General features: G+C 39.7%; 1 protein-coding gene across 1 annotated transcript; it reads left to right on the top strand.

The window, feature by feature from the left end:
• Positions 1–1,864: 1,864 nt before the first annotated feature.
• OSTF1 (osteoclast stimulating factor 1) lies at positions 1,865–19,713 on the top strand. The gene is made up of 10 exons (XM_010568727.1): positions 1,865–1,904; positions 9,879–9,925; positions 10,569–10,619; positions 10,705–10,768; positions 13,708–13,761; positions 14,216–14,323; positions 14,791–14,840; positions 14,957–15,035; positions 15,503–15,601; positions 18,391–19,713. Exons 1-10 carry the CDS (start codon positions 1,865–1,867, stop codon positions 18,447–18,449), a joined length of 651 nt encoding a protein of 216 aa, XP_010567029.1. The 3' UTR covers positions 18,450–19,713.
• The last annotated feature ends 42,334 nt before the right edge of the window (positions 19,714–62,047 follow it).

The raw sequence follows: 62,047 nt of genomic DNA, 5'->3' as shown, positions 1-62,047 counted from the left end.
CGCTGACACGTGGACGGTTTGGGGGTCGGGTCTGGGCTGTCAGAGCAGGGAGCCCGGCCGGGGCGGGGGGCAGCGGGGCAGGGCCGGGCCGCCTACCCCTTCCTTTCCCCGCCCCGCCGCCATTAACCTCCGCACCGCTTGCTCGGTGTCGGCCGGGGAGGCAGCCCCTTCCGCGGCGGAGCCGCCCTCGGCACGCAGGCGTCGTGCCTGGGCGGGATGCCGCGCCCGCTCTGGCTCGGGAGAAGGTTCGAGAGTGCCCCCGGGGCAAGGCCGCCGCCCGGGGACAGACCCCCCCCGCTCCCTCCCGCCCGTCTCTCGGGCTTGCGCAGAGCCCCCTCGCCCCGGCCTTCCGCCTCTGAGGCGCGGCTGAGGCCCGGGGGCTGTGGTGCCCGCGGCCGCGCCACCGGCTGCTGGGGGGGGAAGCTTGTGTAGGCTGAAGCGCACAGGAAACCTTTCAACCTCTTAAGAAACAGGTGTCGAAATACTCTTGAGGTTTGCCCTGTGACTGCCTGGACTAGCGAGACGGGCATGAAAGCGGTTTTCTAGTCTGGTCCCATGCTACGTTCTCCTTCTCCCATGGCATCCACTGCTTTCCACCGTAGGGCTCCCAACAGCAAACTCTCAGTGCGTCTGCCCTTTGACGTTCTGGTGCAAATGTGCATGTTGCCCTTCCTGGTGCATTTAGTCATCGATGCATAAATTTTTTGCTCCTGCACCCTTTCCAGATAGATTCAGTGCAAAGTTAGTTCCAAAAAATCAGTGACAGTCACAGATTTTTCAAAGATGATATTGAAAAACCTTTGGAAGTTGTGGGGTTTTAAACCTTGGAATAGAAGTGGCATGTTTCAGGTAAATGTACATTATTGTGTCAAAATTTAAGTCATTAGGTTTAGTTTTTTAAATAAGGAACTGATCTGGAAAATGCAGTTGCTGTTTATCAAGTGTGTGTATCATCTCCCGGTACGAGAGGTTAAATTCTTACTTTAAAGTTAAAAATTCATTGGGAATGTAATTAAATAGATAGGACTAGTTGTTTTCTCCCAAAACATGATTATCTGATCCCTAAATACATCTGAATTTCAATGTTTTTCACACTTAAAATAGTATTTGAAATACTGACATTTTTAGAAGTAGTTAAGTACGTAGCCTAATCAAGTATTTCAACTAGACAGCTTATAAAACAAGTTTTTAATTGAAGTCAAGTAAGTGCAAACCCAGTTTAGACCATTTAAACCGTCAGTCTCGACCTACCCACACGAGCAAAACCTGGTAAAGCCCTCCATGTGGAGTTTCATCCTTGGGAGAATTTCCTCTGCCCTGTAGTTTGCTAAGCATCTTTGAAAACAGCCTACTTGAAATGAAAAAGACAGTAACAGAAGCATTGCTGTTGTGGACTCTCACTGAAAACCCATACTGAGGAAATCTGTGGGCTTCTGAAAGGGTGTGGTGTTGCTCCTAACAGCCAAATGTGTAAGAAGAGTAGATTTTTCCAGTGAAGCTGATAACTCCGTTTTCTAATTTGCAAAAAGATGAGTTAAATTTAACCTAAGATTCTTAAGGAGTTAAAGGCTATAGTCCTACCTAACCTGCAGGAGCTAAGTCAGATGAGTTACATCTAATACTAGGTGTCTCTCGCTAGTTTGCTGGGGTGCAGTTTTGTGGTATGCTTGATCTGATAAAATGCAGATTGCTGTCAAAAGGACAGGTTACCTATCCTCTCCACACCTCCACCATCCCCTGTCCATTCCATTTAGTGACATGACAAGCTGGATCGGTGCTCTGACTGTTTATGTTGGGTTATTTCTATGTCTAATGAACTTGCTGAGCTCGTTTACCTTTTGAGTGCTTGACACAGCAAAAGGAAATGGGTAGAAATAAATGGCTGAAGAAGGAGGAGGAAGAGAGTAAGACTCTCTTGGTAGTGGCTTTCGGAGCTGATTAAGGGTAATAAGATTAATTTTGCCAAATCCCTAATTTTTGAAGAATGAAAGTCTTATGGAGGCTGTTGTGTTAATTTTTTTCCAAGGCATTTTCAGGAATGGACTGTCTTCTAGCACACACCAAAAATTTTCTGTAGTCGTACGACTGGCTTTGTTCTGTCTTTAATATCAGTTATGTCAATGGTACTGTCATTGAATCTCTCAGGGTTATAGATGTTAAAATGTGCTAATTAAAGACAGATAAATACAGGAACTGCATGTGGTGAAATAGTTGCTACAGCAGCGTAATACTGTCTCTTTTGGCAGCTTTTAGACTGCAGTTGGTGGAATGTCTTGGTGCATTTGGTCAAGCTGTGTTAATTTTTCTTCACTGACTATTACCAGGTATCCAGTCTATAAAAGGGGCTATAACCTGTGTCAGGGAGCAGCAAACCTGCTTGCCTTGCTGTTGCATTGTTACAGTTCAAGACAGAAGAGAAAACAAGACATTGGTTGCTGTAGTCCTTTCCTTTGTGTTGGGGGGGGGGGGGGAGTGCAGGCTAGATAGAGATGGAAGGAGATAGAGCAGGTGGTAGGCAAGTGAAAATATTTAGTGAAACAAATATTCATCCTTTCTAAAACAGTGAGTGTTCACTGCTCATCACAGGGGTGTTCGGTGTTAAGAGTTGGATGGCTAGACAGTGGGGGGAAAAAATGTGTGAAGGGAGAAAAAACAACTAGCTTTAGCATTGTGTGGTTTTCTTCAGTACATGAGAGCATTTTATCTGACGGAAGGCTCTTCTGTTAATCCTGTGGCATGCACAGCACATTAGGATTTCAGTTAGAGAGATTATTTTGTCATCAATATGTTTTAGACAATCATCTGATATGTTTGTCAACACTTGAGCTAGTATTTTGGGGTCTGTGGTTAGCCCTTGAGTAAGGGGTCATGATTGTTTTTGGAGGCTTTAGAGGGCTTTTAATTTCTAGCGGTTTTAGACTTGGGCTTTGTATTATTATTGTTTTCTAGCTGTATTCTCTGTTTAGAGTTGCTGTTGAAGATACAAAGGAGTGGAGTGGGAGTTGAAAATAGCAGAAACTTTCTCTGTCAGCACTATGCAAGGGTAGGGTTTCCCCTCCATCTTTCAAGAATTCTATTGATGTCTCAAACTACATTATGTGCAGAGTTCATAAACCTCTTAAACATTCTGTGTTGGATGTTAATCCTGTTTACAAAAGTTACTTGCTAAGTCCTTGGAACTTGACAAGCTATATTGGCTTCTGCTAGTTGTCTCCTTGAACAGTGCTCTCTCTGATTATGCATTTTTTTATTAGAGCCTTACACAGTGTGCAGCAGCAGCTTTGGGGAGATGAAAGTGGTATATTAATATTTTAAAGAGACCTTACTTAATTTCATATTCAACAGATGGAGTAAAGATTTGTTGATCCTGGCCTAGAGTCCACACATCATTTACATTTTATGGAGAAAGACCAGCCTTTGTCCCAAGGAAACTACAGTTTTAAATTATTCCAACTGAGGGGAAGGGAGGCAGGAGGAAATATAATGTATGTAACATAAAGGGTTACTACCTTAAAGTAGCTTTGTTGACTTTGCAGCCACTCATAACTGTCACAGTTAAAAATAGAATTCTGAGTATAAGTATTTAGTTTGAATCACAATCAAGTTCACTTCACCTTAATTCTTAGATAAAGTAGGAGCTGTGACCGCATTCGGAGGAGCAGTAGACCTGCATTGAGTCATATGCCTAAGGTTTTCTTGAAGTAGGCTTAAATTTGGCTTAGGTGGTGGTAGTTTGGGTTGTTTCTGTAGTCAAAGAAAGATTTCTGTTAGCTAGGGAGACGTGAGCATGTGAATGAAGGGAGTTATGCTGTGGTCGTCAGCTCTATGGGGAGGAAAACATCAGAGGAACAATTAAACAGTTCCAAGTCTGATTTCAACATGAATTTTAAACTTGCATTTGTGACCCCAAACCCTCCTCTTACTGCAAGCTGCTGTGGCCACAAACAAGCTTCCTACAAGTGAAGGCATTCTGTGTATTTGGAGAAATAAAATTATAAGTAGTAGAAGATTTCAGCATCAAACTGTGCCAGCCAAAATTAATTTGTGAAATTGTGTTCACATACATCTTCTGTGAGAATATTCTTAAATTCTGATTTTCTGTAAACAAATGCTATTTGTTCCTTCCACACCAGCTACTGACTGGTGGAGTCCATGACTGTTCCTGGGCTACCCCAGTTTGTCATCTACACTGACACCAGTCTACTTTTTGCATTCTTTTCAACATGTCCTTAAACAGATTCCTAGGCTTTTTTGTTTGTTTAATACACCCTCCCCCCTTCCTCCACTCTGATTTGTATGCCCTATGTTTACTTCCCCTTTCTAACAACCCCTCCTTAGAAGTGGAAGATGGTTCTCTAAACAGTGGGGACTCCACTTTTTTCTCAGTTGTGTCAATCCTTAAATGCTGTTGTACTCTGTTGTGTCTCTGTGCAAGACCCTGTGATCAAAATGCCAAAATCCAAGCTGCACTCCTGTAAAACGTATTTCCACTACTTTTATTCCTGCTTGAAGATCTGGGTGTAAAGCACCTTATTTTCCAGTTCCTGAGAAGCCAGAAAAAAAGTTTCAGTCTGGCCATAATGTCTCTCTAATAAAATTGCCTGTCTCCTAAGAGACATGCAGATCATAAAATGAACATCTCTTTGCTTACTAAAGCAAACTGCAAGCATATTGCAAATTATTCTGATCTGCAGTTTACCTTTGTCATTGTCAATTGACCAAAAGATTGTGACTTCAAATTGCTGGTATACAGTGCAAGGCTGTGTAATTCCTTTGAAGGTTCTTAGGCCAACGTTGACAAAACAAACACACTGTCCTTCTGCCACCATGCTTTCTGTGATGTCACGCAGAAGATGCCTCTCACTTCCTTCAGAGAAATTCATCTGAACATTTATCAAAATTCATATTCCCAGTTATACATGTTCTGGGAGGAGACTCTGAAACCAGCATAGGCCCTGGAACATGTAAACTGTCCTTTTTCCTCCCACATCCCAAATCTTATGCATATATTCTCTTTTTGGTACATTTGTTACAGCTGGGGATTCAAATCAGTTGTTTTCAATCAAGTTGGTGCTAGAGAGAGTACCTGATTCTCAGCTGCTTCTGTGTAGCCTTAGGGGAGCAAGGAGGAGGATGGCTGATGACAGTTAGCCCAGGATTAGCTTGAACCTGTATGGGAGTTGATAGACTTGAAGTTTTCTAATTTATCTGTAGATGACCATGGCCAATTCTGATTTTCTAGAGCACAGAGATTATCCCATTCTTTGTATTATAGGCACTGATGGTGCTTTGTGACACCCAGTGAGTCTGTTTGTTTACAGTAGGTTAATTATTCTGATTTTTATGATAGTCTAGAACTGCTCACTCTAAATATAGCTAATGAAAAGATGCTGCATCAAGATGAATATCTGATTTGTAGAACCTTGTTTGCATCAATGAGATGTGATTATGTCTGTCTAAGGCAGATGAAGCAGGGTGTGAAATGCTAACAAAAGACTCCTATCACTCCACTGGGGCCAAGCCTTGGTAGCTCCTGTGAACATTGGCTTACTGCCATGATTATTTTCTTAATTAAAATAAATGGCTCTTGCACAAAGTTTTTTTTTTTTTTTTTTTTTTTTCTTCTGCTGGAGGAAGTAAGGTAAACTGACAGCTAATGAAATTGCTTTCCCTCCCCTTTGGTGCTGGAAGTTCAGCCTAACTCAAAATATAAATAAGTAATGCCATGGATGGGTGGGTCCTTCCCCCCCCCTTTTTTTTTTTCTTTTTCGAGTGAAAGCAAACAAGGAAAGCAGAGAATGGTTTGGTGGCAAGTTGAGTAAAAGGGGATTTTAACGCTAGTGTCTGTAGTGGTACAGAGAAGCTGGTGTAAAAGAACTGAAAGGAAGTGGAAAAGAAAAAGCATCACTGTGGGAGAAACAGTAACTCCTTGTTGTGAAAACACTTAGGGCTTCTTTGGAAACAATCTTCTGTTAATGATACTGCAATTAATTAAAAATAAACCTCAAAATTGCTAGGAGGAAACAAAAAGCTTCTAGTCTCTTGAGAAAATGGTCTTTTTATTTATTACTTTGTATTACAAAGCACAGCAGTGATCTTGTTTCAGTTCAGTACATATCAGAAGCTGAATTTTTAAGCTGCTGTTACTTTTTAGCACCTGTTTCTTTTCTTTTATGCACTTAGCTGGGAGAGGGTCATATTAGAAGTTGCCTGTTTCCTTTCCTCATAAAAGCATAACTTATAGAAGTTATCCAAAATAATTTGAAGGGTGTGAGGTCAGCCCAGCCTGATAAAGCTGTTTGGTTTATGTTGCTGGTTAGAGGGAATTGTTAGTTTGACTCCTTTATCCTGTTGTGTTGCTGGGGGAGAGTTTGGCAAATTGTGGCTTGGGGAGTTTGTATGCTGAGAATATTTGTATCTGTTTAGTATGTGTAATAAGTTATCTTTTTTTATTTGTCACATAGTTTTGCAGATGTTTAATACAAATTCCATGAGAAGGGAGAAGACAGTCTTGTGGCTAAAGTGTGGGTTTGAAAAGAATCTTTTAAATCTGTCCCTGTGCTTAGAAAAAGGTTTATTGTGGGACACATCACTGCACTGTGCCTCCATTTCCTTTCCTTTTTAAAAAGGATACTCCCCTCATTAATCATGCTGAGAAAAGTCATTAATGTTTGCCTGGTGCCTTGAAATCTTAGTTACATGTGTCTTCTGGATTCCAGTTATTTTTGCCCTCTAGAAGTACAGGGTGGGGAGGTACAGTCAGTCAACTTCCAAATCAGTGCTTATGTATTATTTCTCCATCCTATATGAATCTTGCAATGTGGTTTGTAGTGGAGAGATGGTAGTAAGGGAAAGCACCTGAGGACCTCCTGTGCTCCCTAAATTTTTGCTTATTCCAAAGGACACCTGCTAATGCAAGCTCTAAGTCTGTCTGCACGCCTAGGGATGGGCATTACTAGATAAAAGTACTTCAAGTGATTACAGGTACTCATGTGCCTAGTAAAATACAATTTGTCGGTATTTGCAGAACAAAGATTCAAGTCTAATGTACCCTTTGTGTCCTTAAATTTTGTTATTTTAAATCTTCTAGACTGATACTTTGCGTTAAAATTTGGCACAAATAATTGCCATGCCAAGTGCTAAAGTCCTGTTCTTGGCTCTTAAATGCAGCAATATAACAAGCCTTCATGTCTGTTTATCAGGAAATATTTAGAAGATTGGTGCCAGTAATGAGTAGAGCTTAACTCCCATATAAGGTGCTGTAAAGTTAACCAGACCTGCAGTTCTACAGATGCAAATCTGTACTTTGTATTTCATCACAGGAAAATGTTTTAGAATGTGTTGTGCTGTGTGTGACACCACAGCTTGACATTTGGGGAAGTAACTGTCTGTTTCAGTTGTATAGCATTAAAACAAAACAAATCCAAAAAGACAAAAACCCACCACAAAACCCCCCACCATTAATTGCCTTTTGTTTAAACATGTCAGCAAAGCTTCTATCAGCATCAGTGTTTCCATTCTTTTCTTTCCCTTAGAGTGTGGTAGGTTTAGAAAACCTGTTGACACAGATGCAGTACATTATTACAGGAAACACATACAACACACATCTATATTTCTTGCTTTTCCCTATCTTCTGTATTCTCATTTCCCCTTTTAATATTTCTTACTCTTCCCTTTTGTTGTCCATTTCCTCCTTTTACTTACATAAAACCTTGAAAATTGGTGGGTGATGGTTAAAGTTGCCAGAGTCATCAGTGTGCAGTTCTGTCTTGCATTTTTCTGTCACCTATGTAAGAAAGCCAAGCAGAAGGGACAGTATTCCATGTCACACATCCCATTCTCTTTTTTTTGTTTGGCTTCTCCCCAGCTGCAGTTCAGACATTTCATTCTGAAGCTCTTAGGACAAATTACTGTCTGCTGTCCTTGTTCATAATTTCTATATGGGTAATGAACAGAACACAGGTTTCATCCTTTTTAGCTGTTGCTATAGTGCAGGTACTTAGTTTCTGAGGCAAAGGCCTGAGAAGTGTTGGACCTTTTATGTCTAGGAAGTGGCTGCTGTGTGAGAGAGAACCAGTAAAGCCAAATTGAAATTCTATGGTGTTACTAAAAAATAAGATCTGTAATGGGGGTACAGTTACAAATTGGAAGAAGAATCATGTATAGAGTGTTTACATGCATTTGGCAATCTAGCAAGTTTACACAGATTATTTTCGTGGTGATACTTTTACATACACTTAGCTCCAGAAAAGTGTAAGACAGAGGACTACAGAAATGTTTTGCTTCATAGTTACGCCTTGGTAAATACCACTTCATAAACATATGCTGTGGCATGGCTCTTGCTAGGGAATATCCAGAGGTATTTGAAAACATCTTTTGAGAGTCACCCCAAGACTGTGAGGTATGCTGCAAAACGGCAGCATATACAGTTGAGTACCATCCTCCCTTCTCAAGCCTGTCAGCATATATACATTTAGACTGACATTTCTAAAGCCCTTAAATTAACTTTCTAAAATGATCACTATTGTGGGTAGGCTTTAGATACTGGGGTAATAAAGGCTCCATCTGGCAAAAAACAGGCAAAAATTTTGTAGCAATGGTGGTTCTTTACAAAAGGGTAAAGGCTTATTCTTGAGACATAAGGAAACCTGCTCTCTTGTTACTCAGTTCTCTCCATACAATGTACTACAAAAGATTTTGTGTGTGCACACTTTATTGTACAGTACTAATCTTTGACAGTAAGTTCATAAGTTTGTCTGAGGATACAACATAGCCTCAGCTAAGTGTGGTCTAAGTAATACATTGTCCTGATGGACCAAATACTGCTTTAATCACAAGTTAATCGATATAAACATGTGAAGTGTAGTGTAAGAACCTGAAATACAGCTACATACTTAACATGTTTAAAAGTAAACAAACCTACATACTTAAGACTTCAGATATTTAAAAGTAAACAATACAGAACAGTCTGCATAATATATTTCTCCACTGAGTTCAGTGGACTTCAACAGTTCAGCTAATAAAATTATGTAACATAGATGTTTCTTCTCCTGTACTCACCTTTCTGCTTTCTTTCATCAAGACTTTCTGCTTGGTGTTCTTGAAATGTACCTTTATCGAATTTTTAAAAAAAATGTTTATAGAAATGCTTCTTTTGCAGTTTATGCAATTAAATTTGTACTTCTCTGCAGTAAGGTTATCTTTTCTTGGCTTGGATGCTGCTGACAATGTCTTCAAAACTGCCCTATTAAAATAAACATTGCCCACTTATTAGAATTGTAAACACTATAGCTTATTTTAAGCATCTGAACAGAACACCATATCAGTTGTACATTCCATAAATAGGACTTGGTGACCATTTGTCATTTTTCTTAAATGCAATGATTCTGTGCTACTACATTATTTTCCTAATTAGTAACAACTACAGGTATGTATGAGAACATTGCAGATATTGGTCATTGCTTTGTTTCTTTATTCTTTCCTTAATTCTGTATCACTTGACAAATCTGATAGTATTAATAAAATATATACAACTTGTATGAGTGTGTATAAGGGTGTATATGACCGAAACTAACTTTGCCTCAGAAATTGATGGCAACAGTTGACTTGCATGGTGACCTATGAAGACCGTATTAAGTGTGCACAAGAGGAAGCTTGCATTTAGCTGACCAGTTGGCCCATTTCCTTCAGAACCTGTGCTGCTGGGTTGAGTCTTTTCATCATGATTTTCATTGACAGAGGCATAGCACAAATTCCTTCAGCAAGCAGCTTTAAGGGTTAAGGAAAGGAATTTATTTGGATTTGAGGGCTGTACGTATATGCTGTCTTTAGAAGTCATGGTACTGATACTGGTTTGTTGGTCTTTTTTCTTTTTTCAGGGCAGGTTAAAGTGTTCAGGGCCCTGTATACATTTGAGCCCAGAACGGTAAGTATATCTAGATTTTAGGGTTTTGAGAAGCTTAATTTTAATTTTGTCTATAATAGCATTTCTTCAGTTCTGCTAGGGTTGGCCTATTAGACTTGCTGTACTATGTTTTCTGTGAAAAAGCCTGTTGATGGATATCGGTTCTTAATGTGACTAAAACTGTCTGATTAATCATCACTTTCCTTTAAGTCCAGCTCTTTTTTAAAAGCAGCATGCTTTGTCCTCTAGCATCACTTACCTGCAATCTAAGATCAGCAATCTAAGTGATGTTTTTCTTTTCTTCCAAAGGCAACAAAGATAATTGAGAACTAAGAGATTTGATGAACTGGCACCAACCAAAAAGAGAATGAAGTTAACAAATACAAGATATATTTCACTGCTTTTTTTGCACAGTGCTCTGTTGGAAAGGCCACAGTCTTTTTCTTTAGTTCTCACGAAGGTGTCGGATCCAAAAAGTTAGCTGTAGGCAAGTCAAACTGTAGTATGAAAGACTGTCAGGCTGTTGTCTAGTTGCTACAGAATTTGAGTTATTGTTCTTTTGAAAGAAGAGCTGAATGTGTTCTACTTTATCCAGGGACTTGTTTTACCTAAGTAGACACACTCAGATTTTTGTTTACTTTTCCTTTTTTATTTTTTTTTTAAGCCAGATGAACTGTACTTTGAAGAAGGAGATATTATTTACATCTCAGATATGGTGAGTCTACAAGACGTCCCATATAGACTGAATACTTCTGAGATGTGGCTTATCCTTTCTAAAATATTTTCCTTTTTCTCTGCAGAGTGATACAAATTGGTGGAAAGGAACTTGCAAAGGGAGAACTGGACTAATTCCAAGCAACTATGGTAATGTCTAGAATATTTTCATTTGGTAAGATCATTCACAGTCAAAGGAAATCACTAAATAAAAATAACTGTTACTGTTCAAAAACTGATCACAGTATTGGCATTTGACAGTCCTGTACCACAGTATTTCAGAATACACCTGCGATACCAGTTACCACTGTACATCAGCAGTGGACAGGCTGTCTTTTGTTTTTTATAACCTAGGTACAGCTTGAGTTTGCCAAGTGTTCATGTTTCTGGTTGTGCAGGTTAACAGCAAGAGACGCTCTCAGTTTTGAGGGTAAGAATGCTTGGAGCTAAAGGATGGTTTTACAGATGGCACATGAAACTATAGGCTTGTATTCTTGATACCCTCAATGAATATACTGCAGTTTTTAAGATCTTCTCATTAGCAGTATCTTGGCTATATTCCCTCAGTGTGTACATTGCCTTTTTTTTCTAAGTAGACCTAAGGATGGACAGCTGCAGCCTTTAGTAGCTTTGAGATCAAGAAGTCTGATACAGTGTGGGGTGGCTTGTTACAGAGATAGATAATCAATACTGGGTTTGTTAAGTAAATATGCATATGGACAGGAAGCTAAAACAGATTGTGAGCAATTCTGTAGACCTCCTTTGCCCGCCCCCCCCTTAAGAAATAGGGCTGTTTTGTTTGCCATTTGTTACTTTGTAATGAATATATTCAGCCACAGAAAACATTGGGGTTTGGGGGGATTGCACCACGTTAAATATCCCATACCTGTTTGGACTGACTAGAAACTGCTTTTTCAGATTCAACTAAAATCACTTTGAAAAGCTGTGAGTACAGACAACACAGCACAATTCTTCCAAGTCCTCCCAGGAAATGTAGGCAGAGTAGCAGTGTCACATGACAGATTGTGTCAGAACTGCTAATAATGTTAGTAACTGTGGTTGCTTCATGCTGTCCCTTCTTCCCTAGGAGACATTATGGTAGCAATGCTATGATTCCCTGCCCTGACTTGTAGTTAGTAGAAATATGTTCACAGAAGCCTGTGGTTGTTATTGAGACCATGGCATTAAATGTCAATTTAGTTTGTGACTTCCAGACTGATTCTGCCATCTGCCAGAAGTGGTCAGTGTTAAAAGAAGAATAGTTTACACATGCTTACCTACACTCAACTTTCTTTTGAACATTGAAGTGTGTTATATTTAAAATAAACCCACCAACTTACTAATTCAGTTTGTGTTCCCATTGAGATCATTTGGAAAAGTTGCTTCCAGAGTGCTTTACTGAAAAGTTACCTGAGCAATGGTTTAACTTCCATTTTAGGCCAGGCAGGGGTGTGTGAGGTGGTGGTGTCTCTGCACATTCGCAAAAATTTCATGTGTAAGCAGAAGAGAAGCCTTTGCAGACCCTAAAAACAAAGAGTACCAGGAATGTGTCTTCTGATTTAGGCAAATTGTGCAAAAGCCCCAGAGAGGCCTGCTTCCGCTGGTTGCCACCCATTAGGTCTGCCTAGGTTTAGTCTTAACCACTGAAACACTGTGATCTCCTGTGCTCTTCCACAACCTTTTTGTAAAAGGCGGAGACAGACATGAAACTACTGAGTCTCTGGTGGGGTCTTGTGCTCCATCTGCTGGGCTTGAAGTAACACATCTGAAAAGACTGTGAACAGAAAAGCTGAAGATGACAGAATCAGTGTATCTGTATTAAAAATACTTATTACTGCACTTTCGACAAGATTTTTCTAAAGGCAAAGTCATTTTTAGGCTTTTGAGACAGTGTTAATGTTAATGCTTTCTACTGTGCACAACAAGCACTGTTCAATATGATGAGCATGTTCTGCTTGTGTAATGACTGCTCTGGGACTGGCTTCTCCCACTCTGATTTAGGATTCTGTTCACTGTTTGTTCAGATTGTTTTAAACCGAAATACCAGAATCTAGCATTTGGGTTTTATTTTACTCACAGCTAGAGAGTTAAGCATGTGAAATCTTGCAGTTACAAGCATTACGGGAGGAATACACACTAAAGTAAGAAAAGATCTAGATAGGCCACAACAGTCTTGAGACTTTTATTTCTGGTAACTCATGTACATTGTATTTGCCTGTATTGCACCTGACTACAGTTAACAGTTTGATCTGAGGAACACCCTTTCACATTCTCCCTGCCTTCTGTAACAAGCCATAGTACAAGGGCATAGAGAGCCCACTCATCTCAGATTGTACACTGTCCTTCTTGGCTGTATCCTTCGTAGTCACAGTGTTTGCTACCTGAAAAAGAAGATTTTAAAAAAGTTTTCAGATCGTGGTCCCACTTGCAACTGTTTCACAGTGCTGTTCAGTTTCTTTTTGCTGGTGCAACAGCACAGTGACCAGGAACTGTTTGTGACTCCTCTCTAGTAAAACCTAAAGCTTGTGAGATGAAGAAGAGGTCTACAGAAGCCTGAACTCCAATCTGCCCATCACTACATTCATTGTTTAAGCAGTTTTGATTTGCAGACCTCCTGCAAGTTTTCCAGGGAAAATAAAAAATCTCTGTAAAACAAACAGGAATCCTATTGACAGTGGATTTTTTTAGTTAGCCTTCACAGACCTGTGGGAAATAATTCACTCATAACTACAGATGGCAAGCTGTAGGGTGAAAGCCTAGCCACATGCAACTGCTCAAAACCATCTTACAAGTGTAGAAAGGGAAGTAACAACCGAGATGAAATATTGCCAGATTCCCAGTGGCTTGTAACTACTGATCAATTTGATGCTGTTCTTTGAAGTTTTCACAGGCTCTCCTCTGAATTGCTTTCCCATACACAGGAAATTGAAGTCCATCTGACTAGTCCATCACTCTCAAATCCCTTTTCACATTAGAATCAAATACGTATTACTGGTTCTTCTGGAATAAATCAAAGTTTTATTTCCACATAGGCATCAAATATCTGTTCAGTTTCAGAAGTAGTTAGAATTTACTCTGTTTCATTTCAGTGGCAGAGCAAGCTGAGTCTATCGATAACCCACTGCATGAAGCTGCCAAACGTGGTAAGTGTGATTTGGGTTCTAGTTGTGTAATGTTAAAGGATGATGTGTTTTCTTTCTGCTAAAATAATAATACATTTGGAATGAACATGTCCTGTCTGTTTTGGTTGTCTGGTATCTTGAACAAGTTATCTGGTAAGTTTTGCAGCTTTCAGAAGCTGAGCTAGTTTACAGCCTGGTGGAATTGCCACTCTGTGACTGTATACACAGAAAAAGAGTTTGGTACCATCCATTTAACTACATAGGGATGTAAAGGTCTTCTGGGAGTGGAAGAAAAGATGTTTGGTATGACTTGCACTGGTTGTTTTATGAATTATAAATGTTGCTGGTAATTACTTTTTCTCCTCATAAGTTCATAGGAGGGGGGACTGACAACCTTCAGAAAGAACTGTGTGCCTTTAATGGTTCTGTTAACTTTTCAAAGAAAAAAACCATCAAAACTGGATTTGTCTTTCAGGCAACCTAAGCTGGTTGAGAGAGTGTTTGGATAATCGAGTTGGGGTCAATGGCTTAGACAAAGCAGGAAACACAGCTCTGTACTGGGCATGCCATGGAGGCCACAAAGGTATTGGAGAATTAATTTGAAATTACTGTTCTCTGGTTTTCTTGATTTGCTTGTTAGACTGATTGCTAAAATTGCAATACTAAATAATAAAGCCAGATTTTTTTTAATGTCCTAATTTTTTTTTAAAGAAAAGTTAAAGCTAGAAGGGAGGTTCAGCTCCATCAAATGCTGTGTGTTTTGTTGTTGCTGTTGATGTAGGCATTCTAATCAGTGTAACTTAGAAGCAGAGTGGGAAGAAGGACAGACCAAAAAGAAGTGTTGTATTGTTTTGGGTATCTTATGCAGTAGCATTTTTTTGTGACTAATGGTTGTTTGCTCAATGCAGTCTGCTTGTTACAGATTTTCATTGGCTGATTGGATCGCTCTTTCATTGAATCTTAACCAAAATTTATACTATGAACACAAAAAAAGCCTGTTTTGTTTCCACTAAATTTTTCTCTTTATTCTCCCCACCTTGTTTTCTGCAGATATAGTGGATGTTCTGTTTACTCAGGCAAACCTAGAGTTAAACCAACAGGTAGGTTAAACCAACAGACCCTTACAGTAGAGGTGTGATGTTATTCATCCTTCGTACAAGCTGAAAGGTTTTTTTGCTGTATTTTAATCCTGTTGCTTTTCCCTCTAACTCTACAGAACAAACTGGGAGACACAGCTTTGCATGCTGCTGCATGGAAAGGTTATGCAGATATTGTAGAGATGCTGCTGGCAAAGGGTAAAGATCTTCACCAAGGTTTCAACAATCTGTGTAGCAGACTAGATTCCTGAATGTTTATTAATCTGTATTTTTTTAAGGGTTTTCCTATAACCCAGGTACAGTCCTTAGCCAGCTTACCTGCCTGACTTTATAAGCCTTACAGAAAATCCTGGCAGCTGTTTGGAAAGTAGATACCTCACCTGCTTAAGATAAATTTCATCCTGCTTTGCGGACAAAATTAGGTACTTAACCCCAGAACGGCAATGAACATCTGCTTCCTGGAAAGGGAGAGCAGCCAGGAAGTTCCCTAGCCAACTGTAGCTTATGGAAGAGCATCTGCAGTTTTTATTCTGCTTCAGAGTAGTCCACAGATGAGATTCCCTTGTCCATTACTGTTCCACCCATGCTACTGAAACTTGTATCGTAATACCATTGCTCAAGAAATAGCTGGGACTGTTTCATGATGAAAATTTTCTGTTATAAAGGAGCAAGAACAGATCTGAAGAACAATGAGAAGAAACTGGCTTTAGATATGGCGACCAATGCATCTTGCGCTTCCCTGCTTAAAAAGAAACACAGTGCAGGTATTTCTGATTTTGTTATACTGATACAGTTTTCCTTTTTAGAGGACACTTAATGTTTTGGCCAAATATCAATATCTTGATAGCCATAAAAACCACTTGGGAGCTACATGGGCTAGGAGTTGTGTTTGGGATGGTTCACTTGAGCGGGCTAGTTCAGCAGGGCTATGATAGAGACCTGTGGTTTATTGCATTCAATATTGCTGATTCCACACAACATGCTGTCTTTTGTCAGCAAGAGGCAGGAGAGTTCAGAGATGTAGAGAGACAGAAAGAAAGCAAGGATGGAAACTGCTTTAAAAGTAGTATACCACAAGGGACATGGTATCAGAGTAAAACAATGTCATATGTTCCCCCTTACTGCTGTCTGTTCTTCCAAACTAAGCCAAACAAACACCAATAGATGCTTCTCTTTTATTTTCATACTGCTAATTTTTTTACATTTCTTATTTCGATGTCTCCCTGAGTGACTCTGTAATAGAGAAATAAAGAAAGAATACTTTCAGGTATTTATCAAAGTTGTCTCACTGCCTCCCACTTGTGTTCATCTCTCCTAATGGCACAGTGTCCATGTACAAAAGAGTTAGAGATACATGGCTATTTTAAAAAGCTGAACAAAGACTGAATATTCAGTGTGACATAATTAATGTTACCTGTAGCTTTCAGGAGGCTGAAGTTAGGGTAGAAACCCTAGGTGAATTACACATTAAATGAGAAATTACTTAAAAACACAGGCAGAGTTACAGCTTGTATCAGTGAGATACGCAGTCTAGCCAACTGTATTGTCACAGGGCTAGTGAGAACAGAGGGAATACTAACCTGTGGGTGATTAGTGGTTATGGGAATTAAATGTTGGAATAGCTGACTGCAGCTTTAGAAGGCCAAGAAGAGCAGTTGCAGCAAAAATACTGTCCAACTTTTTGATAGAGGTAATATCAGGATTTTCCAGAAAACCTTGACAAATTATTTCCATCAGTTTTGACTGAAGAAAGCAGTTTTAACAAAGGGTGGAATTTCTTCTGTTTTCATTTTTTTTCTAATGTTAGTTAATGCCTGTTAGGAGCACTTATTTAATCTTTGTCAATTGTAGGGACCTGGTACAGGAGTATTCTCTGTTCTAATGGCCCTAAAAATTATGTTAATGTTTCATTTTCTGATACTAGGTAACTTATCTTCTACTTCTGGTGCACTTGCTTCACTCCAAGTTGATTTTGTTTCATGGCTGACTGATTTTTCATCCTTAGTCACTTCATCTGTCACCAGTCTCTGGTGCTCTCATACACTATCTTGATTGCCTTAAGAGCTGAATTTCTCAGTCTAACTGGAATTTCAGTATTAGCTTTCTTGTTTGTTTTTCTGTCTTAATTTGGCCTTTTATAATCTCTGTGACACCACTGATCTGTATACTTTTGTTGTATTTTGTATTTTCTTGGGTTTTTTTATTTTTCATTTCTGTGTATATTGGTTCTACATTTCAGGATTTCCAAAGTCTGAGTGAAACAATTGTTCTTTTTCAGAGATTCAGTCCTAAATCAGTAGTCTTCCTGTCCCCAGTTTCAAATCTGTTCCTAATAAATATGGTTTTTATCGTAGTCTGTCTATAAAACATTGTTTTATCCAAGGAGGCTTACTTTGCCTCCACTTAAATGTTCAGTTTTGTTTTACATGTATACGCAGACATTCAAATGTCATGATTGCTGAAGTGTATGCTAAGAAATGAAAGCTAGTAAAATCCTGTCATAGAAATGCAAAAAGATTGTGGTGTTTGTGCTCTTGAATGAGGGAATAATTGTTATACAGAAGAAATGGGATTTGTCCTTTCTCGAAGTATGGCCCCTTGAGCACAGGGCTCTAGAATTTCTTTCTTTTCTTTCCTTTCTTCCTTTGTTGCTTCTCCTACTCAAAAAGAAAAAAAAATTCTCTTAGATTTCTTTTATCAAAACAGTTGAGCTGGTCAATTTTAAATCTCGTTTTTCTTCTTCCAGAAGTCTAGGATAACATGGTTATCACTCCTGTGAATTATGTCAGTCTTGTTATGTCTGCATCTGATATTTTTAGTACTTTGTTTTAATACATTATTGCAAAGCTATGGCTGGTTAGGATCTTGTGGTTCCTGGCTTTCAGTAGTACAATATAATATACTTCATATATAATCCATATTCGTATTCCCAGATATTTGAAAATCTGTAGGCAAATAATAATCTATCAGAAAAAGCCCATGCTGTTTATCTCTGTAGTTCTCCACGTGCTGCTGCACATCTGGTGAATATACTTTAATACTCCTGTTTTCTGCTCACTATCCTTCAAAAGCAAAAGCTCATAAGTAGATCTAAGAAATAAATATTCAGGAAAAAATCTGGGTGAGTAAAGAGGTAGGGGAGAGGATAGGTGGAATGTGTTTGAGTTTGATTTTAAGCAGAGAATGGCAGCCAGCTAGGCACTCAGAATAAAACCATAGAGGCTCTTCCACCAACTCACCCATCCTTTCCTTTGCTTTTTAAAGGTAATATATACAGAAAATAGAATTAGAGTTCCAACTCTGCTGTAGAGGCTCCAAGGAGCCAGCAGATGGCTCTTGAAGGTCATGAACAGAAGAAATCTTGTACGTAGGAGATGTGATTACTGATTTAGCCCTACCTTTGAGATCCAGATCTACAGCCCCATCTGTGTAGCCCTAACAGCTCTAAATGATAGAGGAATCAGGTTTCTTAGATACTTGTTTGCAAGCATGGCAAATGTGAAGCTTTTTCTGATTTTATTCTGGATTAAGAGAGAGCTTTGTTTCTTTCCAGGTACAGTCCGAACATTAAGTAATGCAGAGGAATACCTTGATGATGAAGACTCCGATTAGCTTTTTTCATTCAGCCTAAAGAACTATAACTTGCATTGCCTATGTCATTCCCAAAACATACCTTTGCAACTGTAAAAATACCTTACTTAAAGTCTTCCAATACGACATATAAATGAGAGGGTGAAATCATGCTTTCCAAAGGAATAATCTTGATGTGTGCCAGTAGATGCCACATTTTAAATCAGAGTTTCTTTGGAATTATCTCACAGAGGAAGTGTGGCATTCCCTTATTGTTGAATGGGCAAAGGACTGCCTTCTACACTCATAGGTTTCATCTCAGGCCTTCCCAGCAAGTGCCTCGTGTCCCTGGAATACGCTTCTCAAACTGCAAGGTCCCTCTGGGACAGCAGGACACCCTTGCTAATGTTTCCCAAAACCTCCCTGGGTATAGGTTCCTTTGTGCAGATAAGATAATACTGGCAGAATCAGTACTGGCTGACAGGCATGAGTGGAGATGCTGTTGTAAAGAGTGACTATCTTTTGCCCACATGGAGCCAGCAAGACAAGGTTTGATTTTTTTTTTTTTTGGTAAAAATTTTTTCCCCCTATTCCTTCCTGTACTCCTTTAAGGGGTAGAATGACATGGGATGATCTGCCCCTGGATGCTTTGTCTTCTCTATTGCTATGGGCCCAATCCCTGAAATGTAAACTCAGGTGAAATGCTTGCTTAAGTCAGTTCTGTTTGAGAAATACACTTAATTTTGGATTTAGTGACTTGATTCTTTTGCTTTTTGAAGTGCATTATGCTGAAACTATTCATAGTGAAAGGAAGACAGAATATTTTTCTATTTATCTTGCCTAATTTTTTTTTTACTGATCTCTCACTTTTTATTTTTTAAAAGTATTCTTATATATTGTCCTAAAGTACCTCAAAGCTTAAACATGTTTGAAGGAATGAGGGAAGATGTATATCAAATATACCACAGGTATCTTTAGAAGAGATATCTGAAGCTGAATAAACATTTTTAAAATTTATTGCTGCTTCTTGTGAATTAGAGAACTAAAAAATGAATTGAGCCACTTTGAATCTTCCCTGCAGAGTTAAAAAATAAGTATGTCCTTCAGATTGCTCAAATAGCTGCAGCCAAATGTTATATCCTACTGAAGGATTGTTCCTTACTGTGATGGTAAGAAAACGTTACAAGTATTTGAGATACAATCTCGTTTTTAATTTTTGTTGCTAACTTCTCTATTAGCAACTTTGACAGATACACTCCAGCGCAAGTCTGTGATATTTAAAAAAAAAAAAAGGCAAAAAAAAAAAAGCTCTTGTGAAAGATTGGGGATAAATGAAAAGCTCTTGCAAAAGATTGGGGATAAATGAAAATCACACTAAGTATTTTAGAGATTAAAAGAAGTCTAGAGCACTCTAACATCCCACTTTTAAATATATATATTGAACCAGATTTTTTGTATTTTTATTATCCTGGAAAGAACTAGATACAGGTATAGCTTGTTAAATGAGCACTTACCAAAGAAGGCAGCATTTGATTGACCAGAACTGTGTAAGATGGAGGCGTTGCATAAGTAGTCATCTGCAGATACAATTCTAAACTGTTTAAGTGTTAAAACCATAGAACAAATGTTTTAGCCCTGTGAAATACTGTGATTAACTGAACAGCAATGCTTTGTTTTGTGTGAACCTGAAGATCCTAGAGGGGAGGAAATAAAAACCAAAGCCACCAAGTTTTTCTCTGTAGCTTTCATTAGAACAATTGTTGAACATGACTCATAATAGACACTGTCCTGCTTCACATTTTATCAGCCAGCTGTTTTTACTAGCTCAGACTTTTACCACAGTCAAGCCACATGTTATGTTGCATGCTGTTGATTAACATGATGCCATTTCACTGTGCAAGCAAAAAAGGACCTGTACTAAGGGTAGAGCAGCAAGAAGGTTCAGGTATCGCTTATGTGAGTCTTTTTCCTGCATGCATAAATGAAGCTCACAAGGTTAAAATTCTTCAGTGTCACAGGACATGGAGAGAATGGCTCTTCCCAAGTCACCAGTTTCTCTGTCAAGCTTTGGAGGCAGAATTTGTGTTCATAAATAACTCTTAATGTGATGTCTTCTGCTACCATGGGTTCAACATCCTACAAGTTAATTGCAGCATTTGATTTAAAATATTAATGTTATGCTTACATCTGTGGAATTAGATGCTACCGGAAGACACCGTGTTCTTCTGCGAACAGATCTAGGTGCTGCAAGGGAAGAATGGTGACAGAAGTGCAAGTTGGGCCCAAAGATTGCCTGTAAAGTCCTTACTGGAGTGTCCTGAAGGAGACATAGTTACATCACAAGGCAGCTAGCTAGTGCTGTAATTTGTTTCTAGGACCAAAATTACTGCTACTATTTTTTTTTAACAACTTTGGTTTTCCTCATGCAACTGTCTACTCATTTTGTGAAATACAAATGACTGTGAAAACTTTCAGGCAATAAATTACTTTTTGCCTAACTCTAGCAGTTAAGTTTTGATTAAAAAAAAACAGCAAAAGTCTTATAGCTAGAAGGAATTACAGCTGGAGTAGGATGATACAATGTCTTACTAGTTATGCAAACCTACTTACTCCCCTTACTTTTCTCCAATGTGTGTGTCACTGTAGGCTCTTGGATAAATTTAAGACTCTCCAAGGACAGCTGCATTCAGGTTTGTAACAATAAGAAAAGTAGTAGGTTTTTAAGAAGAGCAGCAAAATGAAAGTTGTCAAGCTCATGGTGTCTACTAACTGTACATTGAAGGATATTCTGTCTGGTGTGCTTCTGGTTGAATTACGTGTGTCCCTTTCTGTTGAAAATCAGCTATGTTCCAGTTAGAAGTGCTGTACTGTTAGAGGATAGAAGTTGTACTGATTTATTTGAGGCTTTTTCAAACTAAACCAGTAAATTTCCTGTCTGTTTCACCAAAACCCAAATACTTAATCCCTGTTTTCTGGAAGAGAAAATGGGACATTTCTTGAACTGTCTTTAGTGTAGTTCTTAGTCCATGTGTGTAATCTTCAAGTTATTATGCTGTTCTACTAAGACAAAACCCACCTGACTGAATTCAGCTGCTCTTATATGTTCCATCACCTGAAATGTAATTTGCTTAAAACAGTCACATTAAATGTTTAAAATCAGTGGCCCATTTTCTAACACACTCTCCAGCTTAGAGCCCTCCCTGCTCCTGAATGCTAATTTCTGAAGACAGCATTGTGTTTCTTGTGCTTGAGTTTTATATCAAGGACCAAAGACTGCTGAAAGTAAGTTAGCCTGACCTTGTGATCATTTCTGTTATATGCTACAAAGTCAGGTATTTGAGCATGCAGCATACATCACTGAATTAAAGATTTGTTTTCAGCTGTTGCCATCTTCTAATAAAGTCATTGAAATGGAACACAGCAGAGTAAAAGGTAATGGGCCATCAATTTGCTGCTTCTTGAGACAGATGTAAGCTGAAGTTACAAAAAGTGTTTCAGGACAATGCTAGTTGTACTGTGCTTTGATCATATCAGGAGAGGGAAACAAGCAGAAATGGTTTTGAAGAACTTGAAACAGGATTCTTCAAAATACATTAATTTGATACCTAACTTGGTACAAAATCTATCCTCATTTGCTAAACAGATGAAAAGGCAACAGCTGGGTTTTTTTAAAGCTACACAAAAAAAAAGTGGAGAAGCTAAAAATAAGACAGTAGTACAAAAACAGTTCAGAAAATGGTAACTTTACATGAGAAGTTTGCGGGCAGAATTTGGACTGGTGGTAGTGTCTGCCTTTGGCGGGGAAAAAACTACCAGGTACTCATTTACCTGATGCCTGCTGTTTCCCAGCTGGTAACTGATGCTGAAGATGATGTATCCAGTGTGCAGCCTCTCCTAGAAAGCTGCATCACCACTTTATCCTTCTCCCAAGCTTAGCAGCCTTCCTTTGGGCTCTGTAGAGCAGGTCTATAGCACACCGGAAAACTCTACTGGAAGAGATATTTCTGTGAGACAATCATCAACTGACATGTGAGCAGTGTCACTGGAAAAATTAAGAATGGTCCAGTAAATGTTCACTCTCTCAGTTACAAAAGCAGGGCCAATTCCCGTAGCTGTAAGCAACTCCTGAGATCAGAGGCTGAGGGAGCCTGTTGCAAAGACAGTGGTAGATTAGGTGGGGGTTTTTTAGTGCATGTAGAACAGCACAGATCCTGGCAGGGTACCAGTACTCAGCTGTTCCACGTACATTCAAGTTTATGCAGCCAGGAAAGTGCATAACTTACCCTGCTCCATTGAGAGTTGGAGCTTTCACTGAAATCCTGAAGCACGCATCAGAGGATCTGTATCTGTTCTCCACCATCACTTGGGAGCTTTTTCTTAGAGAGTTGGATTATTTGGAATATGTGCTGTTTCTTAGCATGGAAATCCATATTTCTTCTTCCTCTTCAAAGGCTGATTCTTAACTTAAAGGACTTCAGTGAGATTTAACATAAAACAGGTGTGAAGCATAAGGTAACACAAGCAAATTGATTATAATCATATTTCTGATGTGAAGGTCTGAAGCAAGTCTGGAAACCAGTGAAGATACATGGGAAATGGAGGAACTGTGTCTTTAAGTTCACTACAAACCTATTTTTGTTTTCTTGATTTTTGTTGCTTAATACACTATATTTTTGCTCAGAGCTTTACTGCAGTCATACCTCTAATTGACTTCATGTCTACAAGGATATACTGAAATTAATCCTTAACCCTCTTTGGAGATGTTCAACATAAAATTAGAATTAAATCCTCAAAATTTACATCCAATTTTAATGTGTCTGTCCTGTTCAGGAGACTTCTATAACACAAGTAGTTCCCGAGTGTTAGTAATTCACCTCAGGCTTTTGTAACTTAAGGTTTTAATTTTATCTTCCCATATAATTTCCCTAATGTAGGTAAAGTTGTAGCACATTTCACGTAATCTGAAATTCATGAAAGAGTAGTACATTTCCTTCTCAGTCTATCAATTTTTACTTCTCTACAAAAGCTAATTTATGCTTTTCTGTAAGATTTCTGTTTTAAGCTATTTTGCTAGAAAATCCCACAGAGATCTGACATCCTACTGCCTAGCTATGAGTTTAAAACAGAAGAGGAACAAAGAAACAAAAAATGTGGCTGGACTACATGCAGTTATGCTGAAAGCAAGAGCAGTAAACATTTTGTTCATGAAAAAGTTGTACAAGAGGCAGGTTGAGTAGCAGGCGTTGTACTTAAGAGAAATTTAAGATTGATTAAAGCCCTGAGCTAGCATTTGCTTTGGTTTTAACAACTCCATCTAATCAGTTATAATGCTATGAACACCTTTCTAAACAAAAGTTCCTACATGGAGTTACAGCAGTAGAAAGTCATGGAATAATCAAAATGCTTCCAAATTTCATCCTGCTAAAAGACTATAGAATGGTCTCTAGTCAGACAATAATTTGAAAGCATGAACCACTGCAGAGGCTGAACCACTGCACATAGTTTCCCATGATTAGGGAGTTCTCTGAAGATGAACAGTTTATGTATGCTTCTTCCAACTAGTGCTGAAAATGCTTGGATTACTTAAGTAGGTGTGACAAGGTTGTTCAAATTAAATGAGCTTGAAATGAAAAGCCATTATTACACAGGAGAAAATAGGTTCAAAGAGTCTGGGATGCTTATATCTAACTAGGAGTAATTTCCATTGAGCTTCACCCAAAGCCAGACTACAGCAGACACAGCTTCAGCATTTTTCTTACCACTTAAAAGATTCCAGTTTTACTCATTATTTTAGGGAAACTCCAGTTTAGTGTTACATGGCCATTTTAAGGGCTGTTAGCTGTTAATTAGCTGAGCTCTGGCTTTGTACTTTTCCGAGTGACACCAGTTGCCTGCCGCCTATGTACTGTTATTCCTTGCATTTCAGTGTAGTACTTAAGAAGTTTGAACAAAATTTGATATTCTCGTGCTAGTCTTAGTTTTCCAGTTGCTGAAACTGGATGACCCACTGAAGTGCACTACAGCCCTCTCCTTACCTCAGTGAGTGGATTTCCTTCAACAGTTAAAAGTATCTTGAAAGTTGAAGAAAAGAAAAGAAAAAAACCCTAAACTTAGTGCATGGACTTTATAAATCTAATATTTTTGTTGACCTGTGGGTTAGTGAAAACTCATGTGTCTTTTCAGATGCATAAAGGTGAGAGTGCAGTATGGCATCTCTGCATACATGGTAGAAAGACCAGGTATTTAAGTACCTGCACACCAACATAATAGCATTATTTTTATGTAAATCCATACAGGCAGCCTGAAATTACTGTTACCTGATTGTATAATTAAAGTGTGCACATATCTATGGCTTGATTGGGGCTTTCTTAAAATTAAATGATCATTTGTCAAAACTCAGTTTGTGGTTTCCAAGAAGCATTTACTTTGGCCTTAATTCAGGAGGGGCAATTTCAGTCTCACATGAAAGAAGTAAAAAATATTTTTTGCATGTTTGGTGGTTTTACATACCTGTAACTTAATGCTTTGAGCCATGAGTTGAAAAAATCTGCTTAATACTTCATGTATTAAGACACAAGTTGAAAAATGCTGCTTTTTACAAGTAATTAAGAGCCGCTAAGCATTGATTGATTCTAAAGTACTTCCCACTTGTGTTAAAAGATGATTTGACCCAGACTCTGGTATGTTAATATATTACTGATTTTTGCTCCTGTATGTCAGAGCTTTATTATTTAATCAATCATTTTGATTTTATTTTAAATAAAGTTATGTAAACTAGTGATTTCCTTCATACTGTGCTCTGAAAATTGATCACACACCTGGCTTGGTGGACCCAAATACATCACTTTCATTACCTTATCAAGTGGACTTTGCTGATGAGCTAGGTGGTTCTTTTGGGGTTTAGAGAACAAAGCTGAATTCTTCCACTTTCTGTATCAGAAGCATAAAGTCTGCAGACCTCATTACATCCTCTGTGCAATTCTGTTTTCTGTGTTGACCAGATCCTAATTATTGTGCTGTACAAACAAACTTATTGTCTGCACAAGGTGACTACACAGACAGACTGCAAAATGCAGCTGCACTTGCAGTCAAGCAAATTGAAGCTAAAGAGCTGTGCCCAGTCTCTTGATTTCTGGTTAAATGATGGAGTATAAGATAGCACAAAAATATTACTTGCTCATTATAAACGGAATGAATTTCTTGATTTGAATTTTTCATAACTCTCTTCTGTAAAAATTAGTTATATTTATGTACTAGAGAAGAAAGCCTGATTTGTAGAAAAACATTCTGATTGGTTCTCCTAATAAGAACACATGGAAAATTTTCCTGTATTGATCAGTTCATTAAACATAAATCATCTCAGTTTACATGAATGCTTACCCTGTGATTGCAGTAAAACTTGTTGATTTTGACAAAAAATTCCTGGCACTTCACAAAAATCTGCTGGCCAGTCCTTCAGTAGTTTACTTTCATTTCACTAGATGGGCAAATATTTTTTTTGCCTAGTCAAGTAGTATTCCTGTGAACTAAGTTTGTAGTGGATGCAGAGCAGGATGTGTAATTAAGTGTATTAACAATCACAAGACTTCCAGGCTCAAAACAGAAGTCTAGACATGATCTGAAGTCAATCATGGTGTTTCTCCTACTCTTCTGAAACAGCTGTTTTCAACAGTTTTGCAAGGAGGAAGGCTCTTGAAATAGGCTATCGTGGAACTACATCCAGAAGCTGGGATTAGGCCAGTCTGGGAGTGTGAGGGATTGTCCAAAGGAAATTACCCAAATCAGCATAAAATATGATTTTTTTTAAGAGAACACACAAACAACTCTGGCTTCAGGACGATTTCCCTGTTTAAGTATTAATGTGTGAATTCTACTGTAAAATTTTCATCCTTGCAGCATATTTGCACCACTTTCTAGCTGGCGGACTTAACCTCCAGTTTAATTAATGATTCCTTCTTTATTTTTTCTTAAAAAAAAAAAAATCTATATATCTCTTTCTGTTTAGCCTGGGGGATGCAGAAGGGAAGAGAAAGGAGAGGGAAGAACCAAGACTTGCTTAGGTTTGTGGTTAGTCATTTCCTGCTCCCCTATGCTTTAAGATAAGCTGTATCTCTCTCCTTAAAAACATTTTTTCTGCTAATTTAATTTCCTAGTCTTCTACCAATTATTTGGAAAGATGACTTAATCTCACTTTTAAAGGCAGAGCAGATATAATTTGTAGGCAAGTGTCCCAACCGATTATCGGGGAGGGTTGTTAAATGATCCCGAGAGCGAGATTAAGACACAAACGAGGTCGAGTCAGCAGACCAACACAGTCTCTTACAGCAAGACAAGCCACTGCATTCTCAGTTACCTTAATTTTACTGGCTGTTGCAACCATTTAACACAGTCCTAATGCAGCAGACAATGATCATGTTCAATTCTGCACAAGAGTGGATAAATGGACATGGTAATGGACTAAGTGGAAAGGAGGGTTTGGCTGATTTTTTTTTTTTAAGCATCAAAAAACTGATAAGGGCAGGCCATATAGGTTCTACATATGCTCTTCCACTTACCCACCATCAGGAACATGCACACAGACATCCCCTTCACATGATGTAATACACAGCAGTGCCCCACCACAGGTCCAGAAGAAACAAAACATTCCTATCTGCTGTACTTCTCTTAAGGTCAAGACAGTATTTGTATTCTCATCCAGAGGCCTTTCAAGAAAGAGTAGACCATGGCCAATATGAATTGTTCTAAGGAACCATATCAAGGTTGGCCATCTTAGAGCAAGCACAGCACAAGATGCAGGAAAACCAGGAGAGTTAATAAAGGAAGAATGATAATATGAATATTATAATTCATTATCAGCCATTTATATATATCACAATGAAATATTTTCCAGTTCCTTAGTGTGAAAGGCTTTTAACATTGTTAAGGATGAGTATTTAAAGCTGGAACATAACCTTGAACACTAGAAAATTCCAGGCAGACAGAAGAAAATTAATGTTGTGTCCATATGCAGGAAGCAAAAGCAGCACAGCTGCAGTAAGCCTGCAGAAATTTGGTATGATGGACTGATGTCATTTAAACCCAACCAGTAACAAAGCACCATGCAGCCACTTGCTCTCTCGTCCCCCCTGGTCCCAGTGGGATGAGGAGAAAATACAAAGGCAGGCTCATGGGTCGAGACAAAGACAGGGAGGGATCACTTATGGTCATGGGCAAAAGACAGGCTCAACTTGGGGAAAACACAAAATCAATTTAATTTGCTACAAATCAAAACAAAGCAAGGATACTGAGAAGGAAAACCAAATCTTGGAACCCCTTCCCCCCACCCCTCCTTCCTTCCCAGCTCAGCTCCACTCCCGGTTCTTTCTCCCTCCTTCCACCGGCAGCGCAGGGGGACGGGGAATGGGGGCTGGGGTCAGTTCTTCACACCTTGTCTCTGCCGCTCCTTCCTCCTCAGGGGGAGGACTCCTCACTCGTCCCCTGCTCCACTGTGGGGTCCCTCCCACAAGAGACAGTTCTCCATTAACTTCTCTGGCATGGGTCCTTCCCACAGGCTGCAGTTCTTCATGAACTGCTCCAGCATGGGTCGTTTCTGCGGGTCGATCTTCAGTCACTGACTGCTCCAGCGTGGGCTTTCCCACGGAGTCATGGCCATCTTGGGGGCATCCCCCTGCTCCGGTGTGGGCTTCTCTCTCCCCAGGCTGCAGGTGGGCCTCCGCTCCCCCGCTCCCCTCCGTGGGCTGGGGGACACAGCCTGCCGTCTCACCACGGGCTGCAGGGGCATCCCCTCCTCCCCCGCTCCTCCTTCCCTCCTTCCTCACTGACCTCGGTGTCTGCAGAGGGGTTCCTCTCACGTTCCGATCCCCCTACTCACTGCAGGTTCCCCGTCTCAAACCTGTTCTCCCAGAGGCGCTACCACCGCCACTGATGGGCTCGGCCTGGGCCAGCGGCGGGTCCGACTTGGAGCCGCGGAAGCTTCCAGCAGCTTCTCACAGGACCCACCCCTGCAGCCTCTCCCCTGCTGCCAAAAAACCATGCCATACAGACCCATAACATTGAGTTTACCGATAAAGGCTAGCAGTGTAACACCAATGCAGCATTAGCCTGAGTGTCTCATCAAACCTGATGGTGCTATTTGTGTAGTTGACCAGTTTTCAGAAGCAGCATATCTGTTTTCATGTACTATGTAACTTAATGCTACCTGGTATTCTCATTCAAATACAGTTATAATGCAAGGTATGTCTACTATCTCATACTTACAAAAAGGTCAGTTTTGGCAAAGATCTGTTAAATGCTGAAAACTATGTCATACTTATCAATGATACCAAAATTTACAATCACTGTTGACCAGCTATGTGGACATAATAACAAATTTGTGAAATAGTAAATAATAATGAAGTTTATGACGGTCTGTTCAAATGAAGTGTTTTTTAAGAAAGACAGATGCAATTTTATGCACCTGGAAGGAGGAATGAAGAGAATACAGTTACAGAATAGGGAATTGTGATTCAGCTCAGGCTGTAATCTCTCCCATAAATCAATTTCCTCCTCTGAGGGAGAATTTGTAAAATATTCTCTGTCCTTTTCCCTGTTCTCACCACTCCATGCCATATTCAAATGGATGAGTCTGTCACCCCACATACCTTTTGGCCCAGAGCAAACAAGGGTGGCAAATTTGTTGTGGGTTTGAGTTTGGGGGAGTTTGGGGAGTTGGGTTTGGGTTTTTTTGTGCAAGTGTGAATGAGATTTTATTCTGTTTTCACTAAATTATATATTGATTTGTAGCAGAAGAAAAGAATGAGTAATATCACTGCAAAGCCAGCACTACAAGCTCACTTCATGCAGTGCTTCTCAACAATTGCTAGAGAACCTGTTGCAACCCAAGCAATCAGATTTTGTGATAGAATTTGGCTGATGTGCCATAAAAGATATCAGAAGTGAAATGAGAAAAGGCTGTTTGTCTTTGGTGGAAAAAAACCCCCCTAAAAACCAAACAAAAACACCCCAAAACTTTCTATATCCCACTTCCTGGTGTGTAAGGCTGCACGACCAAGCATCTCTTAGTCATACTTGGTAAGTGGCATTCTCATACCTGATTCTATTTTACCAGTTCAATGAAACCTTTTCATTCTAATGTTAAAACAAATCCTCAGGGGCAAAACTCTGCTTTTTCCAATGACTATTTTACTATGAGATGGCCTTTTCTGCTAATTTTGAACAGGGTATGTTTTTTCTCTTTCTTCTAGATTAGTACAGCTTGCAGCCCTACTCTGGTGTGTATTTCCACTGTAGTAATATTTTTAAAGCTAAAGCTGGTTCCAAGCTAAGAATTTTCTTTAAGACATAAAAAGTAATTTAAGTATGCTTTAGGAATTTTCTGTCTTTTTTATTTTTTCTTGATCACCTTTTTTTTCTCTGTAAAAGAATGAAAGCTTCTATATTCTTGGAAAAATTCAGATCAACTTTTCCATTCCCTCGCCAGATACCCTAGGGATATCATCCTCCAGCAAGCTAGCACACACCTGGAGGTTAATAGTTGAGATAGTTTTTTATGTCTCGTCGTGTAGAAACTTCTAAATGACTCAGGCAACACTTTCAGTGACCCTCTAGAGTAATACCGTCACCCAAGCATGCTGCCTGTTTTGTATGTGAGCAGCAGATCCCTGAAGCAATTGGATTTGAGTGCAGATGCCCCCAACAGCTCTTTTGTGAAACGCAGCAATACAAAATGGTATTTTGTATCATTTAATAAGCATAGCTTCCAATCTTTTCTTTCAACAGTATTTTTAACAACTGTACATGAAAGACATTTTTCCATTTATCTGACAGGTCAATATCAACTCACTGACCCGACTTGCCTGCCACTATAAATGTTACTTACCATTTTGTAAAAAATGACAGTAACCATGCTGCCTGGTTCCGTGTGTTGCTGGGTGCGTTCCTCCTTGGAGTCACTTAATTTACCTCATATCTACATTATCTGTGGTGAGCTGAGAAATGTCTGAAGGCTTTCCTCTCCTCTTTATGATCAATCCATGATACTGGAAGAATCTAAAGTTAGTCCTCTTGGGTTTTCTTAGTCATAGGTAATGTGTCATGAAGCTATTGTGTATATGCAAGTGGAGGAAATCTCAGCGAAGTCTGGAGGATTTAGAAAATGCAAATAAAAGATGAAACTACAACTTATCCATATGCTAGGGATCTGCCTGCAAATACTTTTACAGCATTCCTCTGAGGGACTGATTCATTTGCTACACTAGTCTGTATGTCTAAGGATGATAAAAGGTCATTTGAATGGTCTTGATTTCTTCAAAGTTGATAAAAATCCTTTAACATAAATACTTGGAAATCTGTTTGTGATCTGCTACTCTGTGTTTTGGGATATAAATTACTAAAGAGTTCAAGCAGTTCTTCTGTTATTCTTTTGACAATGGCACTGTGTGAAAGAATTGGCCCCAGAAAGCAGGTCTGGTGTCAGACATACCCACTGTATGCTTACCTCTGAGCTTCCTTCTGGCAGACTGTTGATTTCACTCCTTACAATCGCATACCTGTAACAGGCACGAGAGTTTCCAGACCCCTGGTCTGGAACCTATCCCTGGACAAAGCTCCAGGTAGATGGAACCATGTCCTAGAAGTTACAGTAATAAAATCTTTGAGTCAATCAATTGTTTTGTCTGTTTTTCAGCTTCATGATGCTCATATAGCCTTTTTAATGTGCTGTTTTGCCCAGATTTTTCAGATCTTGTTCATGCCTCCTGACACCACCTCAAAGCCTTGGGATCTGGTCCAAGGTCTCTGCAGCAGAACAGGAAAACAGAGGAAACCTCTGTCTATGAAGCAGCGTGAAGAGCTTGCACTCCTTCTGTTAAGGAGCATATTGAGAGGACAGTTTCTACTAGCTAGCTGTAATCTGGAAGTCAACTGCCCCAAAAGTCTGTAGATGTAACCGATACTCCAAAAGTGAAAGGAGGACTACGATCACTGCTTTTCTAAACATCCTGAGATCAGCAGAGGCACTCACATACTTATAGTTTGTTTAATGCACACATCTCTCTACTGACAACGGCAACTGTTCGTGGATGATAGTTCATAAATCACTGTATGGGACACACCAGAGACGCACAGTGCAGAAGAATGTGGCACTTCCTTGTATGAACAAGGAGAGCTATTCTGCTTGTTCTGTGTCCACTACCCTCTCTCTCTCTAGCTTCTTCAGCTGTATTACAGCTGTGCAACTTTTGTAAAAAGCCATACAACTTTGCAAAAAGCAGCTTAGGGACACCCAAAGATTGCCAGTGGAATATATACATTTGCCAGGCGGAAAGTGGGACCACACAAACATAAATGGCTCATACTCCCTTTGTTACTGCAGTAAGACATGTTCTGTGTGACACCTGTGGGTAAGAGGAAATAGGGGGGGAACCAGGACACTCTTGGATTGCAGGCATGCTACCAGCAGACAGAGCAGCAGTCTCAGCAACATGGATTACAAAGGCCAATACTGTAATAGTTGGCTGCTTAGAAGTTAAGAGGAATGATAAGTTAAACGATGGTGTGCTTTTTGTCTCTTTCCTCTGCAAGGAAAAAGAGCTGTTTCTTCCTTTTTATCCCAGCTCCTCTTCATTTGATCCCAAACCCCATCCTCTGTGACAATGCCTTGCTCACAGTCTACCAGAAGTTCCTGAGAACTTGCTGATGCTAGATACATCAATTGCTGCTCACACTCTGCTCAGACTGTTCCTTGATTTGACCAGAAAATGCTGCCAATAAACTCAGCCATGCTGCTACGAGTGCATGGGCATCTGGCACTGAGAGCAGCTCTGAGGACTTCTGTCAAGATATTTTCTGGAGCACCCCCTGCCTCCTCCCTCAATCTGATTTCTTATCTGCTCACTGGGTAGTGATTGATTAGGGTAAGCCAGTGGGATATGAGCTCAAGGCCCAGACTCCTCAAAACAGGGTGGACTTGTCAAATTTGCTAATGCTGTTCTTAATTTTGTCATGCAGGCATTTCATGCACTTGATACACTCCCTACCGTAGATGTCTTACAACATGAAACCCTGTCTTTGCCAAGTTCTTGCAGTAACTTCACATGAATGCAAATTCCAGGCACATGTCCAAGAAATCATGGATTTTGTGATATTCCCCTCAATAAAATCTTGTCGTTTCCCAGAAGTTTTGTACCTAAACTGGGGCAGGCTTCATGGAGATGATCAGCCTGTTAACACTTGTGGTTTGAATTTAAGGTGGCCAAAAACTGCCAGCATACAGGAGGGAATGACTGAGAAGTGAGTGGGTAGAAACACATGGTATAAACATTCTCTGGGAGAATGAAACCCCAACATTTTAGCAGCATATAAAGACACCTCCCATGTAACTTACCCTTTTCCTCAGACAAGGCTTAGAAGGAGACATTCAGTGTGCATGCACGTTGACAACTTACACGTCGATGCTGGAGGACGGGGTGGGAGAAGTGGGCAACATGCAGAGCAATAGATGAGACACCTGCAATGCAGACTGTTCACAGCAGTCTCCCATTCCTGGCCCAGGTTAAATGTTCTCCCGGCGCGGCAGTGTCTGAGCCACAAGAGGTCACTGGTAACAGCACTAAAAACACCTCTCAGGTTTCCCAGCCTCGGTGTTCTCCCTCTGCTCCTCACATCCTGCGCTTCGAGTGGCCAGGTATCACCCACAGCATAAGCTGAAACTAACTGCCCCTAAACCGCGCCTATTAACATTGCAACAAGGCTTGGGCAGCTCCACAGCAGGCACGCACTGAGCAACCTTCCTACAAATCCTCAACTCACTGGAGGAAGGCACGTGCTATCTATTTATAAAATGCAACCACCCAGCCAGCAGTGCTCAAAGGCTTCTCAGCACAAGAATGTCTCACTGATTTTGGTGAAACTAACTGAAGAACAGAAGCTTTATTTTACTAAAGCTTTGGACATTTCAACTTCTTCCTCTCCTTGAATTACAATCTAAACAAAACCTCTCTTGTTTTGAGGAAACAGGACTATGTCAGCATGCCTGTGGGTGACCTGCACCATGAAAACCCTGGCCCAGGACTCATCTTTTCCTCTTCAACTGAGGAAGAGCAAAAGTTTGGTTTGGGTGGTTTTTTTTTTTTGTTTTTTTTTTAATCCCAAAGTACTTGCATATAAAGTATAAGAAGTTTATGTTCAGTTCTCCTTTCTGCCTGATGTGGCTCCCATCACCTGATGATATTTCGCCAAGCACAGAGTGCTAGACATGCTCTTATGAGCCCCCTCTCCTCTGCGAGAACTTGTCAAAACTGATTTTTCCCCAAGAAATACTCTGGTTTGCATATAGCATTGTACTCTGGCAACATTTCATTTTACAAGCTCTAATTTATATCAATATATCAATAGCTGGCATGCCCCCATCTTATTAAATAAGCCAGATTGTTCAAAAACTATTGTGTAAAAATATTCATTTGCCATGATTCAATCACTAACGCATCACAGAAACAAGCTCACAGGTATCCTAGGTATGAGATTATGGCGAACTGATTTGGTTCACTGGGATTTTAATGTAGCCCTTGATTTGTCTTTTCTCTTATTGTAACACCTGTAGTACAACAACATACCGCATTTTGCTGGGAGACCAGTAAGAGGTCAAGCTTCAGCAAAGTGCTAGGAATAAAAGCATTTGGAAATGAAACAGTTTTTTGGGGTCAAAAAACATAGACAGGGAAAAAAAGAGAAAACAAATCAACAAACATAACTTTGCTCTCTAGCTTTATACTGCAAAATGTATGGGAACGAGGTACCCCCACTTCAAAGCAAAAGCACCATGCATATAGCAGCAAGGAGATGTAAGCAGTATCCCCTACCACTCTCAGTATTCCATGTGACTGTATGGCCGGGTGGCTGACAGGGTTTCAGTGTGCAAAGTTTAAGAGGAATAAAACTAAAAGAAGCTTTAAGAAGGTTGAGGGTGCGCCCTGCTATGCAGCTTTTCATTTACATGGACAGGCACCACTTACTTTGACAGGTTTTTGCTTGGCAGCTGAGTTAAGGAAGACGTCATGGTGGTTGAGGAACTGTACATCTTTAGGCTTCACTCAGAAGCAGCCCTGGGCAGCAGACATGTCTTAATGTCCCCACGCATTTCCTAGATCTGGTCCCCTGTCTGTCTGCATTCAGTTTTAGGAGCTCTTTTAATGAACAGCAGAGTTGTTAGAGGTCTTCTGCAAATCAGATGTTGATCTACTGGCCTTCCTATGTAACCCCAAATCTTATCCGTTGTTACCCTCAGCTTTATTATTACTACAACTGTTTGCTTGAAGCAAAGTCCTTCTACTCAGACAACCCTATTCTCACTCAAAAAATAATTAAAGATGTTTTGATAGGTATCTTGGTACATCCTCTGTTCTTTTAATTCTAGTATTCCTTAAAAACCATCTTTGCTGTATCTGAACTAGACCATAAACAGCTTGAGTCAGAAATTGTTCTTATATGACTGGGTAGTTACAATGGCATGTATAAAGTGATGATTGAACTTTTATTGCACTGACTACAATGTCTAAACACTTTCAAAATTTAAAGGCCCAAGGCTTAAGAAAACAGAAAAAAAAAAATAATCTGACAAATAAACCTTAGAGATTCGAGGTTTTGGAAACAGGAGAATTTATAGACTATTAGAAGTAATAAAAAAGGTACTTTTGGTCAAACATGAAGCCTAAGCTGTAGAACATGAGCTTATTCAATGAATTTCAGAGGTCTTAACCTTGCTGACTACTCCCAACATCCCCGGGGTGACATTAGGATACAATCTTTTATAAAAAATATTAAAAATATAAAGAAAAGCAAGAGCAATGGTCACTGAAACTTATCCAACTATACAGCAAGGAAAAAAACCCTTTTTGATTTACTGCTTACCCAGGTTGTATCCAGACTTGTGTCTTCAAGGAAATAAGCTCTGAGAGACAGAGAATGGAAAATCAATTCACCTTATCCGCAGTTAACTATGCTGAGTGAATTTATAGTTACACTACTGTATCCTTTTCACAAAAGATGGATAAATTGTGTTAATATGCAGTATTTTCACCTGAACTGATGGAAGGAAGGGCCCAGAGGACTGGGGGGAAGAGGGCTGTGCTGCTGTGTTTCAGACAGTTTGGAAGCCACTGTGGGAAGCTCTTTTTTGACCAAAGCAGCCTATTGGGACAGGGCAAATACCATCTCCCAGCTGGTAAATTTGTGTATGAGCTTTATTGCCTGAAGTCAGAGGACATAGTGAGCCAAACCCTCTTCAGGTTTACTTGTGCCAGCTGAGGTAAAGGCCCCTGGTGTGACCCGACATTGAGGTCACCATGACTGACAGCAGGGACAGTGGCAATGCATTTGTCCTGGTGATAAATCCATACACAATCAATTAACTGAGCAAGCACTTGCCATTTATTTACGGCAACCCAGGCTAGGGTAGCTAGGGTAACTTTTTTACCCCGCTTTAAAATTTTTCCATTTACCATGTTTTATTCCCATCTACAAGCTCTTGTTAACTTCTGCAGCATGGAAGGCAGATGTATCAAACATGTTTTCTTTGTGGTACTGAAGACTGCACACTTGGTTAAATAATATATAACAAAGAAAAGGAAAACTCTTCTGTCTGGAACACCAAGTGTGTCAGAAAACTGGGAATTTCAGAGCCGTTAGGCCAGGGCACATTAATGACACCCTACAGTATATTTTCCTCTGGTAAAGAGGGCGTTTTTGGCTGCTGCTACTCGGACAGCTGCATGTGTTAATGACCTATCCATCAGGTGCTCTGGAGGGACCCTTTCCCTGCTTTATTCTCTTGTCTGCCTAAGAGCATACGCTGCAAGTGTGCTGTCCACACATCCATCTTTCTAAGTGAGGGCTCAGCTGGCTGCTGCTGTATTGTAATTATTATTAACACACTTGCAGGGAAGTATGACCTTGCATGTCCCTGGTCACGCACATAGAAAACAGGCAGTTTAAGGTGTAACAAAACTTTTGTTAGAGCTTCTAGTTTTCACTGTTCCAACATGCTGAAAAATTTCTGTCAAGAAATACAGCCAAATGATCTGTCTGTTTGACAAGCCTCTGGCATACAGAATTTATTCATTTTACTTTGCACCAGCACCTTCAGTTTTGCTCTCCTTTTCTAGCTGAACCTGAACTTTACCTACTGAGAAAAGAAGCCTGCCCCATGCACCCTCACCATGCTTGGTAGTGAGGAAAGAAATGGCAATTTCTCTCCTGTTTTCCTAATGAGTCTTTCTGTTCTCATCACTGGCTGGAAATGCAGCAAAGGCAATATTAATTTCAGAAGCTTCCTGCTTTTCATATGCTTTAATCTCTTTGGCTCAGATAGCCTCTTTCATTATAACTGTGATGGGCAGTCTTCTTTCCTGCCTTCCTGTTTCACTCACCATCATCTGTCTTTCTCAATTCAGAAACAAAGAAGTTTCCTGCCTTCACTGAAGGATTTTAATTCTTTCACTTGTGACCTTTTGTTGTTGTTGTTGTTTTAGTTGTCCCTCTTCCCAGCATTTAATGTTACAGCACAAATTTTTACAGTAAGTTTTCTGTCCTAGGAAAGGCTGAGTGTATTGTTCCCTTGTGTGCTCCAAGGCTCACATGTTAACTGCTGTCTCAACTGTTGGAAAATTAATCCTTACAATATCAGAAAGGGCTTACAAATACAGTCAGTTAAGAGAAAACCAGACTTCTAGAGTAACTTCTTCTGGCAAGACTTGTGCAAAATTCCAGCAGTGATAAAGAAGTCAATTTTAACACTTTTCCTAGAGTTAATGCCTATGCACTTTGAACTGCTGACATCTATGAGGGCACACCTCAGTTTTTTTAGAATTTATCCTCTGACCAGGTATTGCTAACTTTCTTAGAAAAAATGGTGGAGCAGGCCTAACTTGTCCCATCATATTATATACAGACGAAAAACTATAACTCATTTGATAGCAACCATCATTTTGATGCTAACTTTTCAATCTACTTATACAATATCAGTGGTCATTAAAAAGAAGAGATGCTCAGGAAGGTGCCTGAAATATATTTACCAATATTTTATTTGAAATATACAGTACAGTGCCTTTTGTTACATGACTTTTTATTTGCCATAGTGTTGCAATTCTATAAAATTTTCATTTTCTATGATATGCTATTTGAGAAGTAGTAACTTTTAAAATAAACAACAAAACTGCCTTAGTAATAAAAACCATAAACTTCCCAGCATTGCAGTGAGGGGTTCAAGTGTTCAAGAAGTTAGCAGAACTAATTTGAAACAAAGACACTACAGGAAAAAAAAACACCCAAACAATTCATGCCTTACTGCAACAGCTGCTGTGCTTTTGAAAACTTAGTAACTTGAAGATGAACAATCTAGAAGCCAAGGCAAGTTTCCTTTCAGAGCTACATAGCCTACCCGATGCCCCTGTAAGATTAAAGCACATTGTCTGCAGCACTTTAAAGTAGCTTCAGAATTATTTTCTGAACACTTGAGCACTCAGTAGTGCTTAAGTACTGCAAGAGAGGATATTCTTTTGTGATCTCAGATATACATTTTTAATAGCTGCAGATTTTCTACCTCATCTTAAAATTACTTTAAGAAAGAAGCATGCAATTTTAATTTGACACTAAGTTACTGTGACCATTCATCCCTTACGTTAAAGAACATCTGTCTTTCTTACATTCTTCTGGTCACATGAGTGAGAAAGCAGAAGCAATAAACTCTTTACAAAGCCACACTAAGCAATGTAATTTTTGATTAACTCTTGCTCTTGGTGTAAAAACCTGTCTGAACCTTCCCCCCACCTTGTGTTTTAACAAATACCATGCATAAAGCAGTAATACTGCTTTTTTCAGCCTTTTTTTGTAGTCCTAAAATGGCAGAGAATTGCAATAAAAACAAAAAAAACCTCCATAAAATCAGGACTGCATCTTTATGTTTAACATTTCACCTGTTCAGATAAATTACTTTGTTATTTACACTTGCAACTGAAGTAAAGAAGTTGGATTACGAGGAATAACGCTTCTGAAAACTTTCCTTATATGGCACTGCAAATGGTTTGGCAAAGGCTGGTCCGGCATGTGCACTGGTATCATTTTATTGCAAAGATGTGGTGAGTACTGTTTGTCGGGTGCCAATCTGAAACATGGGTTTAAAATTCCCAAGCAAGTTTTCATGCTTGCTCCCAGGAGACCTCTGGCCATTGGATGGCTTTCCCCTTCTAAGCTGACTGGTATCTATCTCCTCAGTGCTAGAAAGATCTTCAAAGGAATGACATGAAAACACTGAAAAAAGAACTAGGTTAATTTTGGAACTTGGCCAGGACAAATAAAAGTCCTTTCACACTTCTCCTGGCCACACAATTCTTCCTTCTTCCTAGCTCTCCCTCCTGTACTTGCCCCATCCCCTGGAGAGCAAATACTGAGCCAGCAGGAAGCTGTTTACTGGTTTTGACTTGGGTTGCTCTCTTACCTGAATATACTCTTGTTTTCCCAAATCACTCATTATTGCAGTTTATTTTTATGCTGCCCCTTAACATTCAAAAGGTCCTGTCAATTTATAGATTTTAAAGGTACAGAAATGGTTTTTCTTACCAAGGAGAAGTAGTAAAAAAAAAAAAAAATTCCATTCTGACTAAGTACATTTCAAGTCTAGACCAGTTCAAGTCTAGCTAATGACAATGCAGAAAGAACAGGGCTCTGTGGAATAAATTGTCTGTTATCATTGCTCCCATCCCCACACATGGGAAGGGACTATGACACTGACTGTAGAGATAACTTGCCATCCACTCCTGAAGAGATGATTTTATCTGAGCAAGCAATCATGGCAGTAGTTGTTATCAAGTCTGCTGTATCTATTGCGAAAGCAATTCCTTACAAACTTGTCATGACATGTGAGATGGAGAACAGCTTGCCAAAGAGACACAGCTCTACTGTGATGTCTTAGACCATCTTTCCTGAAACTTCCTTTTAAATAAATTTGAAAACACAACAAAGCACAAGGTGGCTACTTTGGAGAGCTACGGGAGAGTGCCACTGAATTTTCTAAAAGCCTGAACACAGTTGAAAGGTTGAAAGTTGATGGAGGACTGGGCATGAAAGATTCGCTAAAGTGTGCAAATGCTTCACAAGACTTATGTTAGGAAACTGCCTGGTGTTTTAAAAAATTAAGAGAATCAAGATTTAAAGATAAAATGTGTGGAAAATATTATGTCATTCTTATCTCTCTGCAGAAGGGGAAATATTTCCCCTCTGTAAACCAGATATGAGCAGAGCATGGAGACCTGCAAATACTTGTTATACTAGGGATGAGCTTCAAAATAAAAGTCTACCTCTGTTAGTCACATGTGTGGTCACATATGGAATCACATATGGAGTCTTAAGAAGAAAGCAAGGAAAGATTTATGTGTAGTAAATAGCTTTTGTAGTACCATCAATTAGTGTAGAAGGTAATAATAATAATAAAAAAATCTCAATAACTGATTGCATGGTGAAGAGCAGTAGAAATTCAGGCCTGGAAGGAAAACCAGAGTATATGCTAAGTGGAATAGAAACGTCTTGTAAGACTCTCTGAAACAAAGCTGTCCTGTTTCTTCATGTGCATTAGATTGTTTTCATTTTTAAATCAGCTTTATCTGAATGTATTTCACCAGAAGTTGGTCTTTATGGCCATTATCTGTGCATTAACCTCTCCTCCCCCCCTCATCCTACAACAATTTCATTACACTGTTTTTTGAATCTAAAGATGGGATGTTTGAACATTTGACATTTTGTACAGACTAATTTCTAGTCCTACCTGTTCCTCATGCTCCTGCTCACTAGTCATCAGAAATTTTAGTGCTAGGGAAGAATTTCACGGAACTGCTTTTATCTCTGTTTGGGAAAAGAAAGTAGCAGAGAGATTTGCCAACTGCCTGATTTGTTTCTGTGTAAAAGCCAGAAGAAAAACCCATTTCTTGAAGGCACCAAGTAATCTTCAAGGAATCTTATTAGAACAAATTCCTTTTACAATGCCAAGATGTAGGTGGTATTTGTCGCCTGTGCTTGGTTAGGACTTGACCGTGTAATCCTTAACCAAATTTTTAACTTTTGTTTGCAAATAAGTCTGGCAAAATCTACAAATGTAAGTATGAACTGTGAGATGAGCTCTATAAATTATAAATTGTTGTGTTGTTATGCAACAACTGAAGCATGGCTCAATTTACCTCTAGGTATGCTTACTAAGTTAAGTCATGTTTGGATGCATTTTACTGTGCCTGGAATTCTTCTGCTTGCATCAGCCCTTTTTTAGCATCGCTCCACAGACACAATCTGGTCTTTCTTCAAAGTAGAAGAACTATGCTTTGAAATGATTATGAAAACTATAGAGAATTGAGATGAAGGGAGATTCTTTCTACTTTTGTTCCTCTTCTCACAGCTCGTTTTTTCCCTAACATGGAAGCATCACATGTTGTCTCAGAAACATACCTTCACTGAGCAGTAAGATCTCTAAGGCAGGCATTTTATATAGAACATAATAACTGTACACAACAATGATGCAAATTTGATCACAATTAATGGTTGAAAATTTGCTCACTTAGAACAAAAATCACCAGTTTATACAGCTTCTGAAAAACAGGATTGAAAAACTATTTCTACTATAAATTTCTTTTCTACATCTATTACACAAATTCACATTCCTGAGTGAAACACAAATTCACTTTCTGTAGACTTCTGGATTAGCTGCATGAATTAAAAGGAGCTTTCCACTAAGAGAATTAGCCTTGATACTGTAAACAATTTTAAAATACCTCTGCTAAATGCTCTTCAGTCCAAATGATATGCAATACTTGCAATACTCTTGCTGTGGGAAGCCATAAAGCTGTTATTAATACATGATCCTGATTCATGTTGTACAAAAAAATCTCCTATTTTATGGAATTACCTGATGCTTATCATGTACAGATTAGCAGTTCTCTTTCATACTACCTATGTTTAAATTTTCCCCTCAACTATAGCAGTGCCATAAAAAAGCACCAAGATCCTCTTGATGCTAATCTTCTGTTCCTTGTTTTTCCACTTTTTTTGCCTTTTCACTGTGTGATTTGGACCAGTTCACTTGAAAATACAAACACTCTTTCAGCTTACACAGCCCCATACATGCCATTGTATTCAAAAGCCAGATAAAACAAAACCAACATGGAGGCTGTTTTGAATGCTCAGGTATGAAGCAGATCTAAAGTTTCAGGTAAAGTGTAAACCCTGGTTATTTGGGAATATATCCATTATTTTGGAGATTAGGAAGGATCTGGTATCCCTCACAAGATGTAGTCTCTGACACTGTGTTACTGACCAAATGTAGCACCCATGGTTTTGGTAGGTGACCAGTTGATTGTTTTATGAAAAATAGGGTATTGGCCACTGCCAAAACCACAGCATTGTGCTGGAGGGACAAAACTGTTGATCTGCTGTTTCTATTCTAATTCTAATAGATTTCACACAGCTCAGTCTTTAAATACATTTAGCACATCAGATTTAGCCTCAAAGTACAAATAGCTCTCATATCTGATAAAAAAATCATACCCAATTTCATTTTCCCTACTAAAAAAAAAAAAAATAATCTATTGAATGGTACCTCTGGTTCTGCGGGATATAATCATCCTCTTTAAAAGCTGGAACACCATGTGGTCCAGCATATAACACAACACAGACTGGATGTATATTTATTGCACACGTATAAACCACAATTTTATTAGAAAAGCTCATCTGGCAAAATAATAAGAGCAATGAGCATATTTTTTTTCTAAAATACAATATTGAAAGTATAAATCAAAATCAGTGAGAGATATCCTTATTTTATTGTAGAGCTGACTTAAAATGTAGTCAGTCCAACATCAATCTTTGGGGGAGAGAAAATAGTTTTGTGTTCAGTTAAAGTGGTGATATTCATTTATATGAAAAAAATCTAATATCCTAAATTCTGAGAAATAGCAAGTTATGGAACTGGCAGATAATTTCCTCTGTATAATAAGATATATTCCAATCCGTATGTAGTAATTGTGCCATACATCACAAAGTGTCTCTCCTTTTGTGGATGCACACAATATTGAAATTCATGGAGGTGCTTCAGATGCAGAAACATTAGCAATCCAAAGTTTGGTACCACAAGAGTTCGAAGTTTCTATGCCACGGCGTGGAGGAAATCCAATGGGTTAGAACTATGTTTTCTTTAAAAAATACTACCATGATGTACAATATCTTACAAACCTTAACTCTGACTAGTTGCTTTATGCTTAAAAAATGATCTTACTAATTATAAAGTGTTATAATAGCACCAGTTAGGTTTAATGTTAAAAGCAGTGCAATTAAAACATCTATGTTGTCCTCCAAAATCTGATTTGTGACTGTACAAACTCCTTTCTAGCAGTCCTTCCCTAACACATAGCCACAATTAACCATTTAATGTGATGCATTTTCTGTTTCATTAAAACATAGGCTTGCAAATCCCAAGTATTCACCATTATTCCTTGGAAGTCTTTAGCACAGGTTTGACCTCCTCCTGCATCACAGCATCTTGCTCCAGAGTGACCAACCAGGCACTTTGAATGGGACAACCAAGAACCAGCCCTTGGAGGCCGGTCTTGCACATAGAGAGTTTTAACACACTGCTGATGATAGCTAGGGGTAGATGGCAATATTACCTTTTTTGGTTTTATTATAAACATTTGTAATGTTCCTTAGGTAAGATTAAGCAAGAATTTTCCAGGGTCCATCATTATTGCTTGTTGGCTAGATAAAACAATAATTTCTCCATCTTTGCAATCTGGGAATTTTGGCAGTACCGACAAGTTCAGACTTTTGGCAAGTTGTTGGGAATGTGAGAGCTGCACCAACCACCTCATATTCAGCAGTTTAATTTCATAATACTGTGAGAGAAAACTTTCAATTCAAATACATTTTTCAAAGATAACAAAGATTCACATACAAGACTTTTTCTAATGCCTTTTCTCTCCTGAAAAAAAAACCAACAAACAAAACCTTACTTTAATATTGTAGAAGACCTTTTTTGAGAAGTGGCATGGAAGTTGCTGCCTCTACACAAGCAAACTGTCAGTAAAAAGCTGATGCTTAATTCCCTGTTGATGATGCCCTCAAATCTTTCATATCCCCATGGGCTGAGCCTCCGTTTATCCTCACTGGAAGCCAACTAACTGCCCAGGCAATGTGAGCAGTGAAAAGATTTAGCAGCTTTAGTTTTGTGGGAACATTTTATTCTTAACTGTTACAAGACAGCTGATTCACACTTTCTCTGTAGATCTGAAATTTGTGGAGGCTTAACTTAAGGGCAGTACTCATGCAAAAGTTTCTAGCAGTAGTTTTGCCTCAGCCAGATTCTGGTAAAGCCCTCTTTTTGTAATTGCAGAGGAAACTTCTCCTCTTTTAGTCAGGACAGTCAAGTCAATTAATTTAAGGGTTTTTTTAATATTTCCAAAATTTAAAGAATTGGATTTAAAGATTTAAATCCAAGATTTAAATCATTACCTACAAGCCACATGGCACCAGTCATGTATCCAACTGTAAACCAAAGAGTAATACCATAAAAGGCCTGTCAGAGCTACCTGGACCAGAGTTTACCACCAGAAACTAGCAATGCAGAATAGAAAACCTTGGAAAATCGAGCAACTGATAGTTAACCATAAACTGAATCCATCATTTAGCCAACACCTAGATAATTTATAAAGAACAGATCTCATTCTTATGTCTAGTCAGATCATTGTTTTCAATAAATAAATGATCACAAAAGCAGATCCTGGGTGAGAAACCCAAATAAAGTTCAAGATAATAGGTTGAAGGCAGTGTCTGGATGTAACAAGGGGACCATGCAGGACTGAAAGGAGAGATTTGGAAAAAATAAGAGTCATAATTTAGTTAAGTGTTTTAATTCCCTTTCCATGGCACCACAGAGAGCCCAATGAAATTTTCTTGTGTTAGAGGATGTGATGACACCAAAAGGGCTTGGTCCTGTGAATTGAATCATAACCAAAGTTTCTATTTTGAGTAAAATAACATCAATCATTTAAGAAGATTAAACTGTTAATCTTCAAGGAAAGGAATCAACAGACATTTCTTCTGGGAGAAAATGGGAAAGGGGAATAAAAGTATTTTATCAGGAGAAGTTCTTAATTCCTTTCTAAAAAAAATCACTTAGGCTTATTTCATCTTTACAGACAAAAAAGAAAAAGAAAATTTTTAAAAAAATCTACTTTCAGCATAACACATTTATAGAAGTAGATAAGAAGCACAAGTTTTGCCATGCATGATTTTGTGCATAATACTAAAAGCAGTGTAACTACATTTATGATAATTGATAAGGTTCTTACCTGATAATGATCAGAGGTCAGGAGTTTAAAAGGTACAGTGGAACTTACTTTTCCCACAAAACCAAAAGAGAACAACAAAGCACCAAGCAAACAAAACCTAGGAAAGGATTTGAAGCTATATTCTGGCGTGTTGTGAATCACTGTTTTCTAGGACAGGGGTTTCTTCATTTCTTTTTGTTAACTCCTTTGTTAAATCATGATCTCATACCTCATATTTTTTCCTACTTTTTTCTTCCCAATTCCCATTATTGCTTTCACCTTAATATAGAGCACACTTCTTTAAAAGAGTTAAGTTTGTAGATGGGAGATAATGATCTGTGAAAAATTGCAGGTAAAAGTATAGAAAACAGAAAGATTGAAAGATGACACACTTTATTACATTGCCAGCTATCTTAATTTTCATGCAGGTTCTGTGATATTTGGCTTTTTTCCTTTCAAGCCTGGGCTGCCAGAAATCAAAATCTTTTATAAGAATCTCAGTGCGCTTTTTATTAAAAGTTCAGACATTTCTAGCCCTCATAACTGTGAAAAAACCCTCAGGAGAGCAAAGAAAGTACAAATTTAAGGCTAAAAACAGATGAAAAAGATTATTTTCCTGCCAACCTTTTTTAAAAAGAGAAAGCATGAAAGTATTTTTATAATTCACAAAATACTGACAAAAAATAAAGAAACCCTTCAAACAACTATTGCTATCCTCCTATTGCCATTTTAAAAAAGAATCTGTTGTTTCAAATGTTTTCTGTTTTCTAAACAAGTGATAATTAATTCTGTTGCACACATTAAGCTAAAAATTAAGACATGCTTCCCAACTGTGAAGCTCTGACTGGTGCGAGAGCATCGACTTGCACTCAGCCATGCCTATTGCCTGTGGCAAAATGTAATCTCTAGGCAAAGGCAGTTTGCTTTACACTCATTCATCACCTAGCACCCACAGCTAAATCTAAGTGGTTAGGTTCCTGCCCTGGACTCACGTGTACATACTGTCAATGTTTTTTAGATGAACACCAGTTTGAGCTGAGTGTTAGCCCCAGCTTCTATAAAAACACAGCACATTTAAAGGCTGGGGCTCCACATTTATTTCAACATAGTTCAGAGCAATTTTTATAGAAAAAGTAAAAAAAGGGGGAAGCATAAAGCCTCACATACCTTTGCCCTGGAGCTACGGACGGCTATGCCTAAGTTTCTAATTAGGGTCTCTAGACAGCTGACTTCATGTGCCAGTTCAGATTGTCCACTGGCTCCCACATCCCCACCCAGCTTTTCATGGACACCTGAGCCAGAAGCCACCCTTTCTCAAGCCATAGCTGTGGGTTCACTTTAATCCAGCATGAATGCATGCCCCTGATGGCACACCCCAACATTTTCAGACAAATAATTTCCTTTACGGTGCCTGACAAGTGCCTGTGCCCACAGCAGTGATGAGTGGTGGTGAAGCAGCATCGCTTCTCCTAGAATTAGCATGAATTTATATTGGATTGAAGTGACTCAGTAACCACAGCCTCTGGCTATGCAACCCTTGAGTGCTTGTCCTAGAATGACACAGGAAGATTTTGGTTAACAGGAAGGTTTCAGCTATAGGAAAAGAGAAGAGAGAATATGGGACCAAAACCAGAACAAGGTGAACTTTAACCCTTTGCTGTCACATTACTTCATCTCTTTGTACAGCATATGCTCCTTCCTTGGCTGAGCATCCTGCTGCATGCATTTCCTAACAAGTAGCAGCCATCAAAGGTAGCTTTTTAGTGCAAATATTTTACTGGCAAAACTCAGAGCTAGATACCAAATGCTGTTATCCTATTTTGCTAATGTGTTTTCCAACTTCCATCTGACAGGTAGCCACTGCGATGAAATATGTGTCAGTGTATATTTCTACCTGTGGAGCAGTCATGTCAGAAAATGAAATAATTTGGTAAGACAGGAAAGGACTAACTTTGCCCTTATCTTCCTCTCAGACATTGAGGATGAATGTAGCTTGATTTGGCCTCCTAGTTACGTATACATTATGAAGCTGTCAGCCTGTGAATCTTTCCATTCATCCATTCCTCATCCATTTAATCACAGAGGGTGACTTAACTGTCAGTGGATTTTCTCCATACACATATATATGTGCATATGTCATTCATGTCCACACTCTCCTTCAAATGAGTTATGTGTCTAAAGTAATTGGAATATCTTGAGGGACTTGTCTGAACATAGCAGTAGCAGATGACTGACACATGGAAGGTGATTCTTGCTGTATACTAGTAAATCAGAAGGTATCTGCGTCATTGTATTCACAAGGAGCATGTATACATACACACAGGTATACCTATATCCACAGAAGAACTCAGTTATTAGTGCACAGTTCATATGCAAGATTAAATCCGGCTTATCGTGTCACTCCACAGAGGGAAAGTTAAACTTTCTTTTTCTAGTCTTAAGGCAGAGCATTTATACTCTGTCATGGTTTAACCCCAGCTGGCAACTAAGCACCATGCAGTCACTTGCTCATTCCTCCCTGTTGGGAAGGGGAAGTGAATCAGAAGGGTAAAATTGAGAAAACACATGGGTTGAGATAAAGACAGTTTAATAGGTAAAGCAAAAGCTGCACACACAAGCAAAGCAAAACAAGGAATTCAGTCACCACTTCCCATTGTCAGGCAGGTGCTCAGCCATCTCCAGGAAAGCAGAGTTCCATCGCGCACAACCATGACTTGGGAAGACAAATGCCATCACTCCAAACGTCCCCCCCTTCCTTCTACTTCCCCCAGCTTTATATGCTGAGCATGGTGCCATATGGTCTGGAATATCCCTGTGGTCAGTTTGGGTCAGCTGTCCCAGCTGTGTCCTCTCCAACTCCTTGTGCACCCCCAGCCTCCTCGCTGGTGGGGTGGAGTGAGAAGCAGGAAAGACCTTGACTCTGTGTAAGCACTGCTCAGCAATAACAAAAACTTCTCTGCATTATCAACACTCTTTTCAGCACAAACCCAAAACATAGCCCCGTACTAGCTACTATGAAGAAAATTAACTCCCAGCCACAACCAGCACATGCTCATTGAAAGGTATTGTGCCTCTGCCTCAATCTGTAGCAGTTTATTCTGTCAATGTTGCTATTTCTACTTCCTGCTTGGCATTTAAATTCTGCCTGCTTTTGTGATCTCACCTTCTCCTCACATAATTTTGATATTCATGCAGAGTATGGAGCAAAGAGGTGTTTTCCTTCTGGAAGGCCCCCTCCCTCCCTTAAAGGGAGGGAGGGGACCTTGATCTCTAAACCCCTGGGCTAACTAGTGTAATCTCCCCTGTGATGGTACTTCACTGTGACTGAAACAGCTGCAGCCAATAGCAAACTTGATCCTTATGTGCAAGAATTATTTTGCAGAACAGCTCACAGAAGAACCATTAATTGCTTTCTGCACATCCTTGTAGAGAAAAGTGCATTCACAGAGCTGTCAGAGGTGAATTGGCCTGAAAGTCCCCAGGATAATTACTTTGCTGACACTTATATCACAGCAGTGCTGAAGGGGCTCAGAAGGACCAGAAAGGATGAGTCACAAACAAACCTGATGGGTAACCTTTTAAATACTGGCATGGCTTTATTTCTGATGATATCCAACTTCGGTTTTTCTAATATTGCTTCTACCAAGGCCGTGTCTAAATATCAAACCTCTTTCTCACCTGTTTTTAAGAAAATGTAAACTAGAGATGCTTTAGATTTGGACAGACGTCTTTATTTCTTGTAGAGTATCAGCCATACACCACTTAGAAGACTGATTGAAGTTTTACATTGCATGACGTACTGCCCACTGTAAGTGAAGATGAGGTTCGAGACCATCTAAGGAACCTGAGGGTGTACAAGTACATGGGACCTGATGAGATGCATCTGTGGGTGCTGAGGGAAATGGTGGATGAAATGGTTAAGTTCTCATATTTGAGAATTCATGGCAGTCTGGGGAAGTTCCCACTGACTGAAAAAGGGGAAAATAACCCTCATTTTTAAAAAGGAAAAAAAAGAAGACCCAGAGAACTACAGGCCAGTCAGTCTCACCTCTGTGCCTGGCAAGATCATGGAGTAGATCCTCCTGAAAACTATGCTAAGGCACATGAAGAATAAGGAGGTGATTGGTGATAGCCAACATAGCTTCACTAAGGGCAAATTGTGCCTGACAAATTTGTTCACCTTCTACGATGGGGTTATGGCATTGGTGGATAAGGGAAGAGCAACTGACGTCATCTACTGGGACTTGTGCAAAGCATTTGACACTGTCCCACAAGACATCCTTGTCTCTAAACTGGAGACATAGGGATTTGATGGATGACCAATCAGTGGATAAGGAATTGACTGGATGGTTGCATTTGAACAATTGCAGTCAATGGCTCGATGTCAAAGTGGAGACCAGTGATGAGTGGCTTCCTCAGGAGTCAGTATTGGGACAAGCACTGTTTAACATATTTGTTGACAACATGGACAGTGGGATTGAGTGCAGCTTCAGCAAGTCTGCTGACAACACCAAACTGTGTGGTGCCATTGACACGCTGGAGGGAAGGGATGCTGTCCAGAGGGACCTTGACAGGCTTGAGAGGTGGGCCCGTGCAAACCACATGAAGTTTAGCAAGGCCAAGTGCAAGGTCCTGCACATGGGTCAGGGCAATCCCAAGCACAAATACAGGCTGGGCGATGAGTGGTTGAGAACAGCCCTGAGGAGAAGGACTTGGGGGTGTTGGTTGACAAGAAGCTCAACATGACCCAGCAATGTGCACTTGCAGTCCAGAAAGCTAACTGTATCCTGGGCTGCATCAAAAGAAGTGTGACCAGCAGGTCGAGGGAGGTGATTCTCCCCCTCTACTCTGCTCTGGTGAGACCCCACCTGGAGTACTGTGTCCAGCTCTGGGGCCCCCGACATAAGAAGGACATGGACGTGTTGGAGTGAGTCCAGAGGAGGGCCACAAAGATGATCAGAGGGCTGGAGCACCTCTCCTATGAAGACAGACTGAGAGAGTTGGGGTTGTTCAGCCTGGAGAAAAGAAGGCTCCAGGAACACCTCATAGCAGCCTTCCAGTACCTAAAGTGGGCCTAAGGGAAAAATGGGGAGGAACTCTTTAACGGGGACTGTAGCAATAGGATGAGGGGTAATGCCTTTAAACAGAAATGCGGTAGATTTACATTAGATGTAAGGAAGAAATTCTTTACTGTGAGGGTGTTGAGGCACTGGAACAGGTTGCCCGGAGAAGTTGTGGATGCCCCATCCCTGGAAGTATTCAAGGCCAGGTTGGATGGGGCTTTGAGCAACCTGGTCTAGTGGAAGGTGTCCCTGCCCATGGCAGAGGAGTTGGAACTAGATGATCCTTAAGGTCCCTTCCAAACCAAACCATTCTGTGATTCTGTGTGTAACTGCCTTCATACTCAGGAGATTTCTACAGTCTCTCTTCACTGCCAGTGGTGTAAAAGTTGGAAAGGGGGAAGAGGGGACCTTGGAGTTCTTAAGCTTCTGAGCTCCTGCAGTGACATGCTTACTTCTAGGGCCATGTTCCCACTGGGGACTTGAAGGTGTAACTACCTGCATAAAGTTAGAGCAGTGAAACTTATGCATGAGCATACATATCAACAACAGATTATCCACAGGAGGATTAATGCTGCCGTAATTCTACCAGTATTTTTTTCCGAGGTGGGAAAATTCTAACTAGTAATCTGATCATCCATTGTTTACACCTACTCTTCATTAAATGCAGTTGGGTCTTCATGCAAATCCACCCTGTGGAGGATGGCATCTTTAGAGAACTCACATTAACCAGGTACTGAAATCTATGCACCCTTCCTTCCAGTTACACATCTTTTAGAAGCTATACAGTTTTCTATCAGTAGATGGCCATGTCGTTTTACAGCTATTTTCCCCTTCTGATTCCTTGGATTAAATCTTAGAAAGACAAAAGATTGTAGCTGGTCCAGTAGGATCTCTTTAGGCTGCAAATTAATAGAAGCAAAGGAGTTCTATCTTTGCAGGGCATGCATACCATGGAGCTTGTCAAAGCCTTTGCAAATGAGCTTCATTTGAAAAATGGGTGAGAAAGTTAAAAAACTCTCCCTGCGAACAGTTCCTACCTCTCCAACCACAGGCCACTACATGCACTTTCATTTGATTAAAATTATCGTGCTGTATCAAAGTCTAAACCAAAGGACAGCAGGATCCTTAAAAAAAAATGCAAGGACCAATCCATTAATCACAGTATTTCCATCACAAGGTCAGCCTTCCTATAAGATTTGCCAGGTTAGGTTTTTCTGTGTGCATTCAATAAATATTCAGTATTAACTGCAATGTTTTTCATGATAAGGTTACAGTCAAATATTCATAACAAAAATAATGGTCAGGAATCAGTACAAGAGGACCACTAGGTGCTTTCAGATTCTAGGTGAAGTTTATCAGATATCCACTTAAACCTAGTTAAAAACAGGAATTGGCTTTGGAATTTATTTTCTTCTGAATTGTACTGGTGAAATGCTTACCAGAAGATTGTTCCTCATACAAGTAAACTATCTGGTTGGTAATGTACTCAGCCAGGATATGGGAAGCCCTGATCTCAGATCTTTGGCTCCTGCTGATCGCAGATTCCATCCCAGGCCCAGAAAACCTTCTTAGGACAACTTTGAATCTAAGAAACATTTTCATGAAAAGGTCTGGTTATATTTAATTTCTTATGAAAATAGTTTGTTAAAATTACTGCTTAGTGCTATACTTAGGTTCCATCACCGCTTGTATATAATACAGTGAGCATCCTGAATTCTGTCCAAGAATGCACATTCCTGTATAACTAAAAGTTAGGTCTCAATTTAAAATAACATTCTTTAGTTACAACATAACATGATGCACTCTTCTACAAGATAAACACAGGAGTGTTATTTCACAGTACATAGAGAAACATATTTAGAGATCAGTTTCTCCATTTTATTACATAAACTTTGTTCTAACATCACTGATGGACCTACTACTGATACAAGATAACTGGTTTATCAGACCTTACACTGTACAAGAGAAACTGCAATCACCATAAGCTCAGTCATCTCCACTCCTTCCCCCGCCTTGCTGGCCACCCACTTGCTCTGACCAAGAGCGCACACTCTCAGCATTAGGTACGCTGGGGATACCGGGGCATGCATCACCCTCCATCTCTTCAAAGGGTGCAACCTAGCCACTCCTGAGGCCACACATTCAAGCTGGTAACATGACAGGTGCAAGACTGGTTTCCAGGGGGGTCCTGAGGTTGTTTTCAGCTGTATTGTTTTCAGATTGTGTTCATAGCTGTACGGTGGTACTAGGGCAAATGCTCATTTCTGTAGGCTGCAATTTTAAAAATGTTAACATCTGTAGTTTTATATGCATAACAACAACCTTCATAAGATGCAATTCAGGAAGCAAGATAGGAATTTGTATTATAACCTCAGCTGATATTTCCCACTACTTTCAATGTAGCCATGTAAGCTACATAAGCTATAGTGCACTGTGCATTTTGTTTATGGGATGTTGTCTTCAGAGTGTGTGGAAATCACATCATTGCACATAGGTCTGCCTTCATGTTAACATGTCTGGCCTTCCAGTTGCCAAATGGTGACAGCTCAGTACTCACAGCAGACATTTTTCTAAGAACACAGAAAAGCAAATAAAGGCGGCAATTCACTTGGTACATTTTTCTAAGCTTTGCTGAGTTTTACTACAAATTGCCAGTAACATGTGTAACTTCTATTACAGATCTCTTTGGCAAGCTAGCCCTGTTTCCCACTCAGCTTTGACTTAGGCCCATTCTCTCCCTGTAGGCTTTAAGGAGCTCCACCAGAGCAGAGACTTCACCTGCATGCACCAATTTGCCATGACCCTTTCACCCCTTACAGGATCTACCAGAAATGACCTCCAAGTTTCTTTGAGGGGGGAGGCAAAACCAGTCCAAATTACATGAAATAGATGCTAATGTGGGACATTAAAAGATCCTTTACAGGCAACTTTGATGTTATGTTTGTGATTGACAACCAGATCCTACTGAAGCAGGCATTAGCATGCAGACAAATGAGTGACACGAAACACTGTACAGGAGCCTCTTAAACTGTTTAGTAAAAGTGCTAAATCTTTCCCTGCAATAATCCAAACTTCAGAAAAAATATAAGTCTGCAGAAACCCAAATCCCTTATTTATCATCTTTATAGGGTATAGCCACTTGCCATCTGCATAGCATCACATCAGTTGCAACAAGGTGGTGAAGAGTCATGCCCAGTGTGCAACAACAGTTTGTTTCAGGGAAAAAAACAACTTGTCAATCCTGTTTGGATTCACTGGAGTCATAAATTATGTTCTTGTCTGAGAAATTTGCGTGTGAGGTAGATTACTTCTACGATATTAGGCAAAGCTATGTTTGCCCTTCTCCCTAAAGCTTTCTTCATGTTATGTGTCTATGGGAAATGCTGTATCTATTAGTGGCAACATATTTCTGTTGGTCACGTAGCAATATCAATGCTTTATGACACTCCCATCTCATGGGAGCCTGACTGAGCGTAGGCTATGGCTGTTTCATACCATTATGGCCCACAGTGGAGGAACAGCAGTGAGGGAAAACCCTACAACGTATCGCACTGCTCTGTAGGGTCTTTTATTAGAGGTCCTTTGGTGATCACTTAAGGCAGGCTAACTTCAACAGGAGCTCTTTCCTTCTTCCTCATCTCATTTCTGTTGACAATGCAGCAGGGACATCCAAACAAATCTAGATGTCAGAAGCTTCCTAGATTGCTATCTTCTGGTGTCTACCATTCTACCATTCTGATGTAAAGCTTTGTTTTATGCCATGTCAGTGGCGTGTTATGGATGCTGGTTAAGTCCAAAAGATTCATCAGCCGCTTGAACTTGTAACCTGGCATTTAACTTCTGAGACAAGCATCATTTTAGCTGTTTGTTATTGTAGTCTGCTGGGTACCTGTGAACTGCCATTCAGCCTCGGCTTTGGCAGGTGCAGCCTGCCAGCTCCAGAAGTGCTTCTGCTCACACATGCAACAAGTGCTCTCAGCATACCAGGGCCAGTGTTATAATGGCAAGACCATAACTGCAGCTCTTGAGGTTTTGTCTGAGGAGCTTTGTAAGGGATGATTTGGAAGAAGCTATTCAATCTGGGCTTTGAACTCCCGAAGGGAGTATGTGCAGATTTTTCTTACCCAAGACAGACATAAAAGCTTTCACAGCTCGGGCCTACAGAGGAAGAAATGTGCTTATGAACAGTACTGTACACCTGCACAAATACTGCTTTGTCTCAACAAACACAGTTTCTTGCATGACCAGGAAATTAGCAGAACAATAACTGGGAAACAGTTTGACCTCTCTCCTTTCTGAAGAGGACCCATAACCTTTCATTACCAAGCTATTTCTTCTGGCTCATTGCCCCTTGCAAAAACCTGCTCATTTCCTCCAAGTAAAGACTGTCATTAGGAGTAAGTTTCATACATCCCCCTGTTCATTCCGATTTGCATTGTACATGCTATGTATGCATACGTTGCAACTTCGTCTGAACTGCCAGTTGCAGGGCCATATAGACTCTGGGTAAAATTTTCAGAATGGTTTAGAACTGAACTTATAGAGGAATTCAGGACATTCAGCTCCCATTATTTTACTCTAAAAAAATCCCTACCTTGAATCTTTAAGGATTTATGAATTGAAATCCCGTTAATTGTCAGTAAGACATTGGGCCTGTAGTCACATTAGAAAATTTCCACCGACCTTATTTTTATTTGATTTATTTCATATCTTCAACAGCATTTACAAGCCACACACCTTTTAGGTAAAATGCTTTTTAATTACCATCAGCTTGTCCAAAGGTGGCAGTTGCAAGTGCATTCACTTAGCCTTTCTATTTCTCAGTTGCAGTTCATCATTCATTCACTGTTCCCTACTGTCCCAGTAGGTCCCTTCACTCTCCCTTGCTATCAACTACATGAAAACTGGACAACTTTTCTAAAATGTAGAAACAAAAAATCCCATGCAGTTTGAACCAATGGACTGTATTTGTTTTGTTTGTACTTCACAAGTAGGAATTTCCCATGTGGAGACATACATAATCCAAGCACAGGCAAAAGAGCTAGCAAATCCTAATTTCTACTTCAATTTCCTTAGCTCATCTTCAACATCTCTTTCATATTTCTGCTTTTTAAACACTGTGCCACCTCAGTTATTCTATTATAAAACCTCACCCTTACTTTTTGGTCCAATTTTCCTTCCCAATGGAGAAACACTTTCAGTGTTTTGGATGGAGACACAGTGGATTTACAAAATTTAGTGTTCTAAGCAACATCATACAAAGCTATTACAATTTTTTCCATACCCCCCCATCTATACACTTATTCTCTAGATGCTGGTTTTGGCATATCCAATAAAACTTGTAATTTCTGGAATGTACATTTCATTTTACAGTTGTGGCACTTGGTGAGGAAAGCAGGGCTGATGACCTACTAGCTCTGTGGCTGATTATTTCAGCCAGTAAAACTCCAACATCTGTTTCTGCAATAAAAAGTCAGTAAGAGCAATGTAATAATTTTCACCTTCATTTCTACAGGACTTTAAAATGTTGATCACCTCCAGTTCTGGTTCCAGTTTTTAAATTGGTCGCAGTAGCTGAATTGATGTTATGCAATGAGATCAGTAGCTACAACTTTCCAAAGGCCAATAGAGCATGCAACAAATGAAGAATCCCTTGGTTTTCTGGCCTTCTCAGGTAGTCAGATTGTACTAGGTGGGGTTGGTAGAACCACTGGCATAATTCAGCAGAAAAAAAAATGCTTTCAGTTTAACAAGACAACATACTGATGGTCTGGTAGTACTATTCAGGGCATGTCTCATGGAAAGTTCAATCTTCGGCTGGAATGCTTGTGGAAAGATAGAAATCCCACCCTAATCTGCTATGTTTTTTAAAAAAAGCAGTTACGATTTGCTTCTGTAATCCAAAATATTTGTGTGGATGCAAAAAAATTCAGCAAATAGCTACTGGGCTAGGTGAGTGCTTAACTCAGTGATGCTTTTGTTCTACTCCTACAGGAAGCCATCTGCAGCATTGCCCCCATTGCAGCAGGGGTTTGATTTGGCCCCAGGAAGATAGGAGATGGTTTTTCACTGAGCAGTACTAATATGCAGGCAAAGAAGTCAGTGAAGGCCTGGTGCTAGGAGGGCACTGGAATGCATCTTTGTCAAAATCTTCCAGTTAAAACTTACTTATCTCTTTTCCTTTGAACTATTTCCTCCAGCTCCTTCCTCCATGGCTTTGAGCTAGCCAAGAGCATCCTTCAGTCATCTTAACCTGTAACATCACTGTCACAACCCATGCTGGACAGACCAGGGAGGGGTTATGGTGGGTTCAGAATTCGCTTGGGCTAAATTAAGGTGAAGAAACACCAAATGATCAGTTAAACATTTTATTTATGGCAGAAGCAACCTAAACCTGGAAGACATAATAGTAGGCGGTGTGGTTTCTATTGAAATGTCTACAAAGGTAAGGAGGAGAAAGAGAAGAAAAAGAGAGGAAAACGAGAAAAGGGGACAGAGAGAGATATTACCACCCTTGGATCCTGCGATAAAGTTAATGGTCGATGATGCTGACAGTCATCGTAATCCGCCGGTGATGGGCACACATGGGAATCCTCATGTTGGCGTCTTTTATAGCCCAATTCCCTCCTTTTCTCATGTCAATCATGCCACTCTTGGTTTTCTGCACAGGGCCCCTAAGGACTTATGTAACTCTCAATTTTCTGCACAGGCGCCATCATGGGGGGTGGTCATGAGCCCCTTCCCCAAATAAACTGTGGGTGACCCCTGGCCACATACGGTGAGTTGTTCCACCCAGTTCATCACGACACGGGACTGCGCATCCTCCGACACGCCTCCGGTGTCCCATGTCACATGTGGTGTTGCTATGCAGAACTTACCTTGTTGCAGCACCTTGCAAGCAAGTTCCATTCCTTCCCTCAACCGCAAAAGCCAGGCCTCAGTCTCTGTCCATCACGACGGGTGTTTGAGACATTAACTCCATCCAGTCTCTCACAATGACTCTGCATAATATGGAGAAGTTGACACACTTATGAAGTACTAGTTCAATAAAGCAGTTCATTTTACATTGCTTAGATGTCTTGGTATTTAGCTATTTTACCCAGCACTGTCCCAGCTCATACATTGTGTTCATATCCTGCCTTGTTGGTGTAGTTTAAAGTTGCATAAAGTAGACTTATAACTGCAGCATCGAGGCACCTGCCTAAGTCTGCTGGTAGTGGGAAGCTCTTAATCTCACTCCAGCCAGTTTGGTAAAGCCCTTCAATTACTGAGATGCTGTTTGGCCATTACATCTCATGTCATAGGTGATTCCCTTTGGTTATTTTTAATTCAGGGCCCAGGTCACTGCCCGGCTGCACAAGAAGCTGAGTGTTACTACTGTGTAGGAGTGGATGGGAGAGTAAGAATCACTTGAAAATGTCTCAAAGGAAAAAAAAATCTCCCATCTAAGTGATCGCCAAAGTACAGGCACAGCAAATGCAATTTGAGTCTCAGTGTTGAGTGGCAGGAATGGCACTTTCTGCTCCATTTCCTCACATCACTGTGCAAAATACCTACCACTCCATCTGCCTACTGGGCAGTGTGCCAGAATTAAAAAAGTTTCCTGTTAAACTGTGTGAAGCACAAAGTAGCAATGATTTTCCATTGCTGTCCAGCCAGCCTAGGGTTGAGAAGTCAATCCAGGGTTGAGATATTCATTACTTTGGTCATCCAACCCTTCTTGGTTTGCACTCAGATCGGAAAATCTCTTGAAATCAGTAGTGAGACACACACACATAAACTCCCTACCATAAAAAGACCAGAGTAAAAATGACAGTTAGACAACCTGGAAGAGGTTATGATAAGTTTTGAAGTAAAATCTCTTCTATAAATGTGGCTAATTAATCATTCATTATATCTACAAACACTGTAATTCTGATGTGTGTAAAGAAAATTTACATATAATAGTCTTAAAATATCAGGACAAAAAGTGTCATATCTGGTCACATAGAGAACATCTCCTCCCCAGGAGGTTTCTTGGTTTATGCCATGCAACGCTACTGACGACAAAAGGGCTGCACAGCATGAAGCTGATGGCAGAGCATTGCCACAAAGAGATTTGTACACTAATTTCTGGCACAGCAAATTGGCAATATATGTCAGAGACAGCCTTGCTGTATTTAATCTTTGCATTTGCTTTCATCTCTCCTTAAAAATAAAAGCAGAACAAAAATCTAAGGTTTTGTATATGGGGCACATACATCAACCAAATGGTCTTTTAGTCCTATCATAAATGAGTCAGAAAATGTATGTAATCTGGTAATTGAAAATTTGGCTTTAAGAATATGAACCATTTTCTTTTCATTGCTAATGATGTGCCACTTTCGAATAGATCCAATCCTTTAAACATAGACAAATCAGATATGCCAGAGCTTAGTACCTGATGAGGAGTCTGCTCCAGATAGATCTACGTGCAATTTCAGTAGCAGGATGTGGCTGTATATCTCCATCAATGAGCACAATTATTGTGTGTTTTGTACTTGTTTCACTCATCCATATGAATTAATTAACACAAGAGAAACTACTTTTTGTGCAAGGCTTCTAGTGGGCAGATTCAGACTGACAACAGCAAAAAATCCCAGTAACTGTGAAGTACAGGACATTTTTCAGAAGAGTGAAAATATTGTAGTATAATAAATACTGAATTTTCCAGTTCACCAGCTATACTGCAGGAATGAACAAGGATCTACAGAATATGCCTGTGTGTTGATATAGTGGGTTCTCTCTGTGTGTGTGTGTGTGTGTGAGTGTACATGTATGCACCCCAGAACACAGGTGCAGTGCAGGCAAGGGAAAACTGCCAACATCAGCTACCTATCTTCTATTGCTCTAAGTAAGATTTCCAGGTCTGAAATTTGAAGATGGTTCCAAGGATTTTGGCACATGGCTCTTCTGAGTTTAGTATAATTTACCTAGCTAAATACCTGCACAGTGATCTGTTTTTAAAATCCTATTGTGGTTTAGCCCCAGCTAGCAACTAAGCACCACACAGCCTTGCTTACAACATATGACTATATGACTAAGTGCAGAGATCCATGCATATGGCCTATGGAGTGCATGCCTAATATCTGAAAATGCATGCCTAATATCTGAAAGGAAAAGGGAAAGGAAAAGGGAAAGGAAAAGGAAAAGGAAAAGGAAAAGAAAAAGAAAAAAAAGAAAAAAAAGAAAAATAAAAAGGAAAAGAAAAAGGAAAACAAAAAGAAAAAGGAAAAGAAAAAGAAAAAGAAAAAGAAAAAGAAAACGAGAAAAAGAAAACTGCAGTGTTAGCAAATATAAGGACAAATTCAAGCAGTATTTTTATTTAGCTAGATAACCACGACTTCAAAAAAACCAAGGTAATTCCACCTTCTTCAAATCCCTCTGTCACGTTGGCATGTACAATTGGAGTTGCAGTTCAAGTTCAGCTAGAGAAAGGATGAGCTCTTGGATCAGAGACACAGGGACTCCTAACATTTCACTATCCAATAAAATATTTGATAATTTATTCCTCTTAAACTTTATGGTAGATGGAGTATTGTCAGTTTGTGGGCCATACTACAGCTCCTTTAGCTTTTTGCATCACTTGACCCATGATTCAATTAAGCTCTATATTAGCTCAGGGGACCCAGATTACTTTCACAGTATGCGTCCAGTGTCCGTGTCCCCTTCTCTGCACCACTGATGAAATTCTAACTTTAACAACAAAGCTGCCAAAATGGTTGCCATTAAGTGACCTTGTTCAAGTTTGTCCAGATTTACCTGCTCATACATGACAAGAAAATCTGACCCATGATCTAAAAATGGTAAATGAAACAGTGACAGCTTTAATTGCAGGGAAAATACTGGTAGTACCTTCATTTTCTGCCACTCTCCAAAATTTTGATTCATTCCTTGTAATCTGGATTTGTCATCACTACACTTTTCAAGCCATTGTCTCCTTTATCTCCCCATGCAATAATCTATCCTTGCCACATGAGCTCCTCACAAATGCCAATACAGTGATAATAATAATCTTTGCTCTCAACTGAAAAGCAAGAACTAAAATGCACTCTCAGGAATGTTCCTTGCAATTTAATTTTTGTAGGCCCCTGATATGTGCTCTTACAGTTGGTGATATTTGCTAGTTATGCCTCTGGGTTGAATTACAGGTTTTTGTAATAAGCCAATAACTGTGAATTATCAGGGATGTTTTTCACGTATTGGAGACTGTTCTGACTTTGGGAGATATACCCCTAGTTACTTTTATTTAAAAAGAGTGGTGTCCAAACTTTGGAATACTGGCAGCCTCATTAGCAAGTTCCCAGACCCCTGTGAGCCATGCCAAGTCAGTGAAGATAGTGGTTCATTTTTGCAGCTTTGTTTATTATTATTCCTAGAGTCATGTCCTCTGCTTGCACTTTTGTCTTCTTCTGTTGCTCAGAAGCAATTGCTTATTTCAGATCAGCAGCAACGAAATCCTGGGACTTATCAGCATTATATTTATCCTACCATTACAAGTTATCTTTTAGGATTCTGCTGAGCTCCTTTGGTTGTAAAAATGCATCTTGAGTACCACTACTGTTAAATAAAACAATAAGGGGAATTTAAAAAAACCCCAACATTATTCTTCCTTCCACAAGGAACTGTAAGGCATAGGAAAGCTCCCGCATTTGACCAGAGGTGTGTGAATAAACTACCAATTTTGTTCAAAAGCTGAAGCAGTAAGGTAAGGAGAAAACTACGGAAAATTCAACATTTACATGGAGTCTATTTTTTTCACCGTAACAAATGAAAAGAAAAAGGATAAATGTATTTTGTGTTGAAACAGATGTTCCATTTAACTGGAAATAAAATACTTTCCTTTTGGAACAGTTTTGGAAAGCCTTTGGAAATGAAAGCCCAGGTTTTCAGGACAGGCACAACCTGTTTCCCATGGGTTTGGCACTTGCTTTGGATCACTTCCCAGCTCTGCAAAGAATGTCTTAACCACCAAGATATCTCAGTCAGTCTTGATAGCTCTGATACCCTGCTGTACAGACATATTCACTAGGCACAGGCAAAGCTACAAGAACCACCCCCAGTGCCACACCATGGTGCAGATCTCCCCAGTGTGCCTTGGCAGCCTTTGCTCCCACCCAAATGGGATCTTCATCCTCCTTCAGCCCTCCTCTGCTGCTCAGGGCAGTTCAGTGAAGAAAAACCTTCATGGCTGTGGCTAGAAGAGGCTGGAGGTAATGAGAGGGACTGCAGGGGAATGGCTGTATTCAACAGCAAAATGAGCAAAGGAGAAATGCTGATGTAAAAACAGAGCTCCTGGGCCTTTGAAACTGATATCCAGAGGAACACCATCTCCATCCATCCCAGGCAGCCTTGTTGGGTCTGTTAGAAAGAAGACAGAGCTTTCCCTCCGTGTGCTTCACTGTACTCAATGCCACATGGAAAAACTCCAGCAAGATAGGTTTTACTGGAGGAAACAGGACAGTTTGTACCAAGGTTTAAAATCAGTGTCCCCAGCCTTCCAAATAAGCCTCTGTCTTTAGGGATTGTCCACTGATGGATACTGTTCAACACCACTACTCTTCAGAATAACCCAGGACCACCAGAGCAGACTCTCTTGTTGGCATAATGCAGGCAATTACACCCATCAGAGATGGGATCCCATTTGCAGAAGGGAAATCCTCCACCTAGCTCTGTTTATTGAGGCTGCACTAGTTTTATTTTTCTTTTGTTCTTCATCTTATTATCTCAGGAAGTATTTTCAGCTGAATTTTTTATATTCTTGAAATGCTCTATTCAAAACGAAATCTTTTGCTTGCTTTTCAAGTAACATGGTAGATGTTAAGGTGGTGGCAACTTTCTGAAATAATGGTGACTGCTGAACTGCAATTCATGGTATTTGTTTTTCTGCTGAGAATCTGAGGTACTGACATTTGTGAAAGTAAATTCCTCAACCTCACAGGATCTGCAACTGCAGATGTATGTAGTGAGCTACAACAAATAGTTTTATGTATCTGAGTCTTTTGGACTGTCCTGCAGTCCAAACATAGGTCTTTGAAACAGACAAGATGACATACAAGTCTACTACAGAATTAGCTAAAAATAACACAAAGAATAACATTTCTCTAGCCTAGAAGACTCTTAGCTTTAGAAAAGCTACATTATTAAAAATTAAATCCTTACATTACCATTTTGTAGAAAATATGAGAATATATTTGAAATAACT

This window comes from Haliaeetus leucocephalus, unplaced genomic scaffold, assembly GCF_000737465.1.
Source record: "Haliaeetus leucocephalus isolate CR32 unplaced genomic scaffold, Haliaeetus_leucocephalus-4.0 Scaffold251, whole genome shotgun sequence".
Classification (NCBI taxonomy): Eukaryota; Metazoa; Chordata; class Aves; order Accipitriformes; family Accipitridae; genus Haliaeetus; species Haliaeetus leucocephalus.
This window is presented reverse-complemented; position numbering and strand designations above follow the sequence as displayed.

What these genes read in the sequence shown, in the direction of transcription:
- OSTF1 (XM_010568727.1), top strand. Translation starts at nt 1,865, where the DNA reads ATGGGTAGAAATAAATGGCTGAAGAAGGAGGAGGAAGAGA. An exon ending in ACTAATTCCAAGCAACTATG is followed by an intron (nt 10,769 to 13,707) that starts GTAATGTCTAGA and finishes GTTTCATTTCAG; the next exon opens with TGGCAGAGCAAGCTGAGTCT. An exon ending in TAAAAAGAAACACAGTGCAG is followed by an intron (nt 15,602 to 18,390) that starts GTATTTCTGATT and finishes GTTTCTTTCCAG; the next exon opens with GTACAGTCCGAACATTAAGT.